The 52,825-nt window shown below is 45.7% G+C and overlaps 1 protein-coding gene across 1 annotated transcript; it reads right to left on the bottom strand.

The window, feature by feature from the left end:
• Nucleotides 1-10,573: 10,573 nt before the first annotated feature.
• On the bottom strand, nucleotides 10,574-52,551 carry LOC115636663 (myeloperoxidase-like). Its single transcript, XM_030537030.1, has 11 exons — nucleotides 52,463-52,551; nucleotides 43,148-43,323; nucleotides 40,870-40,993; nucleotides 37,924-38,053; nucleotides 34,938-35,141; nucleotides 31,530-31,845; nucleotides 24,482-24,642; nucleotides 21,453-21,705; nucleotides 18,603-18,773; nucleotides 13,415-13,652; nucleotides 10,574-10,802 (listed from the first exon to the last, which is right to left on the bottom strand). Exons 1-11 carry the CDS (start codon nucleotides 52,549-52,551, stop codon nucleotides 10,574-10,576), a joined length of 2,091 nt encoding a protein of 696 aa, XP_030392890.1.
• Between the last annotated feature and the right edge of the window lie 274 nt (nucleotides 52,552-52,825).

The following is a 52,825-nucleotide window of genomic DNA, read 5'->3' as shown; positions in this document are numbered from 1 at the left end:
ACAAGTAGGGGCTAATCTGCTTGGCTGAAGACGAGCTGAAACAGCAAGGAGTGCATTTAACTATCAACGCATGGGAAAATGCTAAGGAGGCAAATGTGCTGCAAAACTCAAACCTCATGAACAAATTGAATGGATGTGACAAATAACATGAAGAGAAGTATCAGAGGGGTAGCCGTGTTAGCCTGGATCTGTAAAAGCAGCAAAGAATCCTGTGGCACCTTATAGACTAACAGACGTTTAGGAGCATGAGCTTTCATGGGTGAATACCCACTTCGTCAGATGCATGTAGTGGAGATTTCCAGGGGCAGCTATATATATATGCAGGCAAGCTAGAGATAATGAGGTTAGTTCAATCAGGGAGGATAAGGCCCTGTTCTAGCAGTTGAGGTGTGAAAACCAAGGGAGGAGAAACTACAAAACCAGTTTATCCTCCCTTAGTTTTCACACCTCAACTGCTAGAACAGGGCCTCATCCTCCCTGATTGAACTAACCTCATTATCTCTAGCTTGCCTGCATATATATATAGCTGCCCCTGGAAATCTCCACTACATGCATCTGACGAAGTGGTTATTCACCCATGAAAGCTCATGCTCCTAAACGTCTGTTAGTCTATAAGGTGCCACAGGATTCTTTGCTGCTTTAACATGAAGAGAAGAAATTATCCAGTTGCGCATATAGTAATACTAGGAGTCTGGGTACCAAGTAAGAGGAACTAGAAATGCTCATTGATGGATAAAAAATGGATATACTTGCATTATTGAAAGCTTGTGGAACAAGGCTATAACCTGTTTAGGAAGGCTAGAGTGGATAAAAGAGGTGGAGAGGAGGTGGCACTCTACAGTAAAGACCCTGTTACCTGTTTTAGAATTGTTGATAATTCAGAACCACAGAGGATCTCGAATGCAGATAGATCAGTGTGCTACCTAACAAAGCCCAGGACAGAGTACTGGTGGCGGCGTCTGTTACAGGTCACTAAATTGGACCATAGAATATATTTGCCTGTTATGTGTTGACAGAAATGGTGTTGTTATGGGGCAGTTTAATTTAGGAGACATATGCCAAAGATCTCCAATTCCAGTTTCCAAAACTTATAGATGATAATTGTCTAATACAAAAGCTAACACAAATTGCACCCAACATGAGATAACTCTGGATTGGAACTCATTATAACAGCAAAGGTGAATGTATCAGTGGACTGAAAGTTGATAGTTTCCTCAGGACCAGTTATCATGACATGAGTACATCATTATGGACAAACAGCAGACAGTTCCAACATAGCTAGCTAGACTTGTTGCTTCAAGAGAGCTAATTTCTCAAAGCTGAGGAAAATTATGAGTGAAATTGATTGGGAAAAACATTTAGAAAGAAAAATGTGAATAAAAATAGGGGTGTCTTTAAGAATTCACTAGATGTTCAAAAAGCCATACTTCCACAATCAAGAAAGAGGACAATTTAGATTAAAAGCCCATCATGGTTCAGTGTTGAGGTAGAGGCAGCAATAAATAAAATAAAGAAATAAAAAACCCAATATATGACATTTAAATAAAAGGAAATAGATAGAAATCAATATAAATTAGTAGTTATGAAATGTAGAATATTGATAAGGGAAGCTAAAGACATCAGGGAAAAAATTAAGGCTGGTAGTGCTATGCGTAAGAAGGAGTTTTGAAAGAATATTAGGATCTAAAAGTTCTAAAAATGGTATGGTAATGGTATATTACTCGATAAAGATGGCAAAATAATTTATGATGATACAGAAAATGTTCAATAAATATTTATGTTCTGTATTTGAAAAGAAGCAGACTGATGTATTTGTGTCACATGAGGTTGATGAACTATGTTTCAGCCCTGTCAGCAGGCCTGAATAACTTGCACCCAAGAGTCCTAAAAGAGTTATCTGGAGTAGATCAGTGGCCCACTAATGTTAATTTGTAATACATTTTTAAATACCAGCAAAATTCCAAAAGACTGGAAGTGTACTAATGTTGTGTCAATAGTCAAAAAGTGAAAGCGGTATGACCTAGGTAAATATAAATCAGTCTGACCTCAGTCCTGGGGAAAATAATAGAAAGCTGATATGGGAATCAATTGTTAAAGAGTTAAAGAATAAGATGATATAATTAGTATCTGCCGGTATGGTTTTATGAAAAATGGATCTTTCCAACTAACCTGATTTTAGTCTTTGATGAGATTACAAGTTTGGTTGATGCAATTGCATTTGGGTGAAAGTACTCTTCCCCACTTAGTCAAGTAGGTCCACTCATCAGCCCCTACACCAGCCGTTCAGTCCTCAACTCTCCCCTCTGCTCCTTCTAGGGTTCTTTACCCCCATCTTCCTGGCCTAGGGGGCTGCATTGGCTTCCCCTCTCCCCCTTTGCAAGCTGGGTGGGAGTGGCTCCAGGTACTCTTCACCTTCCTTCTGCCCCTTCCCAGGCCGGGTGCTCCAGTGGAAAGGGGGAGGAGCAGAGGACCATACTATCTGTGTTTCTCACAGAATGGGAGGAGGGAGCAGAGCCATGCCAGGCTTCTGGGCTCTTTGCTGTCCCCTCCAACCATGAAAGCAGCTAGTGGAGGGGAGAGACTCTGCCAGCTTCAGCTTCAGCATCACCAGGCACTCTCCAGCCCCCTCTGAAATCCTGCCACTGTGAAAAATATTGGAGAGATGGCAACTCTGTTATAATAATGCTATTTGTCGGGGGAGAGAGGGAGCAACTCAGAGCTGCCTTCTGAGGACCCTGCTCCCTGCCACCCTTCTCCAGCGGCACAGAGCCTCATGGGAGCAGTCTTCTCAAGGTTTCCAGACTGCATGGGATGGTCTGCATTTGGCTGTTTTAGCTGCAACGTCAGTCAATGTTCTGAAGACATGAGACTCCTCCCCAGCATTCCCTTTGGCTTCAGGGAAGACCCAGTGGGCTGGAAGCCAGGAGATTATAGGTTCTACATATGCCTCTTCCCCACTGAGGGAAACTTGTGTTCCTAGGTGTTCACAACATGTGCTGTTAAGTCCAGCTCAACATCCCTTCTCTAAGAGAGTAGCAAGTGGATTCCTTCTACTATTTTTCAAAAGAAATTACACAGGATCTCTCTTGACAGAATCAGTAACCAAAACCAGGTCTTTAGTATGACAGACTCACGGCTTAACTGCACTGCCTATTGTTGCCTGATCTTTAGATTATGCATTAATTATATTAATAGAATCATAGAATATCAGGGTTGGAAGGGACCTTAGGAGATCATCTAATCCAACTCCCTGCTCACAGCAGGACCAATCTCTAACTAAATCATTCCAGCCAGGGCTTTGTCAAGCCTGACCTTAAAAACCTCTAAGGATGGAGATTCCACCAACTTCCCAGGTAACCCATTCCAGTGCTTCACGACCCTCCTAGTGAAATAGTTTTTCATAACATCCAGCCTAGACCTCCCCTACTGCAACTTGAGACTATTGCTCCTTGTTCTGTCATCTGCCACCACTGAGAACAGCCGAGCTCCATCCTCTTTGGAACCCCCCTTCAGGTAGTTGAAGGCTACTATCAAATCTCCCATTACTCTTCTCTTCTGCAGATTAAATAAGCCCAGTTCCCTCAGCCTCGCCTCATAAGTCATGTGCTCCAGCCCCCTAATAATTTTTGTTGCTGTCCGCTGGACTCTTTCCAATTTTTCCACATCCTTCTTGTAGTGTGGGGCCCAAAACTGGACACAGTACTCCAGATGAGGCCTCACCAGTGCCGGATAGAGGGGAATGATCACGTCTCTCGATCTGCTGGCAATGCCCCTACTTATACAGCCTAAAATGCCGTTAGCCTTCTTGGCAACAAGGGCACACTGTCGACTCATATCCAGCTTCTCGTCCACTGTAACCCCTAGGCCCTTTTCTGCAGAACTGCTGCCTATCCATTTGGTCCCTAGTCTGTGAATGGAATCCTTCCATCCTAAGTGCAGGACCCTGCACTTGTCCTTGTTGAACCTCATGTGATTTCTTTTGGCCCAATCCTCTGATTTGTCTAGCTCCCTCTGTATCCTATCCCTACCCTCCAGCGTATCTACCACTCCTCTCAGTTTAGTATCATCTGCAAACTTGCTGAGGGTGCAGTCCACACCATCCTCTAGATACAACTGCATTTGCTCCAATCACTCAGACAGAGACAAATACCTACAAAATCTCTGCCAAGCGTTCTTAAAACTACAATACTCACCTGCTGAAGTGAAGAAACAGATTGACAGAGCCAGAAGAATACCCAAAAGTCACCTACTCCAGGAGAGGCCCAACAAAGAAAGTAACAGAAGACCACTAGCTGTGACCTTCAGCCCCCAACTAAAACCTCTCCAGCGCATCATCAAAGATCTACAACCTATCCTGAAGGATGATCCCTCACTCTCACAGATCTTGGGAGACAGGCCAGTCCTTGCTTACAGACAGCCTCCCAACTTGAAGTGAATACTCACCAGCAACCACGCGCCACACAACAAAAACAATAACCCAGGAACCTATTCTTGTAACAAAGCCCATTGCCAACTTTGTCCACATATCTATTCAGGGGACACCATCAAAGGATCTAATCACATCAGCCACACTATCAGAGGCTCATTCACCTGCACATCTACCAATGTGATATATGCCATCATGTGCCAGCAATGCCACTCTGCCATGTACATTGGCCAAACCGGACAGTCTCTATGTAAAAGAATAAATGGACACAAATCAGACGTCAAGAATTATAACATTCAAAAACCAGTCAGAGAACACTTCAATCATCCTGGTCACTGAATTACAGACCTAAAAGTCGCAATATTACAACAAAAAACCTTCAAAAACAGACTCCAAGAAGAGACTGCTGAATTGAAATTAATTTGCAAACTTGACACTATTAAATTAGGCTTGACTAAAGACTGGGAGTGGATGGGTCATTACACAAAGTAAAAACTATTTCCCCATGCTAATTTTTTCCCTACAGTTACTCACACCTTCTTGTCAACTGTTGGAAATGGGCCAGGGCTGAGTTGGGGGCATGAGCCCCCTCTTCCTGTGACCTGGAGTGCAAAATATTGGGACAATCCCAACATCAGCTGAGACGTGGGACAAACAAGTAAATATTGGGACAGTCCTGATCAAATTGGGATGTCTGGTCACCCTACCCTCAGCTCCCCTAGCTCTCCATTCTGCCTTTTCCGGCAGTCAGGCACCACCCCACAGCTCCCATTGGCCACGGTTCCCAGCCAATGGGAGCTGCAGAACCAGGGCTTGGGGCGGAGCGGAGGCAGCACGTAGCGCTAGGGAGCTGGGGCCGTCACTTCCCAGGTGCTGGGTAGGAAGCCTGCCCTAGCCTCCCCAAGCTCCACCCCCCAGCACCTGCACCATCCCCCCAGCTGCAACTCCCCCCCCAGCACCTGTACCTTCCTCCCCAGCACCAAGAGAGCCTCCCTGGGCTGCGGCCCCCTCCCCAGCACCTGCACTGCCCCTCCCCTAAGCTGTGACTCCAGTTTACAGGGAGTTGTCCTGGGGGGTTTTGCATTAAGTTGTGTCTGGCTTATGCTGGGGGATGTGTTGGGCTGTGTCTGGAAGTGTTGTGCTGAGATTTGTGCTGAGATGTTTTGCTGTACGGATTGCACTAGCAACTTCATGTTAAGTTGTACGTGGGGCAAATCAACCTTTGAAGAACTATGGTGGTTGGGTCAAGGAACCCACCATTTGTGTTGTCTCCTTCACATCACTGGCTCATTACAACTAATCAACTTGTTTCATTCAAATTAACAGTAGCTTAAGGATGGTGATTGGTTGAGGACTCTGGGCACATGTGACAGGGCATACTCACTCCACACTGGGTGAGGAAGGGTTAACCCTACATCGTGGGCCGAGGAAACCACACCCCCGCCACTGTACTGGATGGGGCTGAGGATTTGGAGTGCAGGAGGGGGCTGTGGGTTGATGCAGGGGGTTGGAGTGTGGGAGGGAGTGTGGCCTATGGGATGAGGCTGGGAATGAGGAGTTCATGGTGTGTGGAGGGCTCTGGGCTGGGGGGGTGCAGGCTCTGGGGTGCAAGAGGCTCTGGGTTTGGGGGGCTCAGCACAGCAAGTTGGGCTGCAGGAGGGGTGAGGGCTCTAGGCTGGGGGTGTGGTCTTTGGGGTGGGGCTAGGGATGAGGGATTTGGGGTACAGGAGGGGGCTCTGGGTTTGGGGGGCCTCAGGGCAGGGGCAAGGGCTTCCATTTCCACTCCCCTAACAGAGCAGGCGGCCTTTACAAAATGGTTTGGAAAGGTGGTTTTTTAAAACAAAAACAACCACCTGGTGTTCACTTACCTTCTTCTCAAAAATGGCTGACAATTTTGCTCAAACTTTCCAAAAAATTGGCCTGTGGCAAGTGTGGAAAATTTCAGACCTTACTGTTTGGCCACTGAAAACAACACTTTCTAATGGAAAGTGTCAGTCTATCTTATCCAGAGGTGCTGATCCTGCCTCATCCATAATTGGCATCGTTTTTAGTGTGAGTGCAGTGGGGCTGATCCCCACCCCAGTCAGTTAAGTGTTAAAGAACTCCTCTGGGCACAGTCAGCCTCAGCCTGCTGCACCTGTGAAGCATGTCAAGCCTGGAGATGGGTGGTCCCTAAAAGGGAGGATCGGGGGGGACTCTGAAGGAGCAGGACCACAACACAGAGCCTCTTTGGTCTCTGGAAGCAGGGATTGCAGACCAGGAAAAAAGTTTGAGAGCCTTGTCCACCTAGGCCCCCTCAGCTGTATCAGGTGGCACTTCATGCAGACAAAACTCTTTTCAGGTACCCCCTCCAGGATCATGAACATGCTGCAGCTTCCACATCCATTCATCTTCATTGTGTCTTTCACTGCTGACACCTTGAACAAAACACCTGTGGGGCAGTGCCCTGGTCTCTGAGACAGGAGTAGGGGCCACCCTTTCCCTGAGGGGTGCTAGAGACATATATAGTCTGCTAGGTAATGCTATCTGGTTAACGGTGTATTTGTTCCAATATACTGACAATAATCAGAAATGTGAGGTGATGGTATCTGAATACATATTTGCATAAATATTGAGATAATATCTTTAATGTATACAACTTGCCCTTTCACCATTCAGAGCAACCAGAAAGAGAATCAATCATCTGTACCATAAAGAAATTGAAGAATCACAAAAAGAGATGCCAGAAGGCAGCCTCCAATCACTAACTTGTAAATCTGCACTCATGGGCTTCAATTCAGTCTGGACTTTTTTAGCGAGTGTTATTAGCTAATCCTAGTTCTTTTAGCAATGGCCACTTGCAAGCTAATGCTGATGTAAGCAGAGTCAGGATGAGCTCTACCCTGACATCGGGTGGTGAATTATGGAGAGGGTGGAAAGAACTTCAGGGGCTGATTTTGTTTCTATAGGCACACCCACCCTGCCTAGCATGAGCCCACGGCAGCCCAAATGGTCATTTTGAGAGCTGTGGGATCCCCAATTTCTCTCTTATTGGGGCAGGAGGAATAAAGTGTTGTTACCCTGATTATATGAATGAGGGACTAGGAAACTGTTTTATGACAGAGGGTCTCACCATCAACTAAGTAGCACTCGCTAGACATGGGTTCCAAAACCCAGTGACTTGAGAGAAGTTGGGGACAGGTGTTTGTACCTGATGGTATGGACCCCCCCCCCCTTTTAAGGGCCTGGAACACTAGTTGTACTGTCTCTTCTCCCCACTGTTGAATAGCAGAGCTAATTTTGATTCCATTAGAAGTCTGGCTAGAGGCTGCTGAGCTGAATTCACTTTGGGCCAATGGTGCACCAGCTCTGGGGCTCTCCTACTACAAGCTGAAATTTCTAAGAGCTGAAATCATTAAAAGAGCTAAACTTACTGAGTTGAGATCACTGAGTGTTGTGTTAACTAGTGGGGGAGCCTGAAGATATATTGCTAAGAAGCTGGCAGAGCGGAGCAGTTTGCAGGACAGTTGGTACAGCCCACAGAACAGTGAGTGGAGCTGAGCAGTTTGAGGGATGGTTGGAGCAGCCCACAGAACAGTGAGCGGAGTGAAGTGGAGCAGTTTGCAGGGATGGCTGAAGCGGCTCACGGAACGGCTGGAGGAGCGGAGCAGCTGGTGGAGCAGAGCCGTTTGTGGTGAAGGCTGCAGCAGAACTCCACAGAGAGGCGGGGCAGTCAGCCTCGGACCACGTAAGGTGCCCCTTAGCATTCTGTGTGCCCCCGCCCCTTTTCCACCCAGGCTGGGGAGGGAGTAAAACTCTGCAGATAAACTTTTGAACCCTGGGGCAGCACTGATCAGGGACAGAGACTTTTGGGTTGTTGGACTTTGAGGTGATTGGACTTAAGATCCTAAGGGGAAGAGGACACTGCCAAAACTTACTTGGGGGAGGGTCTTTTGCTCATGGTTTGTGTTATGAATCCTGTTTGCGGTGTTTCCCCAACATAATGCCGCATTATTTCCCTCCTTTATTAAAAGGATTTTGCTACACTCAGGCTCCGTGCTTGCGAGAGGGGAAGTATTGCCTCCTAGAGGCACCCGGGGGGATGGTATGTAATTGGCCCAGGTTACTGGATGGGGGCTTGAGCTGGTTTTGCATTAAGTTGTTGAAAAGGAACCCCTGGATACTGAACTCGGCCCTTGTTGCTGCCAACTCAGAGAGGAAGAAGGGTTACATCAGTGTTGGAAGTTTTTGCAAATGGAAGAAAATCTACACAAACACAGGCAAAATGACAGCAGGTGGACCATGCATTCCAGCCAGCACAGAGCTAGGCCGTGCATTCCAGCCAGCAAATGTGACTAGTGGGTTAGACTGAAAGTAATGAAGAATCCTTGCCAGCAGCATCCTCAATCCAGCCCTCCAGGGAAATCTCAACTTCCATCATACGGAGTCACTGGATGCTTGTTCTGTGGGGTGAAATGGACAAGGTGTTAATAAAGCAGAGAAGGCTCCTGGGTGGCTGAGATTGTCCTGGACATGAAATGTCCCCTGAACTATTGTGTATTCTGTCTCTGAGTGAAGCAGTTTTTGGTGTTGAACATTTTTTGAGTATTAGCAGAATATTAGCTTTCCCCCCAGTCCTCTGGGACTTTCCCATTATTTCTAATATTGTTAAAAATTTAGATCAATGGCTCAGAATGCTTCTTGGCCAATTCTTTTGGAACTCTAGGATGCAAATTCTCTGGTCCTGCAGATTTAGAGAAATTTCTCTTTAGTGGGTGTAGTTTCACACCTGCCTAGTTACCGTTGGAATAAAAGGTATATTACCAGCACTGTAAAACACGACTGCATCATCCAGCTTCTTTTCAATCTGATATTAAGGGGCCCTTTAATCTACAGGACAAGGCATTACAAGGTCCAGTGGCTGGCAGATGAGGCTAGACAAATTCAAAACAGCAAGAAACTCTAACGGTTCACAGTGAGGGTGATCAAGTACTGGAGCAGATTACCCGGTCCCTGTAGTATTCAGCTCCTGGGGACTGAAATGCTTTAATTTAACACAAGTGATTAGGCTCAAAATAGGGGTTACTGAGTGTAATTTAGTGTCCTGTGTTGTACAGGGTCAGACAAGATGATCAAGGATCCTTCCTGCCCTTAAAGTCTATGAACGACTCCAGCTTTCAATCAAGTTTGGGTGTCTCTTTCTAAAAGTTATGCTCTAGCTCAATCACAGTTTATTGGTGTCAATACAGGACTGATTGGGTAATGGTCTCTGGCCAGTGCTGTGCAGGAGGTCACACCAGGAAACACCATCACCTTCCAGGTTTCTGTGACAGGATGTACTTGTCCCGTGCTGGACAAGGACGGGTTAACCCCACACTGTGGGCCAAGGAAGCCACATCCCCTGGCCCCTGCTGGGCAAACTTCAGCTGGAGTACTTGTATAAGGCGTCAGCCCAGCTCAGTCAGGGCTGGCTGCTGAGGAGGGGGACACACGCTGGCAGGTTCCCACCAGGAAGCTGCTGGAGCTGGAGCCTGAGACCATGGAGGCCAAGCCCAATAGGATCTAGACGGATACTCAGCTACTCATGGACACCCAGGAGATGTCGGAACCGCTGGGAGCTTTACAGGTCAGAGACCAGGAAATCCAGATATTGTGCTACTGGAAGACATGGTGAGAAGTCGCCCAGGGGAACTAGACATTGATCCAATTGTTGGATTGGCTCAGTGAAAAAGATTAGGGGTCTGGAGCACGTGACTTATGAGGAGAGGCTGAGGGAACTGGGATTGTTTAGTCTGCAGAAGAGAAGAGTGAGGGGGGATTTGATAGCTGCTTTCAACTACCTGAAAGGGGGTTCCAAAGAGGATGGAGCTCGGCTGTTCTCAGTGGTGGCAGATAACAGAACAGGGAGCAATGGTCTCAAGTTAACACAACTCCGCCAAGCAGTGCTAACATGCCCTCATGTTATAGTGAAGACAAGCGGGAGCCTATGGGGCAGATGGGAAGATCAAGGTGGAGGATTGGGAGGAAGGTCCTGTTGGAGGAAGGGTGGCTGGAAGAGTGAGTTTTGTTTGGGGATTGGGGTTGATCTGGGGCGGAAAGGCCAGGGAATGCTGGGGAGGAGAAGCCTCCATGTGGGCCCAGTTGTGTGTGTTTCTCTGGGCATGAGGTCTATTCTGTACCTTCTGCTCCATAGTTACTGCGTTGTCTCCAAGGTGACAAGTCAAGACTGTCGATCACTCTGCAGTTCACAAAGTCCTCAGGATAGCGGTTGACCTTGAACGCATCTCTGGGCACCTCTCTAATGCGAGTGTTATCACAGAGAACCCGTGACAATGAACTTCTGCTCAGGGCACGGTGCTGCTGTGGAGTGAAAACCCCGGGATTCTCCCACCAGAATCTACAAAGAAGCAGAAAAGCAGCAGTGTTACAGCCTATGTTTATCCTTCTTGGGAATGAATTTAGTCCTGGCAGGCCATGATTTGTTTTGTCTCCATTGATATGAAAAGTAGCCTTGCCTGTGAAAAGGAAACACAAGTGGTGGTGTGTGAAATCTGGGACTCACTTCAGTCAGCAGCAAAACTCCCACCAGCTGCAGTGGGGACACATTTTCAGCTGGTAGTTTAAAAAAAGTGTTTTTCTAATGTTAATAAATCTTCTATAGCCAAAATGTCTTCAAGATTTCTAGAGAGAGACTGAAGATTCTATACGGATATTTTCTATTGAAAATGAAAAGAACTTAGATGGCAAAGTCATGGGCTAAAAAGCTTGTGTGGGAATCACAGATGTTCTCTAGCCTGGGCTGTGCAGGAGCTCAGACAATGATCACCATGGTCCCTTCTGGCCTTAACATCTATGAATTGATGCAAAATTTAGGAAAACCCTGAATTAAAGTTGCCTGTGCAATCTTAACTCTGCCCTCTTGTGCGAATGGGCTGTGTTCAAGACTGTAATTGAATGATCACATACTGTTTAGTCCACAGACGACCCCTGGCTCACTCAATGCACGGTGCTGTATGAATGAGGCAGCTGCTAGTTCTTTGTTGTAACGGGGTTTGGGGGGCCAGTCGACCTACTGGTTGGAGGACCTGACTGCCTGCTCCCTGCTTGTGTAGTCGAGGTGCTTCAGACTTTAAGGCAGGGTGGACAGGGGCATACAGTGGAGTGGGAGAACCTGGGTAAAAGGATCTGCAATGATTGAGAACCCTGGAATAAGTTGGCTAGAACAGTGAGCTGGCTACCATGGCCACCTTCTCAAAGGTTTCAAAGAGGGTCTCAGGATCATCATCAGGTCCCATCTTGACGAGTCTGACAGCTGGGGTGGGGTTCACTGGTTCTGCTGCAGTACATGGCCATAGTAACGTAGCCACCTGCTGGACCAACTGCTGCTGCCAGGCCTCTAAGTCACAGATCAGCTGCTGCTGCTGTTTGGCCGTTCAAACTCTTGCAGCTCCTGGCCTTCTCCTGGGGCAGTGAAAATGAGCATATGCGTGAGGATGAAGGGGAGCAAGCGACAGAGGGAGAGGGGATGCAGTGAGCAGAGGTGGAGCCTTGGGGAGGGTGGGGCCTCAGGAAAGGGGTGGGGCAAGGGTGTTTGGTTTTCTGGAATTAGAAAGTTGGCAACCGTATACTGGGGGCCTTTCTGGGATCCCGTCTCCCTGCAGTGCTATACGTGCTAGTATAAGGGTCATCTGAGGGGAGGGAGAAATGGGACACTTCCCCCGCAACTATCAGGCGGGGAAACAATAACTTATCCCCCCACCATCAAGTCTGTGGCAGAGGGGACGAGGGAGGGAGGGGAGGAAGTTGGCCCTGCTCAGGTTCCTCCGGTTTATCACTTGTTCCTTTGCCAGACCTGAACCCTGCAGGCTGAGATTCACCAGGCTTGGGCTCTGACTCAAGCTGGATTTTTCTGCTGTGTTTCAGCAAAAATGGTTTGGCTGCCCTTGAGAACCAGGGGAGGGAAAGAGGTAGCTTTGCCCACGTTAGCCAATTTTTCCTGCCATTTCTTTGAAGAACTCTAGTGCTCCCAAGGGTCTGTGGCCTGGGTGTGACATTTAGCAGGCAGAACAAACACTTGTAAGTTATGGAGCTCCTAGCTCTGTGCCCGTCTGTGAAACGGGGCCCATAACACCTTCCTACTACTTGTTGTGAAGATACATTGGTGATACTACGGTCAGAGCCCTGGAACTGCCCATGAAGAAATGACAAATTCTGTATTCAGTGCAGGATTTGGATGATGTGAGGTGAACATAGCAGGGGCCACATGCTGAACAATAGGGATAAGAAGAAATCTTGAACAGCTGCCTCATTCCTGGAGCGCTGTCCGTCCTGTGTTGTTGTTCCCAGAACCCCGACAACACACAATCATGTAATTAAAAAGATTGTCAAAATGCACACACACAAGGGTGCTGAGTTAAGATTGCAGGCAGCCTTATTTCTGGCATTTCCTAACGTCCGAGTGTTCATATTTGCAAACTGCATAACTTTTTTTAATGTAGTATTTTTGCACGGCGTAAATTATGGGAGAATGGTGGTGACATCGCTGTTAAAAGGAAAACTCCGCTGCAACGTTAATAGTCAAATTAAACCTGCATTTCTAAGAAATGTTTTGAAAGTGGCAATACACGAAACAGAAATTAAAATTGACATAGTGTTTGCATTTTTTGTGTAGGTTTGAAGCAGGCTGGATTCATACACCCAGGATAATGACCACAGAAATTACCACCTTTAAAAGAGATTTAAGGGGGTGTTTCACCTTTCTTCAGAGCCCTCAACAGACCATCCATGCACCAGTGAGTGGAGCTGTCTGGCCACGTAAGGGTTAATCAACTGCCCTTCCCACAGGGGCGCCCCTTGAATAACTGTGAATGAAACTCCGGTATTGAGCTGTGGTGCTTGGAACACCAAGCTGGTCCATCGGTGAGGGAATGGAACAGCACATGACACCAACTGCCATTTGTTCTTTTGTAAATAAAATGGAAGTGGAGATTCATTTTCCAGTCAGTCTACCTGTCCCCATCTCGCAATTTCCTGAACTGAGTTCCAATGATGCAAGCCAGGAGAGGTCCCACTCTGCCATTGGGAACAAATGGCTCCGCGAGTGCCCCAATCCAGATGTCGATATTGTCTGGTGTCCCGTACAGATCCATGAACTTCCTGGCCAGCTGAGGATTTCTCAGTACTTTAGAGAGTTCAGCAAAGTTGCGAGGCTGTGAGAGCCCACAGAATTGCCTCCAGGCGTTATACCCTGCAGAACCAGAGCAGAGCAGTCAATACCTCCATCTCCCTCCCATCTGTGCCAGCATCTCCCTATTGTCCTCCATTCTCCACATGCAGCCCGCTTTGCCGGTGCCCACTAGTAACATTTGCCTTGTCCGAGGTTTAAAAAAATATTTCAGCAGATGTTGATGTGTCATCTAGAATCAGATACTGAATTAACAAAGTTCTGTCTTCACAAATGGGAGTGGGAGTTAAAGCTGAGTTGGAAAGTTCAGTGTCCTACTAACTTTATGTGCTACTGGGAGTGAACATATCAATGAGGAATGCAGTACAGGACATATTATCAATCCCTGTTTTCAGATGCTTGTAACTTTCTGAAGTGTCACCCGAGGAAAGGGACTGGCTTTTCCATGAGCTAGACTGTGTCCATAAGACAAAGTCCTTGTTCAGGGGCAGTGTCTCGCCGGATGCCCCCAAGGCCAGTGCTCCCTCCCTGTCTGCAGGAAGCAGTGACTCCTCCTTGTGTGCCAGCCTCATTACTCTGAGGGCTGGGGGATGTAAGCAGATGTGTAGCACCCCTTGCTCCAGTGCACCAGAGCCAAGCTTTGCAAGATGCCGGGGAGTAAATGCTGGGTGAAAATCAAACCCTTCGTTCAGGCCTTTAACCTGGACACCATCTTCAACTTGGTCCTCACAGCCGGCTATCTCTAAATTTTGCTGATTCTTTCTGTAAAACATCTCTAAGATAGGGCCGTTCCTGTCCATCCACATAGCTACAGCTCATGGCCAGGATCTCCTCATCTTGCATCTCAATTACTGCAGCAATCTCCTCTCACGCCTTGACAAATGCAATCTTGCCCCACTCATAACAATCCAGACTACTTCTGCAAGGATAATTTCCCTAGCCCATTGCTTTAACGACGTCATTCCTCTTTAGATCCCTCCACTGTCTCCCACTCCTCTAATGCATCAAACACAAGCTGCATGTATTCACTTTGATGCCTATCATCAAGGCCTCACCCTGCCTATCATCTCTCATGCACCATCTAGGTGTCAATTCCTACATGCCTGGCCAATGGCAGCCTCCATTGCCCACTTGTTAAATTTTCAAACAAGCACCTTTGAGCTTTCTCTCACGCTGTCCCTTGCACATGGGAGGAGCTTCCTGCCAACATTCTCAAAGCTACCTCATTATCTGCCTTCAAACTCTCCTGAGAGTGAAGCCTACAAATGCTTGCCAACAGGTAGGCTGCTGCTGTTCTGAGACCCACTGCCTGTCGTGCTGATCAATATTGTATGTTTCCTTGTGCTTCCCTAGAGGTAAGTCTGTAGCCATCTATTGTCTCATCTTGTACTTAGATTCTTGTTCTGTCTTCTTGTTCTGTACATAAGAACATAAGAACGGCCGTACCAGGTCAGACCAAAGGTCCATCCAGCCCAGTATCTGTCTACCGACAGTGGCCAATGCCAGGTGCACCAGAGGAAGAGAACCTAACAGGCAATGATCAAATGATCTCTCTCCTGCCATCCATCTCCATCCTCTGACAAACAGAGGCTAGGGACACCATTCCTCACCCATCCTGGCTAATAACCATTTATAGACTTAACCTCCATGAATTTATCCAGTTCTGTTTTAAACGCTGTTATAGTCCTAGCCTTCACAACCTCCTCAGGTAAGGAGTTCCACAAGTTGACTGTGCGCTGCGTGAAGAAGAACTTCCTTTTATTTGTTTTAAACCTGCTGCCTATTAATTTCATTTTGTGACCTCTAATTCTTGTATTATGGGAATAAGTAAATAACTTTTCCTTATCCGCTTTCTCCACATCACTCATGATTTTATAGACCTATATCGTATCCCCTTTTAGTCTCCTCTTTTCCAAGCTGAAGAGGCTTAGCCTCTTTAATCTTTCCTCATATGGGACCCTCTCCAAACCCCTAATCATTTTAGTTGCCCTTCTCTGAACCTTTTCTAGTGCTAATATATCTTTTTTGATGTGAGGTGAGGAGACCACGTCTGTACACAGTATTCGAGATGTGAGCATACCATGGATTTAGATAAGGGCAATAATTTATTCTCAGTCTTATTCTCAATCCCCTTTGTAATGATTCCTAACATCCTGTTTGCTTTTTTGACCGCCTCTGCACACTGCGTGGACATCTTCAGAGAACTGTACACGATGACTCCAAGATTTTTTTCCTTACTCGTTGTAGCTAAATTAGCCCCCATCATATTGTATGTATAGTTGGGGTTATTTTTTCCAATGTGCATTACTTTACATTTATTCACATTAAATTTCATTTGCCATTTTGTTGCCCACTCACTTAGTTTTATGAGATCTTTTTGAAGTTCTTCACAATCTGTTTTGGTCTTAACTATCTTAAGCAGTTTAGTATCATCTGCAAACTTTGCCACCTCGCTGTTTACCCCTTTCTCCAGGTCATTTATGAATAAATTGAATAGGATTGGTCCTAGGACTGACCCTTGGGGAACACCACTAGTTACCCTTCTCCATTCTGAGAATTTACCATTAATTCCTACCCTTTGTTCCCTGTCTTTTAACCAGTTCTCACTCCATGAAAGGACCTTCCCTTTTATCCCATGACAGCTTAATTTAGGTAAGAGCCTTTGGTGAGGGACCTTGTCAAAGGCTTTCTGGAAATCTAAGTACACTATATCCACTGGATCCCCCTTGGTCACATGTTTGTTGACCCCTTCAAAGAACTCTAATAGATTAGTAAGACACAATTTCCCTTTACAGAAACCATATTGACTATTTCTCAACAGTTTGTTTTACTATGTGTCTGGCAATTTTATTCTTAACTGTTTTGACTAATTTGCCTGGTACCGACATTAGACTTACCGGTCTGTAATTACCAGGATCACCTCTAGAGCCCTTTTAAAATATTGGCATTACATTAGCTAACTTCCAGTCATTGGGTACCGAAGTCGATTTAAAGGACAGGTTACAAATCTTAGTGTTTGTACAGGGCCTAGCACAGTGAGGTCCTGGTCCATTACTTGGGCTCCTAAGTTCTACAATCAAGCAAATAATAATAATCCGAGGGTCCAAATCTGCCAAAGGACATTGTTTTGTTTTTGAAAGTTTGAGCAATTTCTACCAAAAACTGAAGTCCAGATAATATTCCTGCTGCGAAAAATCTAGTCACCACAGTTTTCATGGACTCCAAGGCCAGAAGGGACCCCTGATCATCTAGTCTGACCTCTTGTAAAGCACAGGCCAGAAACTTCCCCAAAAGAATTTCTTCTGAAGTAGTGTATCATTTAGAAAATCCATCCAACCTTGATTCAAAAGTTGCCAATGATGGAAAATCCACCACAGTCCTTGGTCAAATTGCTCCTGTGGTTGATTACCATCACTGTTAAAAATGTATGTGTTATTTCAAATCCAAATTTGTCTAGCTTCAGCTTTCAAACATTGGGTCTTGTTATACCTCTGTCTGCCCGTTTAAAGAGCCAATTATCAAATGTCTGTTCCCCATGTGGTACTTACAGACTTACAAGTCAATCATTAACCTTCTCAGCATCAAGCTAAATAGATTGAGTTCCTTGACTCTTTCACTATAAGGCAGGTTTTCCAATCCTTCGATCATTCTTATGGCTCTTCTCTGAACTTTCTCCCATTTATCAATGTCCTTCTTGAATTGTGGACACCAGCACTGTACACATTATTCCAGCAGCAGTCACACCAGTGCCACATACAGAGGTAAAATAACCTCTCTATTACTGTTCAAGATTCCCCTGTTTATGCCTCCCAGGATCTCATTAACTCTCTTGGCCATGGCATTGCAGGGGGATCTTACGTTCAGCTGATTGTCCACCATGACCCACAAAATTTGTCAGAGTTTGAGACAATTACAGCAGAAAATCTCCTGGACATCTTCTTCTTGTTGGGTGCTGAGACACTGTCCTCTCCTACTCCTTTTACCACATGCCCTGTTGGTGGGGTTGCCCCCGTCCCTCTCGGGGGTTCCCAGGGCTCTGCCCTTTGCTCATCTCCCTTCACTCCCTGGACAGCCTCACAGGACTCAGCTCTCGTCTGCATGCTAATGGCTCACACAGCTCTCTCCATGTCTTGCCTGTCTCCTGCCATCCAATCCTGCCTCTCGGCCTGACTCTCTGACATCTCCCTTCAGGTGTCCTATCATCATCTTACCCTGAACACAGCCAAATCCAAACACCTTCCCTTCCCTCTTCTCCACCACAATCAATAGCACCCAGCCTGTCACTCAGGCTTGCACCCTGGGGGCTATTTCTAACTCCATCCTCTCCCTTGCTGCCCATCCAGGCCATTTCCAAACTCTGCTGCTTCCTCTTCAGCATCTCCAAGATCCCGTCTTTTCTTTCCATTCCCACACCAGAGCTCTAGTCCAGGCCCTAACTGCTGCACCAGCCTCCCTCTGACCACCCGGACACACCCATTCCTTCTGGCCGATCAGAATCTAGCAATAGAGCCACCTTCCTTCTCCATCCATCTCATCACATCCCTCTCCTGGCTCCCATCAGCTCTGACATCAGATTTAAGCCTCTGGCTGCCACCTCCAAGTCTCTGTACAGTTCTGCCCCTCCCTAGTTATCTTTCCTTTCCAAATGTTGCATTACCACCCCCCCATCTCCTCTACTCCACGTCTGCCCATTTGTCACACTCTCTGACAGCCAATCACCTCCAGCCTCCTCCCTCACATCCCTCCTTCCCATGCATGAACTCCTCAATCACGTCCCAAAGGCCCCACACTATCCATATTTAAATCCCACTTAAAAGCCTTTTGGTGAATGTTGATAATCAGTGCAGAATTGTTTTTCCTGCCTGACATCTCTCTGTCCACCCATCCTTAGCTCCTCAGGGCAGTGGCTGTCCTTACTTGGCTGTCTGGAAAAATCATATTGTGGGAGCAACTGCAAACAATGCAGAAAGATCACTATTACAGCCTGTGGGATGCAGCCTTATGCTCACTTACCTGGAAGACCATGATCTCTTCCACGCTGCAGGTTAAAGGCTGGTAGATCTAGTCCAATTACTTGTAGCTGTTCAAAAAGCCGCTCCTGGAGCTCCTCAACCACCATTTGATTCTGTTTCATTAGTTTCGCACGAACAACCAGCATACCACGGAGAAGCGGGTCAATGCCACCTGCAATGAAGGTCAAGTCCAGAAAGAAACAGAACAGTCTGTGATAGATTCCACCTTGTAGGTTACATTTTGTGTAACAGAAGATTAGCCCCAATGCTCGCTTTGCTCCTCAGGGGTCACCTGAGATCCTTCCCACTCTGATGGTTGGGGAGGTCATTCCTAGCTAAGAGTATGCGCCATGTTCCCCCTAAGGAACCAGAGTAGTTTATAAGAATGTCTGCAGATGCAGAGGCCTGTTGTCCGATAACAATTTGAACCCCTCAAAGGAAGCCAAGCAGTTTTAGCAAACAAACTGGACAGGAAGAACCGGGAAGGCTTCTCCTTCAGGAAAAATGGATCTTTGTGTTTTTACCTCACAGCAACAAAACAGGAGCTGGAAAAGGCCTCAAAGGTAGAGTTAGCTGGGCAATGTGTGTTTTGTTCCTGGGAAAAATTTCATTGAAATTTGTCTTCAAAAGTATAATAGAGGCTTGGGTGGGTGGCCGGCCGTCCTAGTGGTTAGATATCTCCTGACTCTCAGCCCCCTGCTGAGCTCCACCTTTAAGTCTGGGGGTGGGAGAAGGACCCAGGACCTCCCTCTCCACCATGTCTCAGCCCAGGGTCCTGTGTATGTCAACCCCCAAATAGGGGGGTTGGTGTCCCTCACAGCAGGGAGTCAGAATCCACTGCCCTGGGCTACTTCCTAGCAGTAGGTTCAGTTTGGGGCATGGCCACTCTAGTCCAATCTTCCAAGCAGCATGCTTCCTTTAGGATTCCTTCCTTGGTCTGGGGCAGCACGTCGCTGTGATCCCACGCTCCTTCAGGCAGGGCAGCCACAAATTAGTGAGGGCAAGCCCCACTGTATCTCAGTTCTCTCTGATTCTGGGGGTTCCTTTGCAGGCTCCCCTTGGCTGGGGAGCCAGGGCTTGATTTCAGGTGAAGGCGTGCTCTGTCCCTTCAGGTAGAAAGGCAGCTGGTTCCTGCCTCTACACTGGTCAGCCCTGAACTGAGTCAGACTCCCTCCTTTTCTCTCCTCATAGGCCCGGCATTGGCTGCAGGCACAATGGTCAGAGGTTAGTTGGGTCCAAAGGCTCTCTTCAGCCCCTTCCATGCTGGTGGGTGGTTCCCCTTCTTCACCACAAAAAGTTTTCAGGTTTTCATCAAAAACTCGAAAATCAAAATTTTGGGTCCAACAGTAGCAAAAAAGTGAAAAATACCTGATTCTCAACAGAAATGTTTTGGTTTTCAACAACAATTCAAAAATGTTGTTATAAGTGGGTATTTTCTGTGGAAATTTTTATTTTGACAAAAAAGGCCCCCATTGATTAAAAAAAAACTTTCAAATGATACATGCCAGGCCCTCCTCAGCGAGAAGGGCTTTGTTTTACAGTTTCTTTTGTTCTGTCTAGTTTTAAAAAACGTCCTCCCCAATGGTTTTATAATCCCCTGGCTTCCCTTGGAAGAGTTGGCCAGCATTGAATTCCTTACTCTCAGGAACATTTTCCTGGTAATCAGCTTAAATTTTCCTTTTCTTAGCTTTATGTCATTACTCTTAATAACAGCTCCTGAAACACACTGAACAATCTTTCTGTCGGTGATGTAATGCAGTGCTAAACTGTATTATACTGTTCCCAATTTGATATGAACAAGATCCTCAGGTTCTACACCTGGCAGCTCTCTGCGTGATGTCTATCCTAGAAGTGTAAACTCTTTTAGCCTTTGTATCTGATCTGTCTATGCTCTTCATATCTGGCCACTTTGGAAACAGGTTCTTTTCCAAAGCTGGAGCAGTAGTTCTGAGTTGTCTTCCATTCAGGATTTGGGCTGGACTATATCCAATAGCCATGACTGGTGTTGATGTGTAACTCAGAAGGGCAAGGAATGGATTTGCTTGGCTGTCTGCCTAGAGCTCTCTCAGCCTCTCCATTCACTTGTGGGTGATGTGGGCTGCTAGCAATGCAATTTTGATATTCAGGATAGTTTGAGTTCAGGGCTGTTGGTCAGAAGCTGTTGTCTAATTTCTAAAAAGCTACATGGTTCTTATAATGCTGAGTCGATAGAGGTGAGTCAGGCTAGAGCCACTAAGGGACTTAGGCCCTGAATTTCCATGCCATAAGCCTGAGTCCAACATTTAGGCAGCACTGAGATCCTTGAAACCCCTGCTCCACAACTCTGTGGACACCTCAATTCCATAGCTGCCAACATTTGCCACCCCAGGCTGTTTGTGGAGACTCAGCCTTCTCTGGCCTCCGATACCCCCCATCACGCCCATCACCATAGTAACTTAGTACCTTCCCGGTTAATTAGATTAGCGTCTTGAGGTCCCTATTGGACTTCACAGAGTCATTGGCTCATCTCCCTTCCCCCTGGATATGAGAAGCTCTAGCTGTGGAAAGTGTGGGGAGGGTGATTGTAAATGTTCTGGAAAACCTCTTATCAAAGAAGAAGGACTTGCAGACCCAAGACTATACGAGTCTATAGCTAATATCCCTATGGCCAGATAATTACCTTTGATGAAAACTGTTTATTTTCTGGAATTGAGGAAATGATTTATTAACTGAAAACATGTCCTGATGCATAGAAACAAATGATCAGATATATCGAGCTTTAGGTTCTGATTCATGCACTTAAGTACATTGCTGAATCTCTGCCTTGCTGGCAAAGCAGGACTGCAGGCAGGGCCTGGCAAAGCATGCTTACCTTCCATTACAACCCGCCAGGAAGCACTGAATGTGAGGTGAAGAGGGACCCGGAAATGTGGACCCAAAGGTTCGAAATTATCATCTAAACGGGTCACAAAAGGCTGTACTGAACCATGACCAAACCGAAAAGCCAAGGAGAATACATTTGCCACAGAGGGATCCACAGACTCATCATAGCCCCCGTAGCATGGTATTTGCTTCTCAGTCTCATCTCCAAGCAGAAGTGGCAAGTAGTCTCTGTATGTTATTACCTGGAAGGGAACATAGACTGAGTTAGAAGTTCAGATATGCTCTTTCTAAAGGAAAAGTTGATCACTTTCTAGCATTATCAATAGGATTGGTCAAAAATTCTGTGTCAAAATGCAAGACATTAATGAAACAGCCAGGAAAGTCAAAGACAGCAAGCAGGAAATTTTAAATATATGAGGCACAAAAACAATTCTATCAATGGCTTTGTTCTGTTACTAGATGTTGATGGCAAAATTGTCCGTAATGATGTAGAAGAGGCAGAAGTGTTCAATAAATATTTATGTTCTATGTTTTGAAAGGAGCAGGAGGATGTATTCATAGCTTACAGTGATAATTAAATCCTTTCTATTCTGATAGTAAATAGGGAGTATGCTAAACAGCAACTGCTGAAGGTAAACATTTTAAATCTGCAGGACTAGAAAACTTCCCCCCAAGAGTAGGTCATGCTGGTGGGGGAGTGGCAATTTATATGAAAGAAAGCATAGAGCCAAATAGAGTAAAAACTTTAAATGAATCAAACTGCACCATAGAGTCTCTGTGGACAGAAATTCCATGCTTGAATAATAAGAGTAGAAATCTATTACCAGCTACATGACCAGAATGGGGATGGTGACTGTGAAATGCTCAGTTTGATTAGAGAGGCTATAAAAATAGAAAACTCCATAATAATGGGAGATTTCAACTATCCCCATATTGACTGGGTACATGTCACCGCAGGACAGGATGCAGGGATAAACCTTTTTGATACCATCAATGACGGTTTCTTGGAGCAGCTACTCCTGGAATCCACAAGAGGAGAGGCAATTCTTGATTTAGTCCTAAGTGGAGCGCAGGATCCGGTTCAAGAGGTGAATATAGCTGAATTGCTCGGTAACGGTGACTATAATGTAATTAATGTTAATATCCTTGCGGGGGAGAAAATACAAAAGAAGCCCACCACAGAAGCATTTAATTCAGCACAAAAACAAGGAAACTAGTTAAACGGAAGTTAAAAGGAACAATCACAAGAGTGAAATGCCTGGAAGCTTCATGGAAACTTTTTAAAAACACCATAATAGAGGCAAAATGTATATCCCACATTAAAAAAAAATAAGAGGACCAAAAAATGCTACCATGGCTAAACAACACAGTAAAAGAGGCAGTTAGAGACTAAAAAAAACATCCTTTAAAAACTGGAAGTCAAATCTTACTGAGGAAAATAATATAAAAAGGAGCGTAAATTTTGGCAGATCAAGTGTAAAAGTATAATCAGACAGGCCAAAAGAGAATTTGCAGAGCAACTACAAAAAGATTCAAAAACTAACAGAAATTTTTTAAACTATGTCAGAAGCAGGAAGCCTGCCAAACAATCAGCGGGGCCACTGAATGATCAAGGTGCTAAAGGAGCACTCAAGGAAGGGGCCATTGTGTACATGAATTTTTGCATCAGTCTTCACCGCAGAGGTTGTGAGAGAGATTCCCACACCTGAGCCATTCTTTTTAGGTGACAAATTTGAAGAATTGTCCCTGTTTGAGGTGTTAATAGAGGAAGTTTTGGAACAACTTGATAAATTAAAAAGTAATAAGTCACTAGGACCAGATGGGATTCACCCAAAAGTTCTGAAGGAACTAAAATTTGACATTGCAGAACTACCGCTACGAAATGTGGCATGTAACCTATCAGTTAAATCAGCTTCAGTACCAGATGACTGGAGGATAGCTAATATGATGCCAGTTTTTTTAAAAGGCTCCAGAGGTGATCCTGCCAATTACAAGCCAATAAGCCCAACTTCAATTCTAGCCAAACTGGTTGAACTATAGTAAGGAGCAGAATTATCAGATACAGAGATGAACACTATTTGTTGGGGGAAAGTCAACACTGCTTTTGTAAAGGGCAATCCTGCCTCACCAATGTATTATAATTCTTTGAGGGGTGTCAACAAACGTGTGGAGAAGGGTGTTTCAATGGACATAGTGTACTTGGACTTTCAGAAAGCCTTTGACAAGATCCCTCACTAGAGGCTCTTAGGCAAAATAAGCTGTCATGAGAGGGAAGGTCCTCTCATGGATCAGTAATTGGTTAAAAGGTAGGAAACAAAGTTTAAGAAAAAATATTCAGTTTTCAGAATTGAGAGCGGTAAATAGTGGTGTCTCCCAGAGGTCTAGGACCATGGTGTTCAACATATTCGTAAATGATCTGGAAAAAGGGGTAAACAGGTGGCAAAATTTGTAGGTAATACAAAATTATTCAAGATAGTTAAGTCCAAAGTAGAATGTGAAGAGTTACAAAGGGATCTCACAAAATTGGGTGACTGGGAAAATGTCTCTGGAAAACCCAGTTTGAACCAAGAAATGCAAACTACCTCAAGGGGTTGTCTTAGCAACTCACATGAATCATCCTCCACTGTTTTTACCACTGGAGGAGCTGTGGTAACTACCCCCATAGAGCAGAACACAATCACACTGAAACTATTCATAGACTGATTGCATTGGTCCCCAAAGATACCGCATGCGGTTTCAATGTCTGACACAGTAATTATTTCCATTTGTACAACACTAAGCCACTAAAACTGAGCTGGGAATGATAAGGCAGAGGCGACTTGCAGCACAGAGGGTGCCTAAAACATTTAGATCTGCAGGCTGCTGCACGCATAGCCCCAGTGGCTACAGGGCTAAGCGAGCGTGGTGTGTAGGAACCTGCACAGGCAATTCTGGAGGGAAAAAATCATGTCTAAATCTGAGCAAGAAATGTTTCAATCAACAAGTGAATGGCAGCAAAAATGATATTGCGGCTAATACCTGGGTCATGGCACCTATGATTTTTCTGGCCTCCTGGTAGAGTTTCTCTCCATCCCATTGTGGATTTAATTTCTTCAACTCGGTAGCCAAGCGATTGTGCTCCCTCATAAAGACTGTATGTAGAGCTGTAAGTCCCAGATTTTCAGCTGCTCGTGCATCACCTAAATTATAAAAAAACAGTATAATTTAATATTTTATTCAGCTGAGGAACTGTTTTTAATTTGCTATATTAGACTCCTGCATTGTAAGGTGAGCTGCTTGCAATTCGCTGTAGGCACAGCTGGTAGTGTTGTCTATAGTTAAGGTTGCCCAGCATTTCCATGGTAATACCCCATTTTCAGTTCCTTATAATTTTGCCAAACTTTAACCATTCAGGCTGAAATTTCCCAGGCCAGGTGTCTTCCCCAGGCTGACCGTTTTCCTGAAACTTTCAGCAAAATCAGTTTAGCTGTTTCTGAGAATGGGGCTACAGAATTAATGTTATTTTGACCAGGTTAAAATGTTCTTACAACTGTTTTGTTGAGGATCTCGGGCACCTCTGGCTGCAGAGAAGGGACTGGAAATTTGGCAGAGGGCTGGTCCTAGTGTGAGGGATGTAATTTTGCCATCCCAATAAAAACCACACAAATTTGGCCAAGCTACAAACCTCTGAAAAATCTCAGTTTGCACATTCTCAGAGGAGATTTGTTAGGGGCAGGCAGAAAAAAAATCTTCAAGGATTGTGTCTGCAGTGAGCATGGTCCATCCCTTCACATGGTGAATGAACTGCACGTGCACATTCCCACAGAGTAACTTAGCATGCTCCTACTCCCTGCCCAGGGCAGATGGTGCCAAGCAGGAGTTTTCCTGCAATTAATTCTCTTGGCTGCCAAGGGTTCTGTGGTGCTGTGCACCAGAACTGGGAGCAAAGAGACTCTGGGCTGGTCTACACTAGGAGGGGATCGATCTAAGATACGCAACTTCAGCTACATGAATAGCATAGCTGAAGTCGAAGTATCTTAGATTGAGTTACCTACTGTCCTCACGGCGTGGGATCGATGTCCGCTGCTCCCCCTGTCGACTCCGCTACTGCCGTTCGCATTGGTGGAGTTCTGGAGTCAACAGGAGCTCATTCGGGAATCAATATATCGCGTCTAGATGAGAAGCGATATGTCGATCCCCGAGAAATCGATTGCTACCAGCCCATACAGCTGGTAGTTAAGATGTACCCTGTTTCTCTTGTACTCTCAATACCACCCCACTAGCACCTAGAACGCATGGAGGGGGAGGAGCAATATCGCTCTAATGCAGAGGTGGAAGAGCAGGGGGAGGGGTATGCTGGGGTGACAGGAGCTGCAGGGTACAGGAATGGGAGCTGGAGGTCAGAAAAGATGCAGAGTGAAAGAGGAACAGGAGTTGGGAGGTGAGGGAATAGGAGCAGAGGGGGCAGGGGCAGAAGAGTCTATACCCACTAGATCACTCTGCCCTCTAGAACCTGGAATTGAACCCAGGATTCCTGCATCTCAACCCTCTTCTGCTGTCACCAAACAGCTCTGAATTCTATTAGCAAAATATCTGACTCTTCCCCTGTAATGGCTGGTCCCCATAAAGGATACCAATCTACTAGTGCTACCAGTTACTCCGTTATCTCAAATGGTAGAGATCTTTGTTGTGGAGCGAAATTTTCAGATCCTGCATATGACCCAAAGGGGGGCGGGATCAAGATGATTCCACTTGGGGGGCTTTCTATTATTATTTTTTTACTTTGCTTTTTTGAAAAACAAAACAAAAAACATTATGCAACCTTAATTCAGCCCTTCTCCCCTACCACCATTCTCTGTGTGTGTGCACACATTACAATACAGTTTTTAATTACATGTTCTCATATAATTCCTGCAGTCCCTTTTCGCATTCAGTGCAGAGTATTGACAACACTCAAGGAATGGGTCACAGTTGCACAATGACAAAATCTATTGTCTGTAGGACCCCTGCCTCCTTTGTTGCAGAAGTTAGAAGGTATGTAGTGAATGAGGCAGAGAGTTTTAGAAAAGTAAAGGATGATCTCATGGTTAAAGCCGTCAAATGCTAGCTGAGAGAATTTGGTTTGATTCCAGAGTTCGCGTGTGATTCTGGGCAAGTCACACTCAGCTTTTCAGAGCTAGTCACTGATCGAAGACAAACTCTAATACAGAATTTCCTCATGTTGGATGTAACACTGTTTGAGCTAGGACATTGTCCTCTATAATATTTAGAAATTCAGAGGATGTTTTAGTACTGAGAGCCCGTTCTTAGAGCGATCATTGCCAATCAAAGGTTCAGAGCCATAAGCAGAGGCAGTCAAATAGGGGATTTGCAAGGAAAGAGCTACGGAGTCAGTGATTGGAAGTATGTAGTAGTGGGGTGAGGTGAGAGGTGCTGTTTGATTGATGGGTTGTTCCTGTTACGGCTGTGCTGTGGATGACCTCTGTGCACGGCTCAGTTACCAGGTTGCCAGCAGGAGACAAGTAGCAGAGTCAGGGTCAAAAATACCAGGGTCAGGCACCCGCTACAGACAGAAGACATATCGTGGAGTGAGAGACGAATCGAGGTCAGAAGCCGGAATCACAGCAAAGCAAGGTTTGGTACAGAAGCATGCAGGCAGTCCGCAGGAGTTTTGCCTGGGAGTTCACTTATGGGGAGCTCCCACAGTTTTTGGCTTTCAGGCTTCTGTGAGCAGTAATTACAACATCTGAAGAGGCTCCGAGAAGGAAGACAATATGGATAGTGAGTGATCAGCTGTCGTGACATGCACAGGATGTGCCATGTTTGTCTTTCTCCCAGAGGATAGAAGTGACTTCGTCTGTACAAAATGCAAGCTAGTCTCCATGTTGGAAGAGAAGGTTAAAGGACTAGAAATCCAAGTATCAACCTGCGTTGCATCAGAGAAAATGAAGACTTTCTGGATAGAAGTCGGCGTTTGGTACTGCAGGCATAGCATGCAGAAGAATCAGAAAGGACAGTGCAGAATGGGGGAAAAATTGGCAGCATGTGGAAGAAGAAAGAGAGAATCCATGTACTTCCAATGCAGATAGAAATAAGAAACCATTTTCAGGCTCTCTGCACAGGTTCTACGGAGGACTACTGGTTTGTAAGAGTCATCTGAGGGAAGGGATCAGAAGGAGACCCCATTGACCGGGAGGCATGTGATGCATTGTCCTAGGGATGGGGTTTCCATGACAACCACTCCCAAGAGGAAGAGAGGGTAGTGATGGTCGAGGACTCCCTCCTAAGGGGAACAGAGTCATCCATATGCCCTCCAGACTGGGAAACTCAAGAAGCATGCTAATTGCCTGGAGCTAGAATTCATCATGTGGTGGGGTGTCTGCCGAGACTGATCAAGCCCTTGGACCATTAACCCTTCCTACTTCTCCACATGGGCACCAATGATATTTCCAAGAATGACCTTGCTCAGGTCCCTGCAAACTATGTGGCTCTGCAGAGGAGGATAAAGGAGTTTGAGGTGCAGGTTGTGTTCTTGTCCATCCTCCCTAATGAAGGAAAAGACCCAGGTATAGACCATCGAATTGTGGAGGTAAATGCATGGTTGCACAGGTGGTGTTGGAAAGAGGGCTTTTGATTCTTCAACCATGGGATACTGTTCCAGAAAGGATTGCTAGGAAGAGATGGGGTCCACGTAACGAAGAACATCTTCACAGGCAGGCTGGCTAACCTAGTGAGGAGGGCTTTAGGTTTGCTGGGGGATGGAGACCTAAGCCCTGAGGTAAGTGGGATACTGGGAGGAAACACAAGGAGGAGGGTGCAACAAGCAAGGCCTCTTGATTCATACTGAGAAATTAGGGCAATCGGCTAGTTATCTTAGGTGCCTGTGTAACACTGACAGATCCCAGTCGTTGGCTGGTGGGATTGAACTGGGGACCTCTGGAGCTTAGTGAATGAGCCTCTATAGCATTAGCTAAAAGCCAACTGACTGTTAGCTAAGGCTGTAGAGCGCTCTCTCTCTCTAGTGCTCTCTCTCTCTCTCTCGTCTTGGTGCCGCTAGATGGGACAGAGGACCACACCCAGGAGGTGTGTGGGTTACACCTATACATGAATGCAAGAAGCCTGGGAAACCAGCAGGAAGAACTGGAAGTCCTGGCATAGCCAAGGAACTATGATGTGATTGAAATCACAGAAACTTGGTGGGGTAGCTCACATGACTAGAGCACTGTCTTGGATGGGTATCAACTGTTCAGGAAGGACAGGTGGGGGGGGAAGGTGGAGGAGTTGCACTGTATGTAAGAGAGAGTAGTATTACTGCTCAGAGTTCCATTATGAAACTGGAGAAAAGCCTGTTGAGAGTCTTTGGGATAAGTTTAGAGGTGAGAACAACAAGGGTTATGTTGTGGTGGGCATCTGCTATAGACCACCAGACCAGAAGGATGAGGTAAGCAAGGCTTTCTTCAGACAACTAACAGAAGTATCCAGATCACAGGCCCTGGTTCTCATCACTTCAATCACCCTAACATCTGCTGAGAGAGCAATACGGCAGGACACAGGCAGTCCAGGAAGTTTTTGGAGAGTGTTGTGGACAGCTTCCTGGTGCAAGTGCTGGAGAAACCAACTAGGGGCCATGCTCCTCTTGACCTGCTGCTCACAAACAGGGAAAAATTGGCAGGGGAAGTAGAAGTGGGTTGGAGCTTGGGCAGTAGTGACAAAACGAAGAAAGGAGAGCAGCAGAATATGGATCCTGGACTTCAGAAAAGCAGACTTTGACTCCTTCGGAGAACTGATGGGCAGGATCCCTGGGAGGCTAATACGAGGGGAAAAGGAGTCCAGGAGAGCAGGCTGTGTTTTAAAGAAGCCTTATTGAGGGCACTGGAACAAACTGTCCCGAAGTGCAGAAAGAATAATAAATATGGCAGGTGACCAGTTTGGCTTAACAGAGAAATCTTCAGGGTCCTTAAACTCAAAAAGGAAGCTTACAAGAAGTGGAAATTTGGACAGATGACTAGGGAGGAGTATAAAAATATTGCTAGAGCATGCAAGGGTGTAATCAGAAAGGCCAAGGCATGATTGGAGTTGCAGCTAGCAAAGTGAAGGGTAACAAGAAGGGTTTCTACAGGTATGTTAGCAACAAGAAGAAGGTCAGGGCAAGTGTAGGACTCTTACTAAATGGGGAAGGCAACCTAGTGATAGATGATGTGGAAAAAGCTGAAGTACTCAATGCTTTCTTTGCCTTGGTCTTCATGGACAAGGTCAGCTCCCAGAATGCTGCACTGGGCTAGGCAGCAGAGTATGGGGAGGAGGTGAGCAGCCTTCAGTGGTGAAAGAATAGGTTAAGACAGAGGTGGCCAACCTGGGGCCCCAGAGCCACATGTGACTCTTCAGAGGTTAATATGCAGCTCCTTGTATAGGCACCGACCCCGGGGTTGGAACTACAGGTGCCAACTTTCCAATGTGCCGGGGGGCGGGGGATGCTCACTGCTCAACCTCTGGCTTTGAAACAGGCCCCTAGTATTTTACTAGGAGGGTGGTGAAGCACTGGAATGGGTTCCCTAGGGAGGTGGTAGAATCTCCTTCCTTGGAGGTTTTTAAGGCCCAGCTTGACAAAACCCTGGCTGGGATGATTTAGTTTGGGTTGGTCCTGCTTCAAGCAGAGGGTTGGACTAGATGAGCTCCTAAGGTCTCTTCCAATCTTCATCTTCCCTGATTCTATGATTCAGACAGCCCCCTGTGATGGCTTCCTGGTTTCTATATCAACATGAGCCCATGAGTGGGCTGCCACTGACTGATGCCATGCTGGACAGTGCTTTCTGCCATGGCCAGCTTCACAGGATGTCCCAGCAGAAGCCCGGTGTGAGCTTCTAATGGGGATGTGGAAGTGTCAGCAGCCCAGAACCTCACAGGTTCTAGTCCTGCAGGGTCTTAGGGTTCTGTGTGTCTGGGTTGTGTAATGAGGCCCTGGGCCTTTCAATAAGCAGTTGAGACAGGGCTGCTGGTTGGTGTCAGCACCACTGTTCGAAGTCTAAGGGTGTGGAGCTGAGCAGGGAGGCTTGGAGTTCGTTGATCTATAGAGTTAGTGTGCAGGAAGTGGGGATGTAGATCCAGTGCTCTAGTCTGCTGCATGCTAACTGGCTGTGTGGGTCACAGAGTATTTAAAGCAGGATCCACGCAGCTAGCTAGTGCACGGCACGCTACAGCACTGTAGATTTGCACCCCAGCGCACTGCGCACTAACGCTCAGTATAAACATGCCTTAGTATAGAAAGTCAGTGGTTTAGCAAACTAGAGAGGCATAAACAGATGCAGCAAACAGGAGATGACAGACAAAAAGGAACTGGTCACTCAACTGAAAATTAGTGGTAGTTTAGATAAAAGCAAGAAGGAGTTGATCATATTTGTACATATAAACAGAATAAATGCCAAAGCAGTAATATATATACTTGGTGCTTTAAAAAAACCATTTACAAAATCTGAAAATATTCATGAGCCAGATCAGCTGGGAGGAAGAATTTAAAGAGAAAAATGTGAACAGGTCTGCATATGCAGTCCACTGTTCTGGAGAAAAATGGTTTACTATTGCTCCATATACTGCAGACGCTCTTCCACGTCACTGGCACTGCTCTGTGCTGAAGTACAAACCCTGCTGTTGGTGATGTGAGAGAAGGGGTGAGACAGTTGGCCGCGCATGATAGAATTTGTTTTGTTTGCCTTTTTTTGGAAAAAACAACACACAAAGCTTATTGGAAAACCAATTTTTTCATGGTAAAATCCTTTGGAAAAATGACCATTTGACATTTTTTGATCAAAAAATGGTGGATTTTCTGTGGGAAATTTCCTTTTGACTAGAATTTTGCATTTAGTTTTGTAATGATATTTTAAAATGAAAAAATGGTTTGGCTTAAAGTGTCATTTTGGTTTTTGGAAACCCAAACATTTCCATTTCCATTTTCAGTTTTGTCATTTTCATGGTTCCCCCCTCTTTTTCTTACACAACACTTTCACATGATAGATTCTGACGTCTCATTATATTTGTCTCAGGCACTGCCAAGATTCTCTGCCGTTCACTTCAGACTCCAGTCACGACTTACCTGCTTTAAAACAGGGGATATTCATGGTCTTGTTTGTGAATAAACAGGGGCTTTGGGAATTGTTCTCAAAAGGCAGTAATCCCAGCCCTGCATCAGTGAAGTTCTGGTTCAGAGCCATCAAACCCAGCTGATTTGTCTGATTCCTAAGACTCTTAGCTAAAGGTACTTCACTGCCGTACACCATGCTGGCATCTATGAATGAGGTGATCGAATTGATCTGCTCATGTATAAATGTTTTGGCATTGCACACTGGAGCTGTACGGACGAATGGCATACAAGTATTTGGGTCCTTAATTCGTGGATCATCAGGGGGAAACTGTAGAAAACAAAAAGAGAATTACTCCCAATTTAAAGTGTCGATGTGTTGATAAAGATTGGATTTTTTAAAAGATATTCCGTAGTTCAAATGGAATTATTCTAGGGAAGATCTGTAGCCTGTGTTATATAGGTGGTCAGACTAGATGATCACAATATCCCCTGGCCTTAGAAGCTATGAATCTACGAATGTTCCAAATGCATTATCTATTCGACAGGGGAAGTTACAGATTGGATGAGACTCATGGTACATCTAGTCCAATGTCCTGTCTGACAGTGTCCAGAGGCAGATGATTTAGAGGAAGATGATATAAAACCCCACAGGACGCAGTCATGAGACAATCTGCCCTCATGAAGGTCTCATCCTAATCCAGCGGTTCTCAAAGTGTGGGTCAGGACCCCAAAGTGGGTCACAACCTGTTTTAATGGGGTCACCCGAGCTGCCGTTAGACTGGCTGGAGCGCAGGGCCAAAGCGAAAGCTCGAGCCCCATCATCCAGGGCTCAGGGTCGACTTCAGATATGGGCAGCAGGGCTCAGTTTACAGGCCCCCTGCCCAGGGATGAAGACTTGGATTTTGGCTTTGGCCACCTGCCTGGGACTGTGGGGCTTGGGTGGGCTCAGGCTTCAGCAACCTGGGGTCCTGTAGTAATTTTTGTTGTCAGAAGGGGGTCACAGTGCAATGAAGTTTGAGAACCCCTGTCCTAATCCCTAATAGTTAGAGATTGGTTTAAAACCTGAAGCAGGATTTTTATGACCCTGACAAAAATGGTATTAGCATTAGCTGTTCTAACTCTGGATGCTCTTGTTATCCAGATAAATGTCCAGTCCCTTTTTGAATCTTGCCAAAGTCTAATTCTGTGTTGTATGGGGAAGTATTTCCTTTCATCCGTTTTGAACTTGCCCCTTTCCACTTTCAATGGCTGTCTCCTAGTTCTTGTATTAGGAGACAGGGAGAACAGGAGCTCCCAAGTTTCTTTCTTCAGATCATTGATTCCTTCATATGGTCCCTCTCTAAGCTGAACAATACAAATCTTTTCAATCTCTCATCACAGGAGAGTTTTTCTAGGCCCTAATCATCCTTGCCACCTTTCTCTGAACCCCGTCTAAATCTGCAATAACTTTTTCCAACTGTAGTGATCAGTACTACATAGCATTCTATGCTACTACATAGCATTCCAGAGCAAGCCGCATTATTGAGATATATAAGCCCCTTGTATTTATTCTCTCATATTCTCCATCCCATTCTTTATGCGGTGTAACATCACGTTTGCTTTTTTGACCACAGCTGCATATAGAGCAGACATTTTCACTGAACTGTCCACAGTGATGCCCCAGTTCTTTTCCTGATTTATAAAAATGTTACATACAACCCTCCCCTCAAACAACTCAATTAAAACAAACAAAAAAACCCAACTATGCTAAAAGAATATTATTTAGATCAGAAAGTCAAGCACTCAAAAGTTAGGAAATAACAAATGTTATGGCTGCTCTTAATTCTGCCTTTTGTGTGTCCATTCTGTGCACTAAACCAAGCCTAGAAAAAATAGTATGTTATCACATAATACAAGACTGTAGCATGATCCATATGTGTCAGGGGCCAGAATAAAGGCTGATTGGACAACTTGAATTCTGGCATTTTTAAACTTTGGATTGCTTGACTTTGCAATCTAAATAGTGTTCCTTTAATGCAGTTTGTTGCATGTAATTCCCTGTCTTTTTTTTAAAAGAAAACACGTAAAACCAAATTATTTTATGTACAACTGTTACTGCTCCTCCCCACCACCATCAGTCCTGTATCATAAGCAGGTTTTGAACTCTAAACATTCAGCACTGCATACGACCACCTGAGCTACAGACTAATGTCAGTATGTGTCGACAGAAAAAGGGTGTTATCCAGGAGTTGGGCATGGGGCCCTGGGTACAGTAACTGGTTTTGGAGAGTGGTCAAAAGGAGTCTGGCCTGGTCCAGGTCTCTTATTCCCACTCCCCAGAAGCTGGAAGAGCTCCTACTCCATGAGGGTGTCCCCAGAGAGAGGAATGAGCTGTTTGGGGAAAGTGCTGGGTGCACCATCCCAGTCTGTCTCTCCTCACAATACCCTGTTACAGCTGATAGACATTCCCGGTAGGGTGACTACTGTTTCTTTGGCAGCAGTGTGGGCCCAGCCTTAGAATGAGGTGTTCAGTTAGTATTTCAAAAGACTACCAACATCTATTATATCTCAGCAAAACGTGAACAGGCACTTCTCCGGCTCCAGGGCTTTCTCTGTGCCAAATTTCAAAAGCCAACTGCAAACAATGGAGCTAGTAGAGCATCCCAGAAAAGCTTGCAAGAGTATTTTATGATGGAATTGTGATGGGGTGTACAAGGTGTAAGGACTAGCTCTGGGCCCAGGGACTGCTCACAATGGAGGCAGAGCTCAAAAGGGAGCATCCCAGTTGTGTCAGGGTGAATAAAGCAAGGGAAACATCCTACATTGTTAGCTCTTAGAGAGAGGCTACAGGAGCTCCCACCGCTTGGACTAGACCCATCTGCTGAGCCACCGGAGGGCCCTGGGGAGACTGGGAGCAGTGGGCTGTGATTGATGGAGAAGAGCGTTCAGATCACTGCCAGTGAGAATCGCCATTCAGTGAGTCCATAAGCAGACTCTGCTGTGACTTTGGAGGAGTAGAGGCTGGGGTAGGAAGTGACCCAGTGAGCAGGCTCAGGGGGTGTCTGCCCCAGGCTGTGTATCTGACCTGCCAGTCACAGGGTCCCCAATGGAGCAGGGAAGGCCCGGTTTCCCCTACAACACACCCCTCAGACTCTCGCCACTGGCCTGTCATGACTGCAGACTCTCACCACTAGGCTGTACTGCCAGGCTTGGACACCAATCCCTGCACACAGGAATGTGTTAGGCAACCTAAATATAGGGGTTACTACCAGCTCCCCTGTAATATAAACAGTGTGTTAGGCGCTTTAGGCTCTTTGAAGAATTCATGTCTTTGATCTCTCTATTCTTTCACCATAAAGTCTTTCTAGGTCTAACCTACTACACTAGTGTCAGGCTTAGAAACCCTGCAAAGAAGGAAGGGAGTAAAGGTTGTAGTTGTACCTTAATTGGGAAGCAAGGTAGCTCAGAGGTGCAAGTGGTCTCGCACTGAACTTCTGTATTGGTGATCTTTGTGACAGGAGCAGGGGCCAAGTCCAAGTCATGGTCTACCCACTGACCCCAATGCACGAAGATGACAGAGCGCTGCTGGTCTTGGGTGACATTCTCATTGGCTGTGTGAATTATTTCATTTGACACTTTTCGAACCTGCACGGAATCAGAATAAAAACATTTATGGCTGAGACATAGTGAATGTGTTTAGCTCCATAGGGGAAGTGCTGTAACTTTCGGGATAGCCCGCTACAGACCTCAGGAAAGTATCAGACACGACACTTTGTTATGCTGAAAGTCAATTTCTGAACATCAGTGATGAAGTTCAATGAACTGCCAAGGATGCAGCCTTCATCGCCCACGTGACTCTTTAAAGAAGCAGCTTTGTGCTTTCTCCCTTGCTGCAATTCAGTGACTGGGGCGAGCTCCCTGTAAACACCTGCAAAGCCACTTCACTCTCCTCCTTCAAAACCCCTCTTCAAACTCTCCTTTGCCATCACGCCTACAAAAAGCTAGGTAGTGCTTAGGCAGCTGGTGAGCTGAGACCCTATCCATCAGGCTGCCCTGTGTTATTGCACTGTGCTCCCCGTCTGCCTGTCTGTGTCCACCTTTTGCCTCATCTTATATCTAAATTGGAAGAGTTTTGTTCTGTTTGCACAGGGCCTAGCACAATGGGGTCCTGACTGTGGCTGGGGTCCTAGGCACCACCTCAGTACACAGTGATAGCAATGGTGGGGATGGGGAAAGCGTTAGTGTGGTTTTACTCTGAACGACTCTTAAAATGTACATGCATCCAATGAAGTGGGTATTCACCCACGAAAGCTCATGCTCCAATATGTCTGTTAGTCTATAAGGTGCCACAGGACTCTTTGCTGCTCTTAAAATGGAACTTCCTTTCTCAACCAGTCTGCTCCCTGCATGTATTCAGTCATGTGTGTTGATGCCAGACTGAGATCATCACCCCCATCTGCACATGAAAGACGAAGGATCACAGGTCAAATATATAGGGTTCCTTGACTGTGGGAAGCAGGGCCGGTTCTAGGGCTTTTGCTGCCCTCCCCACCCCCAATGCAGCAAAAAGAAAGGATGGGGGGGAACCATGATCTGCAGCTCTACCACTGCCGCTTCAGTCTTCAGTGGCTGGTCCTTCACTCCTAGAGGGAGTGAGGAACCCACTGCCGAAGACCCAGATGTCCCACCCCTCACCATTAGCCGCCCAAAGCAGCTGCTTGCTGGGCTGGTGCCTGGAGCCAGTCCTAGTGGGAAAAGCAGGGTAATAAGACTGGCTCATGTGTGAAAAAATTTCTATTCCTAATTGGTGAAGTCCGGCTGATTTGAATGGGTTCCCTAAGGAGGTGGTGGAATCTCCTGCCTTAGAGGTTTTTAAGGCCCAGCCTGACAAAGCCCTGGCTGGGATGATTTAGCTGGGAATTGGTCCCGCTTTGAGCAGGAGGGTGGACTAGATGATCTCCTGAGGTCCCTTCTAACCCTGAGATTCTAGGATTCTAGGATTCTAACAGAGCTCTCTCCTCCGTGAGGAAGGGAAGCTCTTCTGCCATTGTGGTACTGTGGATCCTCTCCTCTTGACTTCTCCACAGAGCTGAGGGTCAGAGCAGTGGGAGGGAGTGCAACCTGGGTGACCCAGAAGGAGTGGGAGTGCTGGGTTCATTCTGGCCATAGGTGCCAACTCCGTGGGTGCTCAATCAGCTCCCCCTACTTCCCCTCAGTGCCTCCCATCCACTGGCAACCTTTGTAGAGGAGTGTCTGTTTTGCCTGTGACTCATCTGGTGCCTCAGCTGCATGTGTGTTGTGTGGCTATGATACAATGCAGGAGATACACTGCATGTCATTAATATGCCCAGTGCAGTTAGACTAGGGTGACCAGATGTCCCGATTTTATAGGGACAGTCCTGATTTTTGGCTCTTTTTCTTATATAGGCTCCTATTACCTCCCACCTCCCCCGCATCCCCTGTCCCAGTTTTTCACATTTGTTGTCTGGTCACCCTAAGTTAGACTGTTCTGAAAATGAGTAAGGATCTACCGAGTCGTACTGTTCAGATGCAAATGGTGGTTTTTCTGCTGCATGTAACTTATTTATGTCTGGGTCAGCTACCGGAGCACTACCCTCTGCCACATCTATTCCCATCTCACCGGGTGCTGGGTATATTTTTAAAAGATAGGAATGAAGAAACATTTTTATATTGCCAAAACTATATATTTCCACTAACTTTGTTCACTGAAATGGCTGCACTATTTTTGTTCAATTTTTTTTAAGAAAAATTAACCTGACTCTGAGACTAAGCATAGAAAATATAAGCCCAAACGGTTAGAAATATATCAAAATACTGAGCAACTGAAAATAGAGGAAAGGATGGTGTGACCTGAATTTTAGGCACTGAAACTGTGCCACCTGTAATGAGTATGGAGAGAAGGTTGCTAGGTATTTATTCTTCAAAAATCTGTCAAGTGAAAGGGATAAAAGTCCGATAGGCCACATTATTATTAGGTCAAAGTAATAAAGCTCGAGTAATTAGTCCCACCACTTCTTATACGCAGGTTTGAGTTTAATCTAGGCAAACCACTGGTTGCTAAAACCACGGAGTGAGGCTGATTCTTAGTACAAATTTCAAAGCGTTGCTCCAATGATCTCTTTCTTCTCCACAGGAGGGTAACAGAAATGCTGCTCGGTGTGAATGTATTCCCAGCACATGCAGCTCCTGCCAAGGCATGAAGGGGTGTGGAGTGCTCCAAGCAACACAGCCCAGTGCAAGACATATGCAGGGCTTAAGCCTCAATTGCGCCCTCAAAGTAGACTTAAACGGTGCAATAGCCTGCCCTGGGCCTCTGCCCAGAGAGCACTTCCCCCCGGTCATGGAGAGGTCTGAAATACGGAGTCATTGATTGAACAAGAAACCAAATGATCTCACAGTCTCATACCAGTGGGAGCGGAAATCCATTGTAAAGTTTTCCTTCAGTGAATCCTTTGGGAAGAGACACTCCATCCTCATACTCTGCCGGGAGCCATCGGGCATATCCGTGATTGGAAGTTCCAAAATAGGAATGTTTCCTGGAACATTGGGAAGAAAACAAACAACTAAATTATTTTGGCAGGGACACACCCTGCAGAGAAGCAGAATTTCTTTTTCTCCCTGGAACCTAAGTTGAGTTGCTATAACAATAGAAAGGAATCATTTTCAGGTTCAGAGGAAACAAATATAATCTGGACAGCCAACCCTCTGAGGCGAAGACTCAAAGTCTCTTAGCGCAGGCTATGGTTAATATTGAGGTAAAAGGACAAATCCTCATGTTGTCATACTCATTTGTAATTCAGAATTTAAATCTAAGCTACTTATATGGTCTCCATCTCTGTAGTATCAGTGCCTCACACTCCTCAATATACCCATGAGCCCAACTAGAGCTGACCGAAAAATGGGAATCCATTTCCATGAAAAAAATTATATTTTTAGAAACGTTTTCATCAACGTTTAGCCAGTTCCTTACCCACCTTTCAATTCCTGTACCAATCCCCAGTTCTCCATGTTAACCGTTTCCCATGTGGTACTGTGTCTAATATTTTACTGAAGTCCAGACAAATCTGATCTACTGCATTTTCCTTGTGTAAGAAATTAGCCATCGTATCGAAGGGAGATTTCAGGTTAGTCTGGCATGAACTGCCTTTGTTTGTAGTATTGTAGCCATGTGGGTTCCATAAAATATATGACCAGTTTGTGTAACCTGCTTGTATCATCCGTCAGGGTGAGACACTCCTTGATTCAAATCCTGCTTAGTTTTTAGAAATTAAACTGCAAATTTATTTTTGTTTCTTAAGTAACCAACACTGATCTCTATGCCTGCAACCTACAATCACTTCAAATCTATCTTCTGTAGTTAATAAATGTGTTTATATTTTACCTAAAATAATGTGTTTTGGTTGAACTGCTTGGGAAATCTTAGCCTCAGGTTCCGACTTTCCAAAGTGCCAAGCCCCGCCTCTGACCCAGGCCCTGCCCCCACTCCACCTCTCCCCCCAAGGCCTCACCCCCTGCTCTACCTCCACCCGTCCTCTTCCTACCCAGTTCTTCCCTCTCCCACAAGTGCTCCGCGTCCTCACTCCTCCCCATCCCTCCCAGCCTCCTGCATGCCACGGACCAGCAGATTGCAGTGGGTGGGAGGTGTGGGGAGGGAGGGGAAGGTGTTGATCCGTGGGGTCTGCTGGCAGGTGGAAGACGCTGCTAGGGAGCTGATGGGGGCCTGCCGGTGGGTGTTCAGTGCCCATCATTTTTTCACCGTGAGTGCTCCAGCTCTGGAGCACCCACAGAGTTGGACCCTATGATCTCAGCTCAGTTTACAAAGGCTAGCATGTTTCCATTCCACATTGAGAGAGGGGAAAACTGGATAATGAACTTACACTGGTCAGGCTTCTGGTGCAGTTCTGGGGTGTAAGACTGGGGAGCTGGGAGGAATTTGCTGGAGCTTCCCTACTGATGGCTTATGAGTGGCTGGGAGATCGTTCATGTAATGCAGTTAGATGTGTCCCTGCCTGTGGATGCCTGTGTAAGTGCGGTGCCTGTCAGAGGTCTGTTGCTTGACATTAGCATCACAGTGTGAGAGGGAGACCCCAGGTTGGTGGGACAGAGGCCCAGGGGTCCCACAGTCCCGGTTGCACCCTGGGGACCCCATCACACCATCATTAGTGTGGGGTTTAAGAACAGGTTGGACAAAGGATGGTCTAGGTTCATTTGACCCTGCCCCGGCACAGAGGGGATGAGCTCAATGACCTTTTGAAGTGTCTTCCAGTCCTACATTTCTATGATTTCTTGTAGGCTGTTGTCTTAGTTCTAGTATCACTTTGCGATGGTTATTCATCTAACTATGTGTGGAGCTCCTCCCTGCAAACCTCTTTTTGCAACCCTCTTGGGCCCCTCCGTGTTAACACAATACAAGTAACTACTAATCCAATGTTTTCTGCTTGGTGGGATGGTACTGGACTGACAACTTTAAGGTGTCTATATTGGACATTATGTAGGCTGGCGGCCCTCTACTATACCTGAGAAATCAATGCTTTACCTGTTGTTGCATTCTCCAGTAATGGTCCGGTAAATGCTACTCATTGGGCACTTTGCTTGGAATGCAAATTCCAGATAATTTTTGCCCCTTTGACTTAAAGAAATTCCAAACCTCCTTGTGATGGGGTTTACAGACCTCACAGGATGGTACGAGGAATGGTGGAACAGTACTGGACCAAGAAGGCCCTGCTCCTCAGCAGCTGCCAGGCATGCTTGCTATGGAAGACCTGCTTAAAAGGGAGCTCAGGCAGCCTGGCAGAGGGGTGCATGGAGGAGACACTGGCTGCAAGAAGGCAGACAGGCTGCAGCCTCTGAGGCAGTGTAATCTATAGGGAAAGGACAGGGGTTGGCTGGGATCCCCTTTCCCCTGACTAAGAGGGGACAATTGGATTCCAAGGGTGAGCTAGGGAGCATCACTGGGATTCAGTGGAGAGGGAGGGCCCAGGTCCCCCATTCTTCCCTCCTTCCCCAGCCTCCTGAGAGATACTAGAGGACTCCGGGGGGCAATGAATGGTGGCTTAGTTGCTGGGCCCAAGGACTGCCTGGAAGACCAGCCTCAAGGCTCAGAGAGACTCTTTGTCCACAGTTTGACCAATAGGCCCAAATGAAGCCTGCCACACTCCTCCAGGTTAAAGTCTCTGTTATGTGTTGTACAACACCGCTCTTGGGCCCCTCAGTGTTCACACAATACAAGTAACTACTAATCCAATGTTTTCTGCTTGGTGGGATGATACTGGACTGACAACTTTAAGGTGTCTATATTGGACATTATGTAGGCTGGCGGCCCTCTACTATACCTGAGAAATCAATGCTTTACCTGTTGTTGCATTCTCCAGTAATGGTCCGGTAAATGCTACTCTTTGGGCACTTAATGGAATGAATCTGATAGTCACAACCAGTTGCCTTGGAAATAATTGCCTTCTGCCTCCTATTTAGTACATCTGCAAGAGAAGCCAATCAGAGTGAAGCCATTTCTGTCATAATTGCTGGAACAGTCTCCAATAGTTCCATTTCATGGCTCCCCCAGCAGGAAAGCTCTACAGACAAATAGCATCTCATTTAAAAACTCCTCCTAGTTAGGAACACACTCAATACTTCATGTTCTAGGAATCATATTGTTTGCAACCTTCATCTCTCAGCAGTTTTGGAGCATCTGAAGTGGAGGACAGGTATCGGGACTGATTCAAAAGTGCTAATGACAAAATCCCTACATTTAGAATGCCTGCCTGATTCAAATACTGGTGAGATAAAGTTCCTTTTGGGGGGGTTAAAATGTATGGTGTTTTCAATGACTATGGTTGTGACATTGCACTCTGTACGATTTTATAAAAATATGCTAATGTAACAGGAACATGCTTCATGCAAAAGGTCTCATGCAAGGTATCATTACAAAGCTTATAATCTACTGAGTGTGGTCATCCTATTTGTATAAATGTATCACTCTTGTATCTGAAACTAGAAATAGGAAATATAACTCTGAAGGCCTATTGTAATTATGCAAATTGTGGGCCATTAATGGAATCTTTGGAATCTTGATGACCTCCATTAACCAGGACAATTGACTATAGATGGCTCTGGTTTACTTGTAAGGCTTCCTGTATACATGTGTGCTGGCAAGTGGGCAATGAAATCTTACAGTGACATGTGATCATATCACCTGAACTGGAATCTGTCTTTAACCTGGTGCTTTTCCATTGAGAAGGGGGGGCAGTGAACGCAGAGAGACAAATGGGTGGAACAGAACAAAGGGGGCAGCCATCATGAGGAATCCCCTAGCTACCACTTAACTTGGAACAAGGGCTGTACCAGGAGTAAGGATTGTGCCCAGACTAGGAAGGTGTCCAGTCTGTGAAAGAGACTTACTGAAACATCTTTCAGGGTGAGATTTTATCTGTGCTCAGTTGTATTACTGTATTAGGCTTAGATTGTGTGTTTTATTTTATTTTGCTTGGTAATTTACTTTGTTCTGTCTGTTTCTACTTGGAACCACTTAAATCCTACTTTCTGTATTTAATAAAATCACTTTTTACTTATTAATTAACTCAGAATATGTATTAATACCTGGGGGAGCAAACAACTGAGCATATCTCTCTATCAGTGTTATAGAGGGCTAACAGTTTATGAGTTTACCCTGTATAAGCTTTATACAGGGTAAAACGTATTTATTTGGGGTTTGGATCCCATTGAGAGTTGGGCATCTGAGTGTTAAAGACAGGAACACTTCTGTAGGTGGCTTTCAGTCAAGCCTACAGCTGTTAGGGGACGTGGTTCAGACCCTGGATCTGGGTTTGCAGCAGGCTAGTGGGTCTGTTCAAACCATGCAGGGCACTGAAGTCCTAAGCTGCCAGGGCAGGGAAGCAGGGGCAGAAGTAGTCTTGGCACATCAGTTGGCAGCCCCAAGGGGGTTTCTGTGATTCAACCTGTCAGAATGGTGACATAGTATGAGAATAAGTCACGGGGACTAGGTAGGTATGAAGCAATGTGAGGATTAAAAGAATGATGGAGCAAGAGAAGAGGAAGCACAGTGATAGGGACACAACATAATATGGGAGGTTTTGCAAACTTGGGAAGAAGAAAGCAAAACAAGGACATTGAGAGTTGAGAAGCAAGGGGCCACACCAGGCTGTTTGTCTCACAGTAGAACTCCCTGCAGATTTCAGTGTACTGTACTGCACTTGCAAATTATCATCACAAAACTGGAGTGAGACAGAAGGAACTTTAGAGAAGAGCAGCAAATCCAGCCAGTGAGCAGTAGGGACTAACTTCTGGCCAGGAGGAGCTAGATTGACAGTGGACATGGTGGGAACCGGAACATCTGGGACACTTATGCTAGACTGGACAATGAAGTAGCACATGTCCAGCAGGGAACAGCCCTGATGGGAAGGTGACTAGATGAGCTAAGAGATTCCTTTACCAGGATTTGTGATTGTGGCAGCACTCAAGATATTTTGTCTTTAAGGGGTTTCATGCCACACCTGGCTCATCAGGAGTTTAGATCCTGGGTATATTGTCCTAGAGCAGAACCACTACTTCACTCTCCCGCCATTAACGGATCTGCTGCTAATTAGCCATGTACAGTCTTATGTGCACAGTACCTGTGATATTAAACTCTCCTTTCACGATCCGATGCAGCTTTTTCTTCAGGAGGCTCAGGGTGGTTTCCATGTAATCGGCAGCTCGGATTGCAGACCTGGTTCCTGCCACTGGCTCCTTTAAATGTCTCAGGATATCTGAGGGGCTGATGTCCTGTTTCCGGAATGCCTCTTTTGCCCTGGAAAAAAAGGACCCCTGAAACGGTGCACCAACCACTGCTGTCCACAGCCCCATCCCTCTAAAATGAGACCTGCATTTGGTATGTGGGAATTAAGTCCAGGCCCAAACAACTGAGGAGCAGAGCTGCAGCAGCCAGCTCAACACTGACCTTTCCTACATCCTGAGCAGCAGCCTCAGGGTTCTCAGGTCATCACTGTAAGGGACACCTCATTCCAGTCTGTAACCCCCGCTTGGCAAACATTTGCTATTTTCTATAAATAATTCAACTTTGTGTTATGCTTCTCCTTATACAGAATCATGCTAATTTATATGAAGTTACAGGTGGTTGGGTTTGTGAATTGCCTGCTAAGTGTGAAGGCAGTGGATCTCGTGAGACTTCTAGATAGCCTTATAGGTAGTGCTGGGGAGGAGCCGTGGTCATGGTACGTGTAGGTACCAATGAGAAGGGAAAGGTAGGACAGAAGTCCTGGAGGCCAAATTTAAGGTGCTAGGGAAGAGATTAAAGCACAGCACCTCCATGGTAGCATTCTCTGAAATGCTTCCAGTTCCATGCACAGGGTCATTGAAGCAGGGAGAACTGCAAGGTCTCAATCTGTGGATGAGACGATGGTGTAGGGAAGAGGGATTAGGTTTATTAGGAATTGAGGAACCTTGGGGAAAGGAGGAGCCTATACAGGAGGGATGGGCTTATCTATAACCAAAATGGAACCAGACACCGGGCACATAACATTCAAAAGGTTGTAGAGGATTTTTTTTATTTCAGGTCAGGGGCAAAGCTGACAAGTGTGGAGCAGCACGTGGTTCAGGTAGAGACATCCCCTAGGGATACATTTATTAGAGAGGGAACTCTATATCCTACTATGGAGGACAGAAAAGAAGTTGGTAAAGCACAGGTGTGAGCCAGTGAGGAACAGTCAATCGTAAAATAATCCCATTTAAACATAATACATAAAGGAAAGCAGCTGAATATTGCCCATCTTTAAAAAAGGGAAGAAGGAGGATCTGGGGAACTACAGACCAGTCAGCCTCACCTCATTCCCTAGAAAAATCATGGAGCAGGTCCTCAAGGAATCAATTCTGAAGCACTTAGAGGAGAGGAAAGTGATCAGGAACAGTCAGCATAGATTCACCAAGGGCAAGTCATGCCTGACTAACCTGATTGCCTTCTATGAGGAGATAACTGGGTCTGTGGATGGGGGGAAAGCAGTGGATGTGCTCAGGGCCAGTGCAAGGAAGTTTCGAGCCCTAGGTGAAACTTCCACCTTGCGCCCCCTGTGGCAGCTCCCAGCCCCTCCTCCCCCTGAGGCGTGCCCCCCACCCGCAGCTGCTCCCTGTCCGCCGTGGCAGCTTCCCACCTCCTGGCCCAGGGATCCCTGCGGTACCTCCCCACCCTAGCTCACCCCTGCTCCGCGTCCTCTCCAAGCACGCTGTCCTGCTCTAATTCTCTTCCCAGGCTTGCGGCGTCAAACACCTGATTGGTGCCGCAAGCCTGGCAGGTGGGAGAAGCGAAGTAGCGACTGCATGGTGGAATCCCTGGGTTCCCAGGGGCACGCTGACCCAGGGGAACCCCTGGGCTGCCGGCTGCCAGCAGCGGCGCACTGACCCAAGGGAACCCATGGGCTGCCGGTGGCCGGCAGCGGAGCACTGATCCAGGGGAACCCCTGGGCTGCCGGTGGCACTCAGACTCCCTCTCCCTCCCAGGGCAGCGGCCGCTCAAACGCTTAAAAAAATTTGGGGGCACCACTTTTTGGCGTCCCCAAATCTTAGCACCATAGACAACTGCGTAGTCCTCCTAAATGGTAGCACTGGCCCTGGATGTGTTATTCCTTGACTTAAGCAAAGCTTTTGATACATCTCCCACAGTATTCTTGCCAGCAAGTTAAAGAAGTATGGGCTGGATGAATGGACTATAAGGTGGATAGAAAGCTGGCTAGATCGTTGGGCTCAACGGATAGTGATCAATGGCTCCATGTCTAGTTGGCAGCTGGTTTCAAGTGGAGTGCCCCAAGAGTCGGTCCTGGGGCCGGTTTTGTTCAAAATCTTCATTAATGATCTGGAGGATGGCGTGGACTGCACTCTCAGCGAGTTTGCAGATGAAACTAAACTTGGAGGAGTGGTAGATATGCTGGAGGGTAGGGATAGGATACAGAGGGACCTAGACAGATTGGAGGATTGGGCCAAAAGAAATCTGATGAGGTTCAACAAAGACAAGTGCTGAGTCCTGCACTTAGGACAGAAGAATCCCATTCACCATTATAGACTATGGACCGAATGGCTAGGCAGCAGTTCTGCAGAAAAGGACCTAGGGCTTACAGTGGACGAGAAGCTGGATATGAGTCAGCAGTGTGCCCTTGTTGCCAAGAAGGCTAACAGCATTTTGGGCTGTATAAGTAAGGGCATTGACAGCCGATCGAGGGATGTGATCATTCCCCTCTATTCGACATTGGTGAAGCCTCATCTGGAATACTGTGTCCAGTTTTGGGCCCCACACTACAAGAAGGATGTGGAAAAATTGGAAAGAGTTCAGCGGAGGGCAACAAAAATGATTAGGGGGTTGGAGCACATGAATTATGAGGAGAGGCTGAGGGCACTGGAATTGTTTAGTCTGCAGAAGAAAAGAATGAGGGGAGATTTGATAGCTGCTTTCAACTACCTGAAAGGGGATTCCAAAGAGGATGGATCTAGACTGTTCTCAGTGGTACCTGATGACAGAACAAGGAGTAATGGTCTCGAGTTGCAGTGGGGGAGGTTTAGGTTGGATATTAGGAAAAATTTTTTCACTAGGAGAGTGGTGAAGTACTGGAATGGGTTATCTATGGAGAACATAAGAACGGCTGTACTGGGTCAGACCAAAGGTCCATCTAGCCCAGTATCCTGTCTACGGACAGTGGCCAATGCCAGGTGCCCCAGAGGGAGTGAACCTAACAGGCAATGATCAAGTGATCTCTCTCCTGCCATCCATCTCCATCCTCTGACAAACAGAGGCTAGGGACATCATTCCTTACCCATGCTGGCTAATAGCCATTTATGGACTTAACCACCATGAATTTATCCAGTTCTCTTTTAAACGCTGTTATAGTCCTAGCCTTCACAACCTCCTCAGGTAAGGAGTTCCACAAGTTGACTGTGTGCTGCATGAAGAAGAACTTGCTTGTATTTGTTTTAAACCTGCTACCTATTAATTTAAACCTGTTGCCTATTAAGGTGATGGAATCTCCTTCCTTAGAGAAGTTGAAGTAAGCAAAATTCAAACTAGAAATAGAGCTCACATCTTTTAACAGTGAGAATAATGAACCATTCAAATTGCTCATCAAGATACATAGAGTCCCATGTGTTCCATGGTCAGAAGGGACCATTGTGATCGTTTAAGCTGACCTCAGCCCACCTCAGTTTCTGCTCAGTGGCCTCCAGCAGCTGGTGCCTCTGGCCTTGGTGGCCCCCCCCAGAACAGCAGCCCCCCCTCATCTTCCCCCTCAGAACAGCAGCCCCCTGACTCCCCAGCTAACACTTAATCAGGGGTATATAGTAAAAGTCATGGACAAGTCACAGGCCATGAATTTTTGTTTATTGCCCATGACCTGTCCATGACTTTTACTAAAAATACCCATGACCACATCGTAGCCTTAACCATAAGGCATGTTTTCCAGTCCTTTAATCATTCTTGTTACTCTTTTCTGTCCCCTCTCTAAGTTATCCAAATCCTTTATAAATTGGGGGCACCAGAACTGGGCATAGTGTTCCATCAGCAATGCCAAATACAGAGGTAAAATAACATCCGTACTCTAACTTGGGATTCCCTTGTTTATGCATCCCAGGATCACATTAGCTCTTTTGGCCACAGCATGACACTGGGACCTCACATTCAACTGATTATTCACCATGACCACCAAACCTTTTTCAGAGTCACTATTTGCCAGGATAGAGTCCTCCATCCTGTAAGTATGGTCTACACTCCTTGTTCCTAGATGTATTGGGGGGATAACTCAGTGGTTTGAGCATTGGCCTGCTAAACCCAAGGCTATGAGTTTAATCCTTGAGGGGGCCATTTAGGGATCTGGGGCAAAAAAATCTGGCTGGTGATTGGTCCGGCTTTGAGCAGAAGGTTGGACTAGATGACCTCCTGAGGTCCCTTCCAACCCTGATATCCTATGTATACATTTAAATTTAACAGGATTAAAAACCACAATGTTACCAAACAATCCAATCTCCTTCAATATTTACCACTCCCAACTTTTTGTCATCTGCAGACTTTATCAGCGGTGATTTTATGTTTTTTCCAGCTCATTGATAAAAATGTGTTAAATAGCACTTGTGGGACCCCAATGGAAACACACCAGCTTGATGATGAATCCCCATTTACAGTTACATTTTGAAATCTACTAGTTAGCCTGTTTTTAATGCATTGAATGTTTGCCATGTTAATTTTATATTCTAGTTTTTTAATCAAAATGTCATGTGGTACTATGTCAAACACCTTAGAAGTCTATTATGTCAACACTATTACCTTTATTCTGCTTGCGCATTATAACTGTGATCTAATCATGATTTCTTGTACCTAAACTACCATTCATTTTCAGTTGTGTGAGCCGTTCCTCTTTATCTGTTAGGACAAAGTCTAATAAATAATTTCCTCATGTTGGCTGTAACACTTTTTGAGTTAGGGAATTGTCACCAATAATGGTTAGCAATTCCAAGGATGTTTTAGTATTGGAAACATGAGACTTCCAGCATATGTCACTCAGATAGATCACACAAGTTTTTTCCTACCCATTGTAGATGGGGGCGTTCTCTTCCTTAGGGGGGGTTTGGTGATCTGTAGCAGATACTAAGTGCTACTCCTTCTTGTGATTTATCTGTTAGGACATTGCTCCATAAGCATTCAAGATAATTTTCTTCTGAGTTATCAGGATTCAGAAACAGGCAATGCCATTTTTGACAGAGTGCCAGTCCCCCTCCCCTCTTGCCCACTTGATCCCTCCTAAAAAAGTAATAACCATTGATTTTAATATTCTAACCTACCAGGTTTCAGCAATACCAACTAGATCTAATTTATGCTCATAAATGAGCAATTCTAATTCCTCTTGTTTGTTACCTAGGGTGTATAGGCAAGTCAAGATTTTCTTCTCTTTATATCTTTTGTTTCCTTGATCAATTTTGTGCTCAGCATCTCAAATTTGTGCTGGGCTGAATGCTCATCTCTTCCCTCTTTTTACCTTTGCCTTTTGTTATTAGTTTAACAGCCTCTTGTAGATCCATGACAACAAGTAGAAAGACTGCTTTTAAGGAAATGAGTACCCATAAAGTACATCTACACTGCAATCAAAGACCCATGGCATGGCTGCAGCTGCCCTGGGTCAGCTGACTCAGTCTCACAGGGCTCCGTCTGTGGGGCTAAAAATAGTAGTGTAGGTGATTAGGCCTGGGCTCTGAGATCCTGGGGGGGAGGGGGCAGGGTCTTAGAGGCTAGGCTCTGGCCTAAGCCCCAACATTTACACTGCTATTTTTGGCCCCCGTGCTTGTGCCCTGTGATCCCGAGTGAGCTCACTCAGGCTTTGAGTGCCACAGGATTTTTATCCCAACGTAGACCTATTCCTAGAGCTTATCAAGTCAAAGCCAACTTGCAGAATTTCTCCTGGATGAATGGGGAGCTAGGGCAGACTCAGAAGCACAGATGTCATATGTGCCCCTGGGGAAACACCACTGAGTAAATGGGCAGCTGAATTCTGTGTCTGCTGGAGTTTCAGAGTGGTCTTTGGCAACAGTTGTATGTAAGGTGTATTTCCGTGATCCATTCCAGAGGTGATAGAGGCCTGGAAAGCCATGGCGAGATCCATGACTGAAAGACAGGGCCACAGCCCAGCAATGGAAATGCGGTAGATATAATTTACCTAGATTTCAGTAAGGCGTTCGACACGGTTCCGCATGGGGAACTGTTAGTTAAATTGGAAAAGATGGGGATGAATATGAAAGTTGTAAGGTGGATAAGGAACTGGTTAAAGGGGAGACTCCAGGGGGTCGTATTGAAAGGTGAACTGTCAGGCTGGAAGGAGGTCACTAGTGGAGTCCCTCAAGGATCGGTTTTGGGACCGATCTTATTTAACCTTTTTATTACTGACCTTGGCACAAAGAGCAGGAATGTGCTAATAAAGTTTGCGGATGACACAAAGCTGGGGGGTATTGCTAACACGGAGAAGGACAGGGATACTATTCAGGAAGATCTGAACCACCTTGTAAACTGGAGTAATAGAAATAGGATGAAATACAATAGTGAAAAGTGCAAGGTCATGCACTTAGGAATTAATAATAAGAATTTTGGATATACGTTGGGGGCGCATCAGTTGGAAACGACGGAGGAGGAGAAGGAACTTGGGGTACTGGTTGATAGCAGGATGACTATGAGTCGCCAGTGTGATATGGCTGTTAAAAAAGCAAATGCGATTTTGGGATGCATCAGGCGGGGTATTTCCTGCAAGGATAAGGAGATGTTAGTACCGTTATATAAGGCGTTGGTGAGACCCCATCTGGAATACTGTGTGCAGTTCTGGTGTCCCATGTTCAAGAAGGATGAATTCAAACTGGAACAGGTTCAGAGACGGGCTACAAGGATGATCCGAGGAATGGAAAAACTGCCTTATGAAAGGAGACTCAAAGAGCTTGGCTTGTTTAGCCTGGCCAAAAGAAGGCTGCGGGGGGATATGCTTGCTCTCTATAAATATATCAGGGGGGTTAACGTTAGGGAGGGAGAGGAATTATTTAAGTTTAGTACTAATGTAGGCACGAGGACGAATGGGTATAAATTGGATATTAGGAAGTTTAGACTTGAAATTAGATGAAGGTTTCTAACCATTAGAGGAGTGAAGTTCTGGAACAGCCTTCCAAGGGAAGTAGTAGGGGCAAAAGACTTTTCTGGCTTTAAGACAAAGCTTGATAAGTATATGGAGGGGATGTTATGATAGGATCGTTAATTTGGGCAATTGATCTTGGATTACCACCAGATAGGTCTGCTCAATGGTCTGCGGGGAGATGTTGGATGGGATGGGAACTGAGTTACTGCAGAGAATTCCTTCTTGGGTGCTGGCTGGTGAGTCTTGCCCACATGCTCAGGGTTTAGCTGATCGCCATATTTGGGGTCGGGAAGGAATTTTCCTCCAGGGCGGATTGGCAGGGGCCCTGGAGGTTTTTTGCCTTCCCCTGCAGTGTGAGGCACGGGTCGCTTGCTGGTGGATTCTCTGCAGCTTGAGGTCTTCAAACCAATTTTGAGGATTTCAATAACTCAGTCCTGGGTTAGGGGTTGTTATAAAATTGGATGGGTGGGATTCTGTGGCCTGCCTTGTGCAGGAGGTCAGACTGACCTTCTGACCTATGAGTCTATGAAATAAGGAGACACATTTCATAGTGACCATCCGGGGCTGTCAAAGTGTAATTCACTTTTGAAAAAGGCTTCTAACTTTTTTGTTTCAAAATGCCCTGGGTTAATAGCCTGCTGCTGGCTGGGACTGGACATACATGAAATTGTACAAAAGGCAGGTGCCTACATGTTGTAGAAGTTGGAGTTTCTGTGACATTTTCACCTGCAGCCCCAGGTAGAGGAAGCTACAATAGTCTAATCTGGAGATGGTGGTAACAAGTATCACAATGGGAGAGGAATAAAGAGCCTCCTTGTCAGCCATAGGTGGACTAAAGCAACAGTAGCAAGTAATGCAAGTAATGTGACCAGGAGCAAGGAAGATCCAGGAGGGACTCTGTTCTGCACATTATCTTTCTGTTTGGGAGTGGTGCTTACATCACTAAACCAACACCTGTTTTAATGTGTAGCACTATCCACCTTATTCCATCCTTGCAAATAAATGGAATGTCCAGCCAGAGCAGATAAAGATATCAACTGGATATTTCTGCAAAAATGAATAGCATTGGAATAACTAGATTTTCAAATGGTCATTATTAGGCATTAGAGTTAATACCAACTTGTGATGAATAGCATAAGTCAATGGGCAAAAATGTTAATTTAGTCACCAAAAATATAGTTCCAGCCAACCAAAATCTATTTGTGAATTTGTGTTGAGTTTATCAAATAATGTTGATAAGAATAATAATGTTTCTGAAATGTTGAAACAAAATGTTTTAGTTTGACAAAACTTGAAATTTTTCATCTTGATTTAAGGCATTTTAACAAAAGCAAAGCAGGACAAGCCTCACAAAATGGCTGGACAGGAGAGTAGAAGGAGGAAGCGACCCTTTTAACCATTAGTCCTGTGGCTACAGCACTCAGCTACACTGTGGGAGACCCAGTTCAATACCCCCTTTTGTCTGCACTTGATCTTGGGTCTCCCAGATGAGAGCTTGCCAGGCTTTTACAGAGTCATTTTTTTCCCCAGCCCAATGACTATTCATAATCTTCACAGAAAAGAATCCAGAAACCTGTGTCTTTGCTTGTTTCTTGATTTAATTTAAGCAGGGTCTTAACCCTAAAACATTTTTAAATAGGCTTCACACACAAAAAAGGTAGGGTTTCTAAAGGGGAATTACACCTAATTTTGGACAGTTCAATATGATCTCTGAGAAGTGCTTTGTCCAATAACCTGAAGCCTTCCTCTAAAATTCTCCCCTGCTGCAGACCAAACATGCCATATTTCCTATATCAGAGAGAGGGGCTGGTATTTTCCAGAATGGTTCGACAGCGTTGATATTGAGACTAGAAACAGTTAAACTCCTCCCTACAGAATCACTGTAATGACAGTGATGAGTGATGATGATCCCTCGCTGCTGCTGGTCCTCGCAGATCTGGCTGGTCATGTCTTGCTGACTCTCCTTATTTCCACCGACTGAGCCACATTAAAAGAAGCTAAAATATGTGTACTTTCCTAATATCACTTTGCACTGTAAGCAATTGCTGTAGTTGCCTTAGCAGTACTGTGTGATCACAAATGGGAGAGGAGGTGGTCCATGCCATTGTGGAGGGAAGAGATTAGTGCATGTGGTGTGATCCAGGCCAGGAAAAATTTCAGAACCCTGAACTATGAAGTCACCATAACGAATACATATTTGTACAAAAGTGAAACTCCTCAGATTATGGTATCATGTTCCCATGTTTTTTGTAAAATTGTACCCCCAGTATGGATAACATAAGGTGAACTGACCTGTCCCGTTGGTACTTGTATGCAGCATCCACCAGCTTCTTGGCTTCATCAGTACTGCTCAGAAAGAATGGATCTGGCAGCGTCTCCATGATATCTAGTCCAAAGAGAGGAAAGAGCAGGACATGAGGACAACTCCTTCCCACCAGCTCACTGCACAGACTCAAAGTGAAAGGAGCACATTTCTTCTCCTTCATGCTGTGAACTTGCTGGATTCACCTTTAGGCACTTAAAGCCAAGACTGAGTTTTGATTGAGAATTTGATTCAGAAAGTTGTTCATATATAATAGAGCTATAGAAAAAAGTTCAAAGAGCTAAAGAAAGGGAGATGTGAAACAAAGTTAAACCTAGGGGTAACTGGGTGAA

This window comes from Gopherus evgoodei, chromosome 17 (assembly GCF_007399415.2).
Source record: "Gopherus evgoodei ecotype Sinaloan lineage chromosome 17, rGopEvg1_v1.p, whole genome shotgun sequence".
Lineage (NCBI taxonomy): Eukaryota > Metazoa > Chordata > Testudines > Testudinidae > Gopherus > Gopherus evgoodei.
Note: the sequence above shows the minus strand (reverse complement) of the source record. Positions and strands in the feature narration are given on the sequence as shown.

Coding starts and splice junctions, on each gene's coding strand:
- LOC115636663 (XM_030537030.1), bottom strand. CDS start 52,551: ATGGAGACGCTGCCAGATCCATTCTTTCTGAGCAGTACTGATGAAGCC. Junction 35,142..37,923: donor ATGGATTTCCGCTCCCACTG/GTATGAGACTGT, acceptor GATTCCGTGCAG/GTTCGAAAAGTGTCAAATGA. Junction 24,643..31,529: donor TATCCCCTGTTTTAAAGCAG/GTAAGTCGTGAC, acceptor TTTATAATTTAG/GTGATGCACGAGCAGCTGAA.